This window comes from Procambarus clarkii, chromosome 14, assembly GCF_040958095.1.
Source record: "Procambarus clarkii isolate CNS0578487 chromosome 14, FALCON_Pclarkii_2.0, whole genome shotgun sequence".
NCBI classification, from domain to species: domain Eukaryota; kingdom Metazoa; phylum Arthropoda; class Malacostraca; order Decapoda; family Cambaridae; genus Procambarus; species Procambarus clarkii.
In genome coordinates this window covers 43,517,828-43,588,040 of record NC_091163.1, presented here as the reverse complement: position 1 = coordinate 43,588,040, position 70,213 = coordinate 43,517,828, and the positions used below count along the sequence as shown (strand labels likewise).

General features: G+C 51.7%; 2 protein-coding genes across 2 annotated transcripts; both read right to left on the bottom strand.

Annotated features, from left to right (window-relative positions):
- Positions 1-16,695: 16,695 nt before the first annotated feature.
- On the bottom strand, positions 16,696-19,482 carry LOC138364814 (TRIO and F-actin-binding protein-like). Its single transcript, XM_069324797.1, has one exon. The coding sequence runs from the start codon at positions 19,480-19,482 to the stop codon at positions 16,696-16,698; it is 2,787 nt and encodes a 928-aa protein (XP_069180898.1).
- Positions 19,483-24,096: 4,614 nt separating this feature from the next.
- Positions 24,097-66,011, bottom strand: LOC138364813 (telomeric repeat-binding factor 2-like). Its single transcript, XM_069324795.1, has 2 exons — positions 65,938-66,011; positions 24,097-25,471 (listed from the first exon to the last, which is right to left on the bottom strand). The coding sequence occupies exons 1-2, from the start codon at positions 66,009-66,011 to the stop codon at positions 24,097-24,099; spliced, it is 1,449 nt and encodes a 482-aa protein (XP_069180896.1).
- Between the last annotated feature and the right edge of the window lie 4,202 nt (positions 66,012-70,213).

Sequence of the window (70,213 nt, the reverse complement as noted above, 5' to 3'; positions counted from 1 at the left end):
GTATATGAGTGGGATTGGGTGGTTATAGAATAGGAGCTGCCTCGTATGGGCCAATAGGCCTTCTGCAGTTACCTTTGTTCTTATGTTCTTATGTTATGTAATCATTTGACCATTTCAAAACCCTATCTAGATCAACTTGAAGTGATAGTGAGTCCTACTCCGAATTAATTTCCCTACCGATTTTCGTATCATCGGCAAATTTGCAAATGTTGCTACTCAAACCTGAATCTAAATCATTTATATATATTATAAACAACAGAGGTCCCAGGACAGAGCCTTGAGGCACTCCACTTACAACATTTTCCCACTCTGACTTGATTCCATTTATACTAACTCTCTGTTTCCTTTGATATAGCCATGCCCTAATCCAGCTTAATATAGCACCCCCAATACCATGAGACTCTATCTTTTTAATCAGTCTTTCATGTGGCACTGTATCAAAAGCTTTGCTAAAGTCAAGGTATACAACATCGCAATCCTTACCACTATCAACTGCCTCAACAATGCTAGAATAAAAGGATAACAAATTTGTTAAACATGAACGGCCATTTATAAAACCATGTTGCGACTCAATTATTAATTTATGTTTTTCAAGATGAAGACGAATTTTATTTGCTATTATAGATTCGAGTAACTTTCCCACAATAGACGTTAGGCTAATTGGTCGATAGTTAGACGCAAGTGATCTATCTCCTTTCTTAAAAACTGGTATCACATTAGCAACTTTCCAAAACTCTGGCACTCTGCCTGACAATATTATTAAATATGGTAGACAGTGGCTCGGAAAGCTCCTCTTTGCATTCTTTAAGCACCCTGGCAAACACTTCATCCAGCCCTGGGGATTTGTTTGGTTTGAGTTTTTCTAATTGTTCAATTACATCCTCCCTGGTAACTGCTAAACTAGTAGACCTGTCCTCGTCCCCACCCACATAGACTTGTTCGGCTGAAGGCATATTGTTAAGTTCTTCTTTAGTAAATACAGATATAAAATATTTGTTAAAAATACTACTCATCTCCTCGTCATTATCCGTTATTTGACCTGTCTCAGATTTTAATGGACCTATCCTTTCCCTAGTCTTAGTACGATATAACTGAAAAAACCCTTTAGGATTTGACTTTGCTTGCCCTGCTATGCGAACTTCATAGTTTCTTTTTGCTTTCCTAGTCTCTTTTAACATTTCTAACCAGTTGTATGAATTCCTGTTCTAAACTGACTTCCCCATTCTTAATCCTTTTGTACCAAGCTCTCTTTTTACCTATAAGGTTCTTTAAATTCTTTGTTATCCACTTTGGGTCATTAGTATTCGATCTATTCAATTTGTATGGTATACTACGTTCCTGTGCTTTGTTTAGAATATTCTTAAATAAGTTATATATTAAATTCACATCGAAATCCCCTTTTACGTCACCTATCGCTGGGTTCATGTCTCGCTCCAAGACCGGCCCACACCCCATACCCAAGACTTTCCAATCTATTTGACCCAAAAAATTTCTTAGGCTATTAAAATCAGCTTTTCGAAAATCTGGCACTTTAACAGAATTTTCTCCTACAGGTCTATTCCATTCTATGGTAAATCTGATTTCTTTGTGATCACTGCTCCCTAGCTCACTCCCTATTTCGATATCATTAATTTGTGTTTCCCTGTTAGTTAACACTAAATCTAAAATATTATTTTCCCGTGTTGGTTCCTTAATGTGTTGCGTAAGAAAGCAATCATCAATTAATTCTAGAAAATCTTCTGCTTCACTATTCCCTGTTTTGTTCAACCAGTTTATTCCGCTAAAATTAAAGTCACCCATGACATAAATACTGTTAGATCTAGATGCTCTAGATATTTCATCCCATAGATGCTTTGCTTCCATTCTGTCTAAATTTGGTGGCATATATATAACTCCTATTATAAGATTATTTGCTTTTTCGTTTAATTCTATCCAAATAGTTTCTGTGTGTGGCTCAGTTTTGATTCCCTCTTTGAGACTACATTTCAAATTGTCCCTAACATATATGGCTACTCCCCCTCCTCGTCTAATATATCTATCAGTGTGAAATAGTTTAAATCCATTTATTTGATATTCAGCTAATAGTTCTCTATTTTCTACATTCATCCACGTTTCGGTAAGTGCAATAATATCTATTTTGTCTGTGCAGACAAGAGCATTTAATTCATTTATTTTATTTCTTAGACTTCTACTGTTAGTGTAATATACCCTAAGTGAATTGTTATTTTGAGGACCTTCTCTTTCCCTGATCATTTTGCCAATTTATTTCTCCCACAAACACATACTTTTATTACCTCCTTCCTCCATATCAATTCCCATACCACTATCTACTAACAGTTTAAACACAAACAAACACCTCTAACAACTTCTTCCAACGAGTTCGCAACAGCAACAACTCCAGCCCTCGATTGATGCACCCCATCACGAGCATACATTTCATTTCTTCCATAGAAGTGTTCCCAGTTGTCTATGAAAAATATTGCACTTGATTTGCAATATCTTTCCAGCCGGCAATTGACACCAAGTGCCCTCGACATCCATTCATTTCCCACTCCCTTTCTTGGAAGAATGCCACATATGATCGGGATTCCTCCCTTGCTCCTAACTAATTCAATGGCTGTCCTGAATCTCTGTATTAGTTCCTCACTCCTAACTCGCCTAACATCATTACCCCCTGCACTAATACAAATAATAGGTTTGTTCCCATTTCCCGTCATAATATCATTCATGTTCCCAACAATATCACCAATTCCAGCTCCCGGGTAGCAAACCCTTAATCGGTTCCCCTATCTCTGGCACAAAACGTTCTGTCTAAATACCTCACCTGGAAATCTCCCACAACCAAAATTCGCTTCGGTACCTCCTTAACTTTCTGAGCAGCCTGAGGGGCCTGCGCTCCGCCGCTCCTCCCTGATTTTCGTTCCGAGTGAACTGCAGGCTCACCACAGCACTCGTCCTCCAACACGGCAAATGAATTTGCTGTCCTTAGGGCGTCTGTAGGCGGCCTTGTCAAGGTCTTCTTAAGACCCCTGTCCTTCACGACTCTCCACGATGAGGTCCCGTCAACACTGGCCTCCTCCTTCGTTTCCTCAAGAAGTCTCAGCCGTCGTACCTCATCCCGTAGGGAATCCATCTATGCTCTCAGAGCTCCAACCAGACTCACCACTGTTGAGCCCGGTGTCTAAAACAGCCAGGTGTCCAAAACAGCCAGGTGTCTATAACAGTCAGGTGTCTAAAACAGCCAAGTGTCCAAAACAGGTGAGTGTCGAAAACAGCCAGGTGTCGAAAACAGTCAGGTGTCTAAAACAGCCAGGTGTCCAAAACATCCGGGTGTCCAAAACAGCCAGGTGTCCAAAAGAGCCAGGTGTCTAAAACAGCCATTTGTCCAAAACAGCCAGGTGTCTAAAACAGCCACGAGTCCAAAACAGCCAGGTGTCTAAAACAGCTAGATGTCCAAAACAGCCGGGTGTCCAAAACTGCCAGGTGTCCAAAACAGCCGGGTTTTCAAAACAGTCAGGTGTCCAAAACAGCCGGGTGTCCAAAACTGCCAGGTGTCCAAAACAGCCGGGTGTCCAAAACAGTCGGGTGTCCAAAACAGCCGGGTGTCCAAAACAGCCAGGTGTCCAAAACAGGCAGGTGTCCAAAACAGCCAGGTGTCTAAAACAGCCAGGTGTCCAAAACAGCCAGGTGTCTAAAACAGCCAGGTGTCCAAAACAGCCAGGTGTCCAAAACACCCAGGTGTCCAAAACAGCCAGGTGTCTAAAACAGCCAGGTGTCCAAAACAGCTAGGTGTCTAAAACAGCCTTGTGTCCAAAACAGCAGGGTGTCTAAAACAGCCAGGTGTCCAAAACAGCCAAGTGACTAAAACAGCCGGGTGTCCAAAACAGCCGGGTGTCCAAAACAGCCAGGTGTCCAAAACAGCTAGGTGTCCAAAACAGCCGGGTGTCCAAAACAGCCGGGTGTCCAAAACAGGCAGATGTCCAAAATAACCGAGTGTCTAAAACAGCCAGGTGTCCAAAGCAGTCAGGTGTCCAAAACAGCCAGGTGTCCAAAACAGCCGGGTGTCCAAAACAAGTGAGTGTCGAAAACAGCCAGGTGTCGAAAACAGTCAGGTGTCTAAAACAGCCAGGTGTCCAAAACATCCGGGTGTCCAAAACAGCCAGGTGTCCAAAACAGCCAGGTGTCTAAAACAGCCATTTGTCCAAAACAGCCAGGTGTCTAAAACAGCCATTTGTCCAAAACAGCTAGGTGTCCAAAACAGCCGGGTGTCCAAAACAGCCGGGTGTCCAAAACAGGCAGATGTCCAAAATAACCGAGTGTCTAAAACAGCCAGGTGTCCAAAGCAGTCAGGTGTCCAAAACAGCCAGGTGTCCAAAACAGCCGGGTGTCCAAAACAGCCGGGTGTCCAAAACAGGCAGATGTCCAAAACAGCCGGGTGTCTAAAACAGCCAGGTGTCCAAAGCAGTCAGGTGTCCAAAACAGCCAGGTGTCCAAAACAGCCAGGTGTCCAAAACAGTCAGGTGTCCAAAACAGCCGGGTGTCCAAAACAGTCAGGTGTCAAAAACAGTCAGGTGTCCAAAACAGCCAGGTGTCTAAAACAGGTGGGTGTCCAAAACAGCCAGGTGTCCAAAACAGGTGGGTGTCCAAAACAGCCAGGTGTCCAAAACAGCCAGGTGTCCAAAACAGCCAGGTGTCCAAAACAGTCAGGTGTCCAAAACAGCCGGGTGTCCAAAACAGACAGGTGTCCAAAACAGCCAGGTGTCCAAAACAGCCGGGTGTCCATAACAGTCAGGTGTCCAAAACAGCCAGGTGTCCAAAACAGCCGGGTGTCCAAAACAGCCGGGTGTCCAAAACAGCCAGGTGTCCAAAACAGCCAGGTGTCCAAAACAACCGGGTGTCCAAAATAGCCAGGTGTCCAAAACAGCCAGGTGTCCAAAACAGCCAGGTGTCCAAAACAGCCGGGTGTCCAAAACAGCCGGGTGTCCAAAACATTCAGGTGTCCAAAACAGCCAGGTATCCAAAACAGCCGGGTGTCCAAAACAGCCGAGTGTCCAAAACAGCCGGGTGTCCAAAACAGCCAGGTGTCCAAAACAGCCGGGTGTCCAAAACAGTCAGGTGTCCAAAACAGCCGGGTGTCCAAAACAGCCAGGTGTCCAAAACAGCCAGGTGTCCAAAACAGCCAGGTGTCCAAAACAGCCGAGTGTCCAAAACAGCCAGGTGTCCAAAACAGCCGGGTGTCCAAAACAGCCGGGTGTCCAAAACAGCCAGGTGTCCAAAACAGCCAGGTGTCCAAAACAGCCGGGTGTCCAAAACAGCCGGGTGTCCAAAATAGCCAGGTGTCCAAAACAGCCAGGTGTCCAAAACAGCCAGGTGTCCAAAACAGCCGGGTGTCCAAAACAGCCAGGTGTCCAAAACAGCCGGGTGTCCAAAACAGCCGGGTGTCCAAAACAGCCAGGTGTCCAAAACAGCTAGGTGTCCAAAACAGCCAGGTGTCCAAAACAGCCGGGTGTCCAAAATAGCCAGGTGTCCAAAACAGCCAGGTGTCCAAAACAGCCAGGTGTCCAAAACAGCCGGGTGTCCAAAATAGCCAGGTGTCCAAAACAGCCAGGTGTCCAAAACAGCCAGGTGTCCAAAACAGCCAGGTGTCCAAAACAGCCGAGTGTCCAAAACAGCCGGGTGTCCAAAACATTCAGGTGTCCATAACAGCCGGGTGTCCAAAACAGCCGGGTGTCCAAAACAGCCAGGTGTCCAAAACAGCTAGGTGTCTAAAACAGCCTTGTGTCCAAAACAGCAGGGTGTCTAAAACAGCCAGGTGTCCAAAACAGCCAAGTGACTAAAACAGCCGGGTGTCCAAAACAGCCGGGTGTCCAAAACAGCCAGGTGTCCAAAACAGCTAGGTGTCCAAAACAGCCGGGTGTCCAAAACAGCCGGGTGTCCAAAACAGGCAGATGTCCAAAATAACCGAGTGTCTAAAACAGCCAGGTGTCCAAAGCAGTCAGGTGTCCAAAACAGCCAGGTGTCCAAAACAGCCGGGTGTCCAAAACAAGTGAGTGTCGAAAACAGCCAGGTGTCGAAAACAGTCAGGTGTCTAAAACAGCCAGGTGTCCAAAACATCCGGGTGTCCAAAACAGCCAGGTGTCCAAAACAGCCAGGTGTCTAAAACAGCCATTTGTCCAAAACAGCCAGGTGTCTAAAACAGCCATTTGTCCAAAACAGCCAGGTGTCCAAAACAGCCAGGTGTCTAAAACAGCCATTTGTCCAAAACAGCTAGGTGTCCAAAACAGCCGGGTGTCCAAAACAGCCGGGTGTCCAAAACAGGCAGATGTCCAAAATAACCGAGTGTCTAAAACAGCCAGGTGTCCAAAGCAGTCAGGTGTCCAAAACAGCCAGGTGTCCAAAACAGCCGGGTGTCCAAAACAGCCGGGTGTCCAAAACAGGCAGATGTCCAAAACAGCCGGGTGTCTAAAACAGCCAGGTGTCCAAAGCAGTCAGGTGTCCAAAACAGCCAGGTGTCCAAAACAGCCAGGTGTCCAAAACAGTCAGGTGTCCAAAACAGCCGGGTGTCCAAAACAGTCAGGTGTCAAAAACAGTCAGGTGTCCAAAACAGCCAGGTGTCTAAAACAGGTGGGTGTCCAAAACAGCCAGGTGTCCAAAACAGGTGGGTGTCCAAAACAGCCAGGTGTCCAAAACAGCCAGGTGTCCAAAACAGCCAGGTGTCCAAAACAGTCAGGTGTCCAAAACAGCCGGGTGTCCAAAACAGACAGGTGTCCAAAACAGCCGAGTGTCCAAAACAGCCGGGTGTCCATAACAGTCAGGTGTCCAAAACAGCCAGGTGTCCAAAACAGCCGGGTGTCCAAAACAGCCGGGTGTCCAAAACAGCCAGGTGTCCAAAACAGCCAGGTGTCCAAAACAACCGGGTGTCCAAAATAGCCAGGTGTCCAAAACAGCCAGGTGTCCAAAACAGCCAGGTGTCCAAAACAGCCGGGTGTCCAAAACAGCCGGGTGTCCAAAACATTCAGGTGTCCAAAACAGCCAGGTATCCAAAACAGCCGGGTGTCCAAAACAGCCGAGTGTCCAAAACAGCCGGGTGTCCAAAACAGCCAGGTGTCCAAAACAGCCGGGTGTCCAAAACAGTCAGGTGTCCAAAACAGCCGGGTGTCCAAAACAGCCAGGTGTCCAAAACAGCCAGGTGTCCAAAACAGCCAGGTGTCCAAAACAGCCGAGTGTCCAAAACAGCCAGGTGTCCAAAACAGCCGGGTGTCCAAAACAGCCGGGTGTCCAAAACAGCCAGGTGTCCAAAACAGCCAGGTGTCCAAAACAGCCGGGTGTCCAAAACAGCCGGGTGTCCAAAATAGCCAGGTGTCCAAAACAGCCAGGTGTCCAAAACAGCCAGGTGTCCAAAACAGCCGGGTGTCCAAAACAGCCAGGTGTCCAAAACAGCCGGGTGTCCAAAACAGCCGGGTGTCCAAAACAGCCAGGTGTCCAAAACAGCTAGGTGTCCAAAACAGCCAGGTGTCCAAAACAGCCGGGTGTCCAAAATAGCCAGGTGTCCAAAACAGCCAGGTGTCCAAAACAGCCAGGTGTCCAAAACAGCCGGGTGTCCAAAATAGCCAGGTGTCCAAAACAGCCAGGTGTCCAAAACAGCCAGGTGTCCAAAACAGCCAGGTGTCCAAAACAGCCGAGTGTCCAAAACAGCCGGGTGTCCAAAACATTCAGGTGTCCATAACAGCCGGGTGTCCAAAACAGCCGGGTGTCCAAAACAGCCAGGTGTCCAAAACAGCTAGGTGTCCAAAACATTCAGGTGTCCAAAACAGCCGGGTGTCCAAAACAGTCAGGTGTCCAAAACAGCCGGGTGTCCAAAAAAGCAGGGTGTTCAAAACAGTCAGGTGTCCAAAACAGCCGGGTGTCCAAAACAGCCGGGTGTTCAAAACAGTCAGGTGTCCAAAACAGCCAGGTGTCCAAAACAGCCGGGTGTCCAAAACAGCCGGGTGTCCAAAACAGTCAGGTGTCCAAAACAGTCAGGTGTCCAAAACAGCCAGGTGTCCAAAACAGCCGGGTGTCCAAAACAGCCGGGTGTCCAAAACAGTCAGGTGTTCAAAACAGTCAGGTGTCCAAAACAGGTGGGTGTCCAAAACAGCCAGGTGTCCAAAACAGGTGGGTGTCCAAAACAGCCAGGTGTCCAAAACAGCCAGGTGTCCAAAACAGCCAGGTGTCCAAAACAGTCAGGTGTCCAAAACAGCCGGGTGTCCAAAACAGACAGGTGTCCAAAACAGCCAGGTGTCCAAAACAGCCGGGTGTCCATAACAGTCAGGTGTCCAAAACAGCCAGGTGTCCAAAACAGCCGGGTGTCCAAAACAGCCGGGTGTCCAAAACAGCCAGGTGTCCAAAACAGCCAGGTGTCCAAAACAACCGGGTGTCCAAAATAGCCAGGTGTCCAAAACAGCCAGGTGTCCAAAACAGCCAGGTGTCCAAAACAGCCGGGTGTCCAAAACAGCCGGGTGTCCAAAACATTCAGGTGTCCAAAACAGCCAGGTATCCAAAACAGCCGGGTGTCCAAAACAGCCGAGTGTCCAAAACAGCCGGGTGTCCAAAACAGCCAGGTGTCCAAAACAGCCGGGTGTCCAAAACAGTCAGGTGTCCAAAACAGCCGGGTGTCCAAAACAGCCAGGTGTCCAAAACAGCCAGGTGTCCAAAACAGCCAGGTGTCCAAAACAGCCGAGTGTCCAAAACAGCCAGGTGTCCAAAACAGCCGGGTGTCCAAAACAGCCGGGTGTCCAAAACAGCCAGGTGTCCAAAACAGCCAGGTGTCCAAAACAGCCGGGTGTCCAAAACAGCCGGGTGTCCAAAATAGCCAGGTGTCCAAAACAGCCAGGTGTCCAAAACAGCCAGGTGTCCAAAACAGCCGGGTGTCCAAAACAGCCAGGTGTCCAAAACAGCCGGGTGTCCAAAACAGCCGGGTGTCCAAAACAGCCAGGTGTCCAAAACAGCTAGGTGTCCAAAACAGCCAGGTGTCCAAAACAGCCGGGTGTCCAAAATAGCCAGGTGTCCAAAACAGCCAGGTGTCCAAAACAGCCAGGTGTCCAAAACAGCCGGGTGTCCAAAATAGCCAGGTGTCCAAAACAGCCAGGTGTCCAAAACAGCCAGGTGTCCAAAACAGCCAGGTGTCCAAAACAGCCGAGTGTCCAAAACAGCCGGGTGTCCAAAACATTCAGGTGTCCATAACAGCCGGGTGTCCAAAACAGCCGGGTGTCCAAAACAGCCAGGTGTCCAAAACAGCTAGGTGTCCAAAACATTCAGGTGTCCAAAACAGCCGGGTGTCCAAAACAGTCAGGTGTCCAAAACAGCCGGGTGTCCAAAACAGCAGGGTGTTCAAAACAGTCAGGTGTCCAAAACAGCCGGGTGTCCAAAACAGCCGGGTGTTCAAAACAGTCAGGTGTCCAAAACAGCCAGGTGTCCAAAACAGCCGGGTGTCCAAAACAGCCGGGTGTCCAAAACAGTCAGGTGTCCAAAACAGTCAGGTGTCCAAAACAGCCAGGTGTCCAAAACAGCCGGGTGTCCAAAACAGCCGGGTGTCCAAAACAGTCAGGTGTTCAAAACAGTCAGGTGTCCAAAACAGTCAGGTGTCCAAAACAGTCAGGTGTCCAAAACAGCCAGGTGTCCAAAACAGTCAGGTGTCCAAAACAGTCAGGTGTCCAAAACAGCCCGGTGTCCAAAACAGCCGGGTGTCCAAAACAGTCAGGTGTCCAAAACAGCCTGGTGTCCAAAACAGCCGGGTGTCCAAAACAGCCAGGTGTCCAAAACAGCCGAGTGTCCAAAACAGCCGGGTGTCCAAAACAGCCAGGTGTCCAAAACAGCCGGGTGTCCAAAACAGCCGGGTGTCCAAAACAGCCGGGTGTCCAAAACAGCCGAGTGTCCAAAACAGCCGAGTGTCCAAAACAGCCGGGTGTCCAAAACAGCCAGGTGTTCAAAACAGCCGGGTGTCCAAAACAGTCAGGTGTCCAAAACATCCGGGTGTCCACAACAGCCGGGTGTCCAAAACAGCCAGGTGTCCAAAACAGCCGGGTGTCCAAAACAGCCAGGTGTCCAAAACAGCCAGGTGTCCAAAACAGCCGAGTGTCCAAAACAGCCGGGTGTCCAAAACAGCCAGGTGTCCAAAACAGCCGGGTGTCCAAAACAGTCAGGTGTCCAAAACAGCCGAGTGTCCAAAACAGCCGGGTGTCCAAAACAGCCAGGTGTCCAAAACAGCCGGGTGTCCAAAACAGCCGGGTGTCCAAAATAGCCAGGTGTCCAAAACAGTCAGGTGTCCAAAACAGCCGAGTGTCCAGAACAGCCGGGTGTCCAAAACAGGCGGGTGTCCAAAACAGTCAGGTGTCCAAAACAGGCGAGTGTCCAAAACAGCCAGGTGTCCAAAACAGTCAGGTGTCCAAAACAGCCAGGTGTCCAAAACAGCCGGGTGTCCAAAACAGCCGGGTGTCCAAAACAGCCGGGTGTCCAAAACAGCCAGGTGTCCAAAACAGCCGGGTGTCCAAAACAGCGGAATGTCTAAAACAGCCGGGTGTCCAAAACAGCCAGGTGTCCAAAACAGCCGGGTGTCCAAAACAGCCAGGTGTCCAAAACAGCCGGGTGTCCAAAACAGCCGGGTGTCCAAAACAGCCGGGTGTCCAAAACAGCCGGGTGTCCAAAACAGCCAGGTGTCCAAAACAGCCGGGTGTCCAAAACAGCCGGGTGTCCAAAATAACCAGGTATCCAAAACAGTCAGGTGTCCAAAACAGCCGAGTGTCCAAAACAGCCGGGTGTCTAAAACAGCCACGAGTCCAAAACAGCCAGGTGTCTAAAACAGCTAGATGTCCAAAACAGCCGGGTGTTCAAAACAGCCGGGTGTCCAAAACAGCCGGGTGTCCAAAAAAGCCAGGTGTCCAAAACACCCGGGTGTCCAAAACAGCCAGGTGTCCAAAACAGCCGGGTGTCCAAAACAGCCGAGTGTCCAAAACAGCCGAGTGTCCAAAACAGCCGGGTGTCCAAAACAGCCGGGTGTCCAAAACAGCCGGGTGTCCAAAACAGCCGGGTGTCCAAAACAGCCGAGTGTCCAAAACAGCCGGGTGTCCAAAACAGCCGGGTGTCCAAAACAGCCGGGTGTCCAAAACAGCCGGGTGTCCAAAACAGCCGGGTGTCCAAAACAGCCGAGTGTCCAAAACAGCCGGGTGTCCAAAACAGCCGGGTGTCCAAAACAGCCGGGTGTCCAAAACAGCCGGGTGTCCAAAACCGCCGAGTGTCCAAAACAGCCGGGTGTCCAAAACAGCCGGGTGTCCAAAACAGCCGGGTGTCCAAAACAGCCGGGTGTCCAAAACAGCCGAGTGTCCAAAACAGCCGGGTGTCCAAAACAGCCGGGTGTTCAAAACAGCCGAGTGTCCAAAACAGCCGGGTGTCCAAAACAGCCGGGTGTCCAAAACAGCCGGGTGTCCAAAACATTCAGGTGTCCAAAACAGCCAGGTATCCTAAACACCCGGGTGTCCAAAACAGCCGAGTGTCCAAAACAGCCGGGTGTCCAAAACAGCCAGGTGTCCAAAACAGCCGGGTGTCCAAAACAGCTGACTGTCGTCTCTATGAACTGCCAGAAGCGACTTTTACGATCTTAGTCACTTTTGTGTGACGCACTTCATCCCCTCCCCCCCACAATCCCATCACCCCTCCCACCCCATCACCCTCCCCCAGCCCCCCTCCCACCCCATCACCCTCCCCCAGCCCCCCTCCCACCCCATCACCCTCCCCCAGCTCCCCTCCCACCCCATCACCCTCCCCCCAGCCCCCCTCCCACCCCATCACCCTCCCCCTGCCCCCCTCCCACCCCATCCCCCCCCCTAGCCAGAAACCATTCCTGAAGTGCCTCTCTCCTTCTGAACCAGATTCTCAAGAGACAATTATTTGCCAGACTTGGTCTGAGAGTCTCACAGTAGACTTACTAGGCTTATAAGTCTGTCCAAGCTTAAGTCTGCCCTCCAGACATTACCTGTCTGCCTCATCTTCTCTGAGAGCAAGTCTTCTCTTTCTCAATTTGTTGCGCATGTTAATTATATTATTAATTTGTATTTAACTTTTCTTATTATATATACTTACCATTATTTATTTATTTATAATTATTTAATAATATGACATGATAAAATGGTGTGATTGTTGGCGTGATTGTTAGTGATTGTGATTGCTGGTGCGACTGTTAGTGGTGTGATTGTTGGCGTGATTGTTAGTGATTGTGATTGCTGGGGCGACTGTTAGTGGTGTGATTGTTGGCGTGATTGTTAGTGATTGTGATTGCTGGTGCGACTGTTAGTGGTGTGATTGTTAGTGATTGTGATTGCTGGGGCGACTGTTAGTGGTGTGATTGTTGGCGTGATTGTTAGTGATTGTGATTGCTGGGGCGACTGTTAGTGGTGTGATTGTTGGCGTGATTGTTAGTGATTGTGATTGCTGGGGCGACTGTTAGTGGTGTGATTGTTGGCGTGATTGTTAGCGATTGTGATTGCTGGGGCGACTGTTAGTGGTGTGATTGTTGGAGAGATTGTTGGTGTGATTGTTGGAGAGATTGTTGGTGTGATTGTTGGAGAGATTGTTGGAGATATTGTTGGTGTGATTGTTGGTGTGATTGTTGGAGATATTGTTGGTGTGATTGTTGGAGAGATTGTTGATGTGATGGTTGATGTGATTGTTGATGTGATTGTTGGTGAGAGTGTTGGTGTGATTGGTGGAGAGATTGTTGGTGTGATTGTTGGAGAGAGTGTTGGTGTGATTGTTGGAGAGAGTGTTGGTGTGATTGTTGGAGAGATTGTTGGTGTGATTGTTGGAGAGATTGTTGGTGTGATTGTTGGAGAGATTGTTGGAGATATTGTTGGTGTGATTGTTGGTGTGATTGTTGGAGATATTGTTGGTGTGATTGTTGGAGAGATTGTTGGTGTGATTGTTGGAGAGATTGTTGATGTGATGGTTGATGTGATTGTTGGTGAGAGTGTTGGTGTGATTGTTGGAGAGATTGTTGGTGTGATTGTTGGAGAGAGTGTTGGTGTGATTGTTGGAGAGAGCGTTGGTGTGATTGTTGGAGAGAGTGTTGGTGTGATTGTTGGAGAGATTGTTGGAGATATTGTTGGTGTGATTGTTGGTGTAATTGTTGGAGAGATTGTTGGTGTGATTGTTGGAGAGAGTGTTGGTGTGATTGTTGGAGAGATTGTTGGTGTGATTGTTGGAGAGATTGTTGGAGATATTGTTGGTGTGATTGTTGGTGTGATTGTTGGAGAGATTGTTGGTGTGATTGTTGGAGAGATTGTTGGTGTGATTGTTGGAGAGAGTGTTGGTGTGATTGTTGGAGAGATTGTTGGTGTGATTGTTGGAGAGATTGTTGAAGATATTGTTGGTGTGATTGTTGGTGTGATTGTTGGAGAGATTGTTGGTGTGATTGTTGGAGAGATTGTTGGTGTGATTGTTAGAGAGATTGTTGGAGATATTGTTGGTGTGATTGTTGGAGAGATTGTTGGTGTGATTGTTGGAGAGATTGTTGGTGTGATTGTTGGAGAGATTGTTGGTGTGATTGTTGGAGAGAGTGTTGGTGTGATTGTTGGAGAGATTGTTTGTGTGATTGTTGGAGAGATTGTTGGAGATATTGTTGGTGTGATTGTTGATGTGATTGTTGGAGAGATTGTTGGTGTGATTGTTGGTGTGATTGTTGGAGAGATTGTTGGTGTGATTGTTGGAGAGATTGTTGGTGTGATTGTTAGAGAGATTGTTGGAGATATTGTTGGTGTGATTGTTGGAGAGATTGTTGGTGTGATTGTTGGAGAGATTGTTGGTGTGATTGTTGGAGAGATTGTTGGTGTGATTGTTGGAGAGAGTGTTGGTGTGATTGTTGGAGAGATTGTTTGTGTGATTGTTGGAGAGATTGTTGGAGATATTGTTGGTGTGATTGTTGGTGTGATTGTTGGAGAGATTGTTGGTGTGATTGTTAGAGAGATTGTTGGAGATATTGTTGGTGTGATTGTTGGAGAGATTGTTGGTGTGATTGTTGGAGAGATTGTTGGTGTGATTGTTAGAGAGATTGTTGGTGTGATTGTTGGAGAGATTGTTGATGTGATTGTTGGAGAGATTGTTGGTGTGATTGTTGGTGTGATTGTTGGAGATATTGTTGGTGTGATTGTTGGAGAGATTGTTGATGTGATTGTTGGAGAGAGTGTTGGTGTGATTGTTGGAGAGATTGTTGATGTGATTGTTGGAGAGAGTGTTGGTGTGATTGTTGGAGAGATTGTTGGTGTGATTGTTAGAGAGATTGTTGGAGATATTGTTGGTGTGATTGTTGGAGAGATTGTTGGTGTGATTGATGGTGTGATTGTTGGAGAGATTGTTGATGTGATTGTTGGAGAGAGTGTTGGTGTGATTGTTGGAGAGAGTGTTGATGTGATTGTTGGAGAGAGTGTTGGTGTGATTGTTGGAGAGAGTGTTGATGTGATTGTTGGAGAGAGTGTTGGTGTGATTGTTGGAGAGAGTGTTGGTGTGATTGTTGGAGAGAGTGTTGGTGTGATTGTTGGAGAGATTGTTGGTGTGATTGTTAGAGAGATTGTTGGTGTGATTGTTGGAGAGATTGTTGATGTGATTGTTGGAGAGAGTGTTGGTGTGATTGTTGGAGAGATTGTTGATGTGATTGTTGGAGAGATTGTTGGTGTGATTGTTGGAGAGAGTGTTGGTGTGATTGTTGGAGAGAGTGTTGGTGTGATTGTTGGAGAGATTGTTGGTGTGATTGTTAGAGAGATTGTTGGAGATATTGTTGGTGTGATTGTTGGAGATATTGTTGGTGTGATTGTTGGAGAGATTGTTGATGTGATTGTTGGAGAGAGTGTTGGTGTGATTGTTGGAGAGATTGTTGGTGTGATTGTTATAGAGATTGTTGGAGATATTGTTGGTGTGATTGTTGGAGAGATTGTTGGTGTGATTGTTGGTGTGATTGTTGGAGAGATTGCTGATGTGATTGTTGGAGAGAGTGTTGGTGTGATTGTTGGAGAGAATGTTGGTGTGATTGTTGGAGAGATTGTTGGTGTGATTGTTGGAGAGTGTGTTGGTGTGATTGTTGGAGAGAGTGTTGGTGTGATTGTTGGAGAGAGTGTTGATGTGATTGTTGGAGAGAGTGTTGGTGTGATTGTTGGAGAGAGTGTTGGTGTGATTGTTGGAGAGTGTGTTGGTGTGATTGTTGGAGAGAGTGTTGGTGTGATTGTTGGAGAGAGTGTTGGTGTGATTGTTGGAGAGAGTGTTGGTGTGATTGTTGGAGAGAGTGTTGGTGTGATTGTTGGAGAGATTGTTGGTGTGATTGTTAGAGAGATTGTTGGAGATATTGTTGGTGTGATTGTTGGAGATATTGTTGGTGTGATTGTTGGAGAGATTGTTGATGTGATTGTTGGAGAGAGTGTTGGTGTGATTGTTGGAGAGATTGTTGGTGTGATTGTTATAGAGATTGTTGGAGATATTGTTGGTGTGATTGTTGGAGAGATTGTTGGTGTGATTGTTGGTGTGATTGTTGGAGAGATTGCTGATGTGATTGTTGGAGAGAGTGTTGGTGTGATTGTTGGAGAGAATGTTGGTGTGATTGTTGGAGAGATTGTTGGTGTGATTGTTGGAGAGTGTGTTGGTGTGATTGTTGGAGAGAGTGTTGGTGTGATTGTTGGAGAGAGTGTTGATGTGATTGTTGGAGAGAGTGTTGGTGTGATTGTTGGAGAGAGTGTTGGTGTGATTGTTGGAGAGTGTGTTGGTGTGATTGTTGGAGAGAGTGTTGGTGTGATTGTTGGAGAGAGTGTTGGTGTGATTGTTGGAGAGAGTGTTGGTGTGATTGTTGGAGAGAGTGTTGGTGTGATTGTTGGAGAGTGTGTTGGTGTGATTGTTGGAGAGAGTGTTGGTGTGATTGTTGGAGAGAGTGTTGGTGTGATTGTTGGAGAGAGTGTTGGTGTGATTGTTGGAGAGTGTGTTGGTGTGATTGTTGGAGAGAGTGTTGGTGTGATTGTTGGAGAGAGTGTTGGTGTGATTGTTGGAGAGAGTGTTGGTGTGATTGTTGGAGAGAGTGTTGGTGTGATTGTTGGAGAGAGTGTTGGTGTGATTGTTGGAGAGAGTGTTGGTGTGATTGTTGGAGAGTGTGTTGGTGTGATTGTTGGAGAGAGTGTTGGTGTGATTGTTGGAGAGAGTGTTGGTGTGATTGTTGGAGAGAGTGTTGGTGTGATTGTTGGAGAGAGTGTTGGTGTGATTGTTGGAGAGAGTGTTGGTGTGATCGTTGGTGAGAGTGTTGGTGTGATTGTTGGTGTGATTGTTGGTGTGATTGTTGGAGAGAGTGTTGGTGTGATTGTTGGAGAGAGTGTTGGTGTGATTGTTGATGTGATTGTTGGAGAGAGTGTTGGTGTGATTGTTGATGTGATTGTTGATGTGATTGTTGGAGAGAGTGTTGGTGTGATCGTTGGTGAGAGTGTTGATGTATTGTGGTACAATAACAGTTAAGACCTTATCATCTCCCCCCCAGGTACGGTGGCCCTTACCCAATTGACCTGGCCCGTCCTATCCGCCACTGTCCCGGTCCGTTAGTGTCCCGGTCCGTTAGTGTCCCGGGGCCAGAGTCACGAACAGTTACGTACGTACCTACGAACGTTAACCTTTTTAGCATCTTCGTAGCGGCTGTGTTGGTATTCAGGCAGGCAGGTAAGTAAGAACACCTTGGTAAGTGTGTTCCGTCGCCTGGGGCAGCTCTCGACCACTCGCAGTGTGTTCCGTCGCCCGGGGCAGCTCTCGACCACTCGCAGTGTGTTCCGTCGCCCGGGGCAGCTCTCGACCACTCGCAGTGTGTTCCGTCGCCCGGGGCAGCTCTCGACCACTCGCAGTGTGTTCCGTCGCCTGGGGCAGCTCTCGACCACTCGCAGTGTGTTCCGTCGCCCGGGGCAGCTCTCGACCACTCGCAGTGTGTTCCGTCGCCTGGGGCAGCTCTCGACCACTCGCAGTGTGTTCCGTCGCCTGGGGCAGCTCTCGACCACTCGCAGTGTGTTCCGTCGCCTGGGGCAGCTCTCGACCACTCGCAGTGTGTTCCGTCGCCTGGGGCAGCTCTCGACCACTCGCAGTGTGTTCCGTCGCCCGGGGCAGCTCTCGACCACTCGCAGTGTGTTCCGTCGCCCGGGGCAGCTCTCGACCACTCGCAGTGTGTTCCGTCGCCCGGGGCAGCTCTCGACCACTCGCAGTGTGTTCCGTCGCCCGGGGCAGCTCTCGACCACTCGCAGTGTGTTCCGTCGCCCGGGGCAGCTCTCGACCACTCGCAGTGTGTTCAGTCGCCTGGGGCAGCTCTCGACCACTCGCAGTGTGTTCCGTCGCCTGGGGCAGCTCTCGACCACTCGCAGTGTGTTCCGTCGCCCGGGGCAGCTCTCGACCACTCGCAGTGTGTTCCGTCGCCTGGGGCAGCTCTCGACCACTCGCAGTGTGTTCCGTCGCCTGGGGCAGCTCTCGACCACTCGCAGTGTGTTCCGTCGCCTGGGGCAGCTCTCGACCACTCGCAGTGTGTTCCGTCGCCTGGGGCAGCTCTCGACCACTCGCAGTGTGTTCCGTCGCCTGGGGCAGCTCTCGACCACTCGCAGTGTGTTCCGTCGCCCGGGGCAGCTCTCGACCACTCGCAGTGTGTTCCGTCGCCCGGGGCAGCTCTCGAGCACTCGCAGTGTGTTCCGTCGCCCGGGGCAGCTCTCGACCACTCGCAGTGTGTTCCGTCGCCCGGGGCAGCTCTCGACCACTCGCAGTGTGTTCCGTCACCCGGGGCAGCTCTCGACCACTCGCAGTGTGTTCCGTCGCCTGGGGCAGCTCTCGACCACTCGCAGTGTGTTCCGTCGCCTGGGGCAGCTCTCGACCACTCGCACTGTGTTCCGTCGCCTGGGGCAGCTCTCGACCACTCGCAGTGTGTTCCGTCGCCCGGGGCAGCTCTCGACCACTCGCAGTGTGTTCCGTCGCCCGGGGCAGCTCTCGACCACTCGCAGTGTGTTCCGTCGCCCGGGGCAGCTCTCGACCACTCGCAGTGTGTTCCGTCGCCTGGGGCAGCTCTCGACCACTCGCAGTGTGTTCCGTCGCCTGGGGCAGCTCTCGACCACTCGCACTGTGTTCCGTCGCCTGGGGCAGCTCTCGACCACTCGCACTGTGTTCCGTCGCCTGGGGCAGCTCTCGACCACTCGCAGTGTGTTCCGTCGCCTGGGGCAGCTCTCGACCACTCGCAGTGTGTTCCGTCGCCTGGGGCAGCTCTCGACCACTCGCAGTGTGTTCCGTCGCCTGGGGCAGCTCTCGACCACTCGCACTGTGTTCCGTCGCCTGGGGCAGCTCTCGACCACTCGCAGTGTGTTCCGTCGCCTGGGGCAGCTCTCGACCACTCGCAGTGTGTTCCGTCGCCTGGGGCAGCTCTCGACCACTCGCACTGTGTTCCGTCGCCTGGGGCAGCTCTCGACCACTCGCACTGTGTTCCGTCGCCTGGGGCAGCTCTCGACCACTCGCAGTGTGTTCCGTCGCCTGGGGCAGCTCTCGACCACTCGCAGTGTGTTCCGTCGCCTGGGGCAGCTCTCGACCACTCGCAGTGTGTTCCGTCGCCTGGGGCAGCTCTCGACCACTCGCAGTGTGTTCCGTCGCCTGGGGCAGCTCTCGACCACTCGCAGTGTGTTCCGTCGCCCGGGGCAGCTCTCGACCACTCGCAGTGTGTTCCGTCGCCCGGGGCAGCTCTCGACCACTCGCAGTGTGTTCCGTCGCCTGGGGCAGCTCTCGACCACTCGCAGTGTGTTCCGTCGCCTGGGGCAGCTCTCGACCACTCGCAGTGTGTTCCGTCGCCTGGGGCAGCTCTCGACCACTCGCAGTGTGTTCCGTCGCCCGGGGCAGCTCTCGACCACTCGCAGTGTGTTCCGTCGCCTGGGGCTGCTCTCGACCACTCGCAGTGTGTTCCGTCGCCTGGGGCAGCTCTCGACCACTCGCAGTGTGTTCCGTCGCCTGGGGCTGCTCTCGACCACTCGCAGTGTGTTCCGTCGCCCGGGGCAGCTCTCGACCACTCGCAGTGTGTTCCGTCGCCTGGGGCTGCTCTCGACCACTCGCAGTGTGTTCCGTCGCCTGGGGCTGCTCTCGACCACTCGCAGTGTGTTCCGTCGCCTGGGGCAGCTCTCGACCACTCGCAGTGTGTTCCGTCGCCTGGGGCAGCTCTCGACCACTCGCAGTGTGTTCCGTCGCCTGGGGCAGCTCTCGACCACTCGCAGTGTGTTCCGTCGCCTGGGGCAGCTCTCGACCACTCGCAGTGTGTTCCGTCGCCTGGGGCAGCTCTCGACCACTCGCAGTGTGTTCCGTCGCCCGGGGCAGCTCTCGACCACTCGCAGTGTGTTCCGTCGCCTGGGGCAGCTCTCGACCACTCGCAGTGTGTTCCGTCGCCTGGGGCAGCTCTCGACCACTCGCAGTGTGTTCCGTCGCCTGGGGCATGTAAGTAATGTAATCTAACAAGTGAACAAAACAAAGTAAGAGTGCGACACGTGGTAGCAACACTGGCCGTCCATACAGCCTCTTCCAGGCCTATCTCAAGTTGGTAAACACCTACGGCCAGCTCCCACGGCCAGCACCCGCGGTCAACTCCCCCACCGGTCAACACCCCACCTTGTAAGACCATCACCACTGAACAGAAGTGTTCAAAAAAATGGCTTTGATAAAAACGTGCATAGAATGCAACATGAAGGTAGATTACCAACAGAGCTTTCAATGCCAACTCTGTTCAGCAGCCATACACAAAAAATGTGCCAACATGACTAACAATTCAAGGAGAAATGGTCCCAGTGACCACTCTGTGTACTGGCTCTGCAAAAAGGATGATGTAACTTTTTTGAAATTGATGGAAATCCTGGATAAAACTCCCGCCGAAAACAGAGAAATACTAATTAATGCCTGCATAGCAATTTCTAATGTCTTCAAACAAACTGTACTTGACACCAAGGTACAACCAGCTGTAGCACAGAGCTCTGTGGCAGCGGCGCCTGAGCAGGGCGCGGAGTCGGGGATGCCTGAGCAGGGCACGGAGTCGGGGATGCCTGAGCAGGGCGCGGAGTCGGGGATGCCTGAGCAGGGCACGGAGTCGGGGATGCCTGAGCAGGGCGCGGAGTCGGGGATGCCTGAGCAGGGCACGGAGTCGGGGATGCCTGAGCAGGGCACGGAGTCGGGGACCCCTGAGCAGAGCGCGGTGTCGCAGGCACCGGAGCAGAGCGCGGTGTCGCAGGCACCGGAGCAGAGCGCGGTGTCGCAGGCACCGGAGCAGAGCGCGGTGTCGCAGGCACCGGAGCAGAGCGCGGTGTCACAGGCACCGGAGCAGAGCGCGGTGTCACAGGCACCGGAGCAGAGCGCGGTGTCACAGGCACCGGAGCAGGGCACAGTGTCACAGGCACCGGAGCAGGGCACAGTGTCACAGGCACCGGAGCAGGGCACAGTGTCGGGGGCGCCGCAGCAGAGTGCGGTCCCTGGCAGAGGGAAACAAACAAAACAAGGCCCCAAAATCTGTTGGTATTACAGATGGGCTACCTGTAAGCATGGGGAATCGGGAAGAATAAATGGAACATGTACACACGATCACCCTAGAAAGTGCAGAAACCTCCTCAATACAGGTAAATGTACCAAAAGCTGTGAATTCTTTCACCCAGAAATTTGCAAGAACTCTTTGGACAGGAAAGAGTGCTTCAATGCTGAATGCCCAGCTTTTCATATAAGAGGTACCAGGCGAATAAAACCGACAGACTACCACTATGAAAACAGCCACTACTCCATCAACCGGGATAATTTTTTAGCAAGAGGAGGAGGAGAAGAATGGCTAAAAATGACCAGACTCTACCACCAACTCGGTCAAATGCTAGAGAGGACGCAAACACAGTGGCCTCCTTACCAGAGCCTCAGATATTAACACCAATTAAAGCATCCAGCACTTCCACTAACACGATAACATCATTTATATTTGCCAACATCCAGGGTATAAAAACACGCAAATCCAACAAAGTTCATTTTATAGATGGTCTCCTTCATAAGGCAAATGCAGTGTTTGCAGCCCTAACGGAAACTCACACAAAGGACTACCTTGATGGTGAAATATGGATCCCAGAATACAATCTCTTCATATGTGATAGGAAACACCGGCTTCAGGGTGGGGTCAGCCTCTACATCAAAGACACACTCATCTGTACTGAGCTGCTAAACACCTCAAATGATATGGTGGAAGTGCTGATAGTCAAAATAGAGATCCTAAATGTAGTTGTTGTCCTTGTATATAAGTCACCGGAGGCAAACCCTCAGCAGTTTAAAGACCAACTAATGAAAATAGAGCACTGCTTGGAAAACCTCACAAATCCAGCTCCGAACATCATCCTGCTTGGGGACTTCAACCTACGGCACCTGAAATGGAAGCACCTGGCTAATACAGTAATATCAGAAAGAATACCAGGAAGTAGCCTAAATGAGCAGGCACATGCAAATGACCTGCTACGGATGTGCGATAGGTTTGCCTTAAACCAGCAAATAGTAGAACCAACTAGGAAGGAGAACACGCTGGACCTCATTTTCACTAATAATGATGAGTTGATCGGGAACATAATGATTACAAATACCTGTTACTCAGATCACAACTTAATTGAAGTTCTGACAACCATGGGGAATGGACCTTCAAAACCAGTCCAGATTCCCATTGGAGGAGATTTCAGCAAATTCAACTTCAATAATAAACGGATAAACTGGGAGCAAATAAACCAGGACTTCACAGAAATAAACTGGGAAGAACAGCTAGGAAATGCAAACCTGAACCAGTGCCTGGAAAAAATAAGCTCAGTAGCACTAGAAATATGTTCAAACCGCATACCCCTAAGAAAAAAGAGAAAGAGATGCAGATTGGAACGGGAACGTCGTTCCCTATATAGGCGAAGAAAACGAATCGCGGAACAACTTGAGAGTCGCACCCTATCTCAAGAACGGCGAAGAAGGTTAGGTAGAGAAATAGAAACAATTGAACTCAAGCTACAAGAATCATACAAAACCCAGGAGAGGCAAAGAGAGCAAAAGGCCATCAGTGAAATAGAGAGAAATCCGAAATATTTTTTCTCCTATGCAAAATCAAGATCAAAAACCACATCTAGTATCGGGCCCCTGCGAAAGGGAGATGGAACTTTCACAGATGACAACAAAGAAATGAGCGAGTTACTGAGGAAGCAGTACGACTCTGTTTTCAGCGAGCCATTAAACGCACTAAAGATTGATAACCCAAATGAATTTTTCATGGATATGATACCAACATCAAATCACATATCAGACGTCGCCCTATCCCCACTAGATTTTGAAGAAGCCATAAACAGTATGCCTATGCACTCTGCACCAGGCCCGGATTCTTGGAACTCCATATTCATCAAGAACTGTAAAAAACCACTATCGCAGGCCCTTCACATTCTGTGGAGACAAAGCCTAGATACTGGCGTTATTCCTGACATACTAAAAACAGCAGAGATAGCACCACTCCATAAAGGAGGAAATAAGGCAGAGGCAAAAAATTACAGACCGATAGCACTAACATCGCACATTATAAAAATTTTTGAGAGAGTGCTAAGAAGTAAGATCACAAAATACATGGAATCACAGCATCTCCATAACCCCGGACAACATGGTTTCAGAACAGGGCGCTCTTGCCTGTCGCAGTTGCTGGACCACTATGATATGGCATTAGATGCTATGGAAGACAAACAAAACGCTGATGTAATTTACACAGATTTCGCAAAAGCTTTTGATAAATGTGACCATGGTGTTATTGCACATAAAATGCGTTCAAAAGGAATTACCGGGAAAATAGGCAGATGGATCTACAATTTCCTGACTGACAGAACCCAATGTGTAATAGTCAACAAAATAAAATCCAGCCCATCAACCGTGAAGAGCTCAGTCCCCCAGGGTACTGTGCTTGCTCCAGTACTTTTTCTCATCCTCATATCGGACATAGACCAGAACACAACCTATAGCACTGTATCATCCTTTGCAGATGACACTAGGATTTTCATGAGAGTTGGCAACATAGAGGACACGGCAAACCTCCAATCAGATGTAGATCAGGTCTTTCTATGGGCTACAGAAAATAATATGATATTCAACGAGGATAAGTTTCAGCTCATGCGCTACGGAAAAATTGAAAATATAAAAACAGAAACCACGTACAAAACTCAGGCAAATCATAACATAGAACGAAAAGACAATGTAAAGGACCTGGGTGTACTCATGTCGGAAGACCTTACCTTTAAAGAACACAATAAAGTAGCCGTCACAACTGCAAGAAAAATGACAGGTTGGATAACAAGAACTTTTCACACTAGAGATGCTATACCGATGATGATACTTTTCAAAACGCTTGTGCTCTCTAGAGTGGAGTACTGCTGCACAATGACAGCACCTTTCAAAGCTGGAGAAATTGCTGACCTAGAGAGCGTGCAGAGATCCTTTACTGCTAGAATCCACTCAGTAAAACATCTAAATTACTGGGACCGACTAAAGAGCCTAAATCTGTACTCCCTTGAGCGCAGGCGGGAGAGATACATAATAATTTACACGTGGAAAATAATTGAGGGGCTGGTCCCAAACCTGCACACAGAAATAACACCACATGAGACCAGAAGACATGGCAGGATGTGCAGAATACCCCCGTTGAAAAGCAGAGGTGCAACAGGTACTCTGAGAGAGAACTCTATCAACATCAGAGGCCCGAGACTGTTCAACACGCTTCCACTACACATAAGGGGCATAACTGGCCGACCCCTCACAGTGTTCAAGAGAGAACTATCAACATCAGAGGCCCGAGACTGTTCAACACGCTTCCACTACACATAAGGGACATAACTGGCCGACCCCTCACAGTGTTCAAGAGAGAACTGGATAAGCACCTCCAAAGGATACCTGATCAACCAGGCTGTGACTCATACGTCAGGCTGCGAGCAGCCGCGTCTAACAGCCTGGTTGATCAGTCCAGCAACCAGGAGGCCTGGTCGACGACCGGGCCGCGGGGACACTAAGCCCCGGAAGCACCTCAAGGTAGCCTCAAGGTAAGGTAAGGGGCTGCTCTCGACCACTCGCAGTGTGTTCCGTCGCCCGGGGCAGCTCTCGACCACTCGCAGTGTGTTCCGTCGCCTGGGGCTGCTCTCGACCACTCGCAGTGTGTTCCGTCGCCTGGGGCAGCTCTCGACCACTCGCAGTGTGTTCCGTCGCCTGGGGCAGCTCTCGACCACTCGCAGTGTGTTCCGTCGCCTGGGGCAGCTCTCGACCACTCGCAGTGTGTTCCGTCGCCCGGGGCAGCTCTCGACCACTCGCAGTGTGTTCCGTCGCCTGGGGCAGCTCTCGACCACTCGCACTGTGTTCCGTCGCCTGGGGCAGCTCTCGACCACTCGCAGTGTGTTCCGTCGCCTGGGGCAGCTCTCGACCACTCGCAGTGTGTTCCGTCGCCTGGGGCAGCTCTCGACCACTCGCAGTGTGTTCCGTCGCCCGGGGCAGCTCTCGACCACTCGCAGTGTGTTCCGTCGCCTGGGGCAGCTCTCGACCACTCGCAGTGTGTTCCGTCGCCTGGGGCAGCTCTCGACCACTCGCACTGTGTTCCGTCGCCTGGGGCAGCTCTCGACCACTCGCAGTGTGTTCCGTCGCCTGGGGCAGCTCTCGACCACTCGCAGTGTGTTCCGTCGCCCGGGGCAGCTCTCGACCACTCGCACTGTGTTCCGTCGCCTGGGGCAGCTCTCGACCACTCGCAGTGTGTTCCGTCGCCTGGGGCAGCTCTCGACCACTCGCACTGTGTTCCGTCGCCCGGGGCAGCTCTCGACCACTCGCAGTGTGTTCCGTCGCCCGGGGCAGCTCTCGACCACTCGCACTGTGTTCCGTCGCCCGGGGCAGCTCTCGACCACTCGCAGTGTGTTCCGTCGCCTGGGGCAGCTCTCGACCACTCGCACTGTGTTCCGTCGCCCGGGGCAGCTCTCGACCACTCGCAGTGTGTTCCGTCGCCCGGGGCAGCTCTCGACCACTCGCAGTGTGTTCCGTCGCCCGGGGCAGCTCTCGACCACTCGCAGTGTGTTCCGTCGCCCGGGGCAGCTCTCGACCACTCGCAGTGTGTTCCGTCGCCCGGGGCAGCTCTCGACCACTCGCAGTGTGTTCCGTCGCCCGGGGCAGCTCTCGACCACTCGCAGTGTGTTCCGTCGCCCGGGGCAGCTCTCGACCACTCGCAGTGTGTTCCGTCGCCCGGGGCAGCTCTCGACCACTCGCAGTGTGTTCCGTCGCCCGGGGCAGCTCTCGACCACTCGCAGTGTGTTCCGTCGCCCGGGGCAGCTCTCGACCACTCGCAGTGTGTTCCGTCGCCCGGGGCAGCTCTCGACCACTCGCAGTGTGTTCCGTCGCCCGGGGCAGCTCTCGACCACTCGCAGCTTCACGTAAACTGGATATAACTCAACTGTTCTCTACTACACAACACGGATGATCGGTTATAAGGAAACATTGTAACCGGCGAGGTTCATCAAGACGGAGTCCTTCGTGTTAGTTATATATACATTCTCTGCGTCAAACTTGTAGTAAATATGTCTTTTATGATATTATAATTAGTTTTATAATAGCAAGATATTATACCAGTACTTATTAAGTAAATAAACACTAGTGAACATGAAATATGAGAGAAGGTGGCTGGTGGGAGCATTTACTATCACCAAATGCACCTGTTCACCTAGTAATAACTATAGCTAGGGGTGTACCTTAGCTATACATACCCATTTTTAATTTATTTTGTTTGGTTTTATTTTGAAATTAAATCTGGCAGAGACATAAAATAAAAATATGTTACACAAATGATGTTAGGTAAAGAGAAGGGTAAAAACTTGTAAAACTTCTCTCATTGAATATTTAGGCCTATAGTTATGTCTATATGGACTATTATAGCCTGTTACATAAGAACAAAGGTAACTGCAGAAGGCCTATTGGCCCATACGAGGCAGCTCCTATTCTATAACCACCCAATCCCACTCATATACATGTCCAACCCGCGCTTGAAACAATCGAGGGACACCACCTCCACCACGTTACGCGGCAATTGGTTCCACAAATCAACAACCCTGTTACTGAACCAGTATTTACCCAAGCCTTTCCTAAATCTAAACTTATCCAATTTATACCCATTGTTTCTTAAAAGAGAGAGGGAAGCAGGGGGGCAAGACCTCTTCCTGATACACAGTTAAGCTGTGTAACAATAACTATCACAAGACACCACAGCTGTGAAGGCTGTGTAGCAATAACATCCACACCCCACAGGACGGCCAGTCATACATGGACTCAGAAGAGAACAAGAAATGTAAGACTATTAGCAGTAAGATATCTACATTATACACAAGAATATCTTCCAATACTCCTGAGTGTATGAAGTAATTACAGAGCTCAAAGTACCTCATACCATTTGGTCTGAGGTCACTGATAACAGGCCAATCACAGATATAGTGTTGGAGAGTTTGTCCTCTCAAGTAGGATTGCAAAAATATGTTTTTTTTCAGCTAGAGGGTTATAAACCCATGGAACCGCCTACCCGCTGAAGCCGTAAAGGCGAAAACCCCCACTACTGTGTGTGTGTGGTCCCTATTACTGTGTGAGTGGTCCCTATTACTGTGTGTGTGTGGTCCCTATTACTGTGTGTGTGTGGTCTCTATTACTGTGTGAGTGGTCCCTATTACTGTGTGAGTGGTCCCTATTACTGTGTGTGGTCTCTATTACAGTGTGTGGTCCCTATTACTGTGTGTGTGGTCCCTATTACTGTGTGTGTGGTCCCTATTACTGTGTGTGTGGTCCCTATTGCTGTGTGTGTGATCCCTATTACTGTGTGAGTGGTCCCTATTACTGTGTGAGTGGTCCCTATTATTGTGTGTGGGTCCCTATTACTGTGTGTGTGATCTCTATTACTGTGTGTGTGGTCCCTATTACTGTGTGAGTGGTCCCTATTACTGTGTGTGTGGTCCCTATTACTGTGTGAGTGGTCCCTATTACTGTGTGTGTGGTCCCTATTACTGTGTGTGTGGTCCCTATTACTGTGTGTGTGGTCCCTATTACTGTGTGAGTGGTCCCTATTACTGTGTGAGTGGTCCCTATTATTGTGTGTGGGTCCCTATTACTGTGTGTGGTCTCTATTACAGTGTGTGGTCCTTATTGCTGTGTGTGTGGTCCCTATTACTGTGTGTGGTCTCTATTACAGTGTGTGGTCCCTATTGCTGTGTGTGTGGTCCCTATTACTGTGTGTGGGTCCCTATTACTGTGTGTAGTCCCTATTACTGTGTGTGTGGTCTCTATTACTGTGTGTGTGTGGTCCCTATTACTGTGTGTGGTCTCTATTACAGTGTGTGGTCCCTATTACTGTGTGTGGTCTCTATTACTGTGTGTGGGTCCCTATTACTGTGTGTGGTCTCTATTACTGTGTGTGTGGTCTCTATTACTGTGTGTGTGGTCCCTATTGCTGTATGTGTGGTCCCTATTACTGTGTGTGGGTCCCTATTACTGTGTGTGGTCCCTATTACTGTGTGTGTGGTCTCTATTACTGTGTGTGTGTGGTCCCTATTACTGTGTGTGTGGTCTCTATTACAGTGTGTGGTCCCTATTACTGTGTGTGTGGTCCCTATTACTGTGTGTGGTCTCTATTACAGTGTGTGGTCCCTATTGCTGTGTGTGTGGTCCCTATTACTGTGTGTGGTCCCTATTACTGTGTGTGTGGTCCCTATTACTGTGTGTGTGGTCCCTATTATTGTGTGTGGGTCCCTATTACTGTCTGTGGTCCCTATTACTGTGTGTGTGGTCCCTATTACTGTGTGTGTGGTCCCTATTATTGTGTGTGGGTCCCTATTACTGTGTGTGGTCCCTATTACTGTGTGTGTGGTCTCTATTACTGTGTGTGTGTGGTCCCTATTACTGTGTGTGTGGTCTCTATTACAGTGTGTGGTCCCTATTACTGTGTGTGTGGTCCCTATTACTGTGTGTGTGGTCCCTATTACTGTGTGTGTGGTCTCTATTACTGTGTGTGTGGTCCCTATTACTGTGTGTGTGGTCCCTATTACTGTGTGTGGTCCCTATTACTGTGTGTGGTCCCTATTACTGTGTGTGGTCCCTATTACTGTGTGAGTGGTCCCTATTACTGTGTGTGGTCCCTATTACTGTGTGAGTGGTCCCTATTACTGTGTGTGTGGTCTCTATTACTGTGTGTGTGGTCCCTATTACTGTGTGTGTGGTCCCTATTACTGTGTGTGGTACCTATTACTGTGTGAGTGGTCCCTATTACTGTGTGTGTGTGGTCCCTATTACTGTGTGTGTGGTCTCTATTACTGTGTGTGTGGTCTCTATTACAGTGTGTGGTCCCAATTACTGTGTGTGTGGTCCCTATTACTGTGTGTGGTCCCTATTACTGTGTGAGTGGTCCCTATTACTGTGTGTGGTCCCTATTACTGTGTGTGGTCCCTATTACTGTGTGTGTGGTCCCTATTACTGTGTGTGGTCCCTATTACTGTGTGTGGTCCCTATTACTGTGTGAGTGGTCCCTATTACTGTGTGAGTGGTCCCTATTACTGTGTGTGGTCCCTATTACTGTGTGTGGTCCCTATTACTGTGTGTGTGGTCCCTATTACTGTGTGTGGTCCCTATTACTGTGTGTGGTCCCTATTACTGTGTGAGTGGTCCCTATTACTGTGTGTGGTCCCTATTACTGTGTGTGGTCTCTATTACTGTGTGAGTGGTCCCTATTACTGTGTGTGGTCCCTATTACTGTGTGTGTTTGGTCCCTATTACTGTGTGTGTGGTCCCTATTACTGTGTGTGGTCCCTATTACTGTGTGTGGTCCCTATTACTGTGTGAGTGGTCCCTATTACTGTGTGTGGTCCCTATTACTGTGTGTGTGGTCCCTATTACTGTGTGTGTGGTCCCTATTACTGTGTGTGTGGTCCCTATTACTGTGTGTGTGGTCCCTATTACTGTGTGTGTGTGGTCCCTATTACTGTGTGTGTGGTCCCTATTACTGTGTGTGTGTGGTCCCTATTACTGTGTGTGGTCCCTATTACTGTGTGTGTGGTCCCTATTACTGTGTGTGTGGTCCCTATTACTGGTGTGTGTGGTCCCCATTACTGTGTGTGTGGTCCCATTACTGTGTGTGGTCCCTATTACTGTGTGTGTGGTCCCCATTACTGTGTGTGTGGTCCCCATTACTGTGTGTGGTCCCTATTACTGTGTGTGTGGTCCCTATTACTGTGTGTGTGGTCCCTATTACTGTGTGTGTGGTCCCTATTACTGTGTGTGTGGTCCCTATTACTGTGTGTGGTCGCTATTACTGTGTGTGTGGTCCCTATTACTGTGTGTGTGTGGTCCCTATTACTGTGTGTGTGGTCCCTATTACTGTGTGTGTGGTCCCTATTACTGTGTGTGTGGTCCCTATTACTGTGTGTGTGTGGTCCCTATTACTGTGTGTGTGGTCCCTATTACTGTGTGTGGTCGCTATTACTGTGTGTGTGGTCCCTATTACTGTGTGAGTGGTCCCTATTACTGTGTGTGTGTGGTCCCTATTACTGTGTGTGTGGTCTCTATTACTGTGTGTGTGGTCCCTATTACTGTGTGTGTGGTCCCTATTACTGTGTGTGTGGTCCCCATTACTGTGTGTGTGGTCCCCATTACTGTGTGTGGTCCCTATTACTGTGTGTGTGGTCCCTATTACTGTGTGTGTGGTCCCTATTACTGTGTGTGTGTGGTCCCTATTACTGTGTGTGGTCCCTATTACTGTGTGTGTGGTCCCTATTACTGTGTGTGTGGTCCCTATTACTGTGTGTGTGGTCCCCATTACTGTGTGTGTGGTCCCCATTACTGTGTGTGGTCCCTATTACTGTGTGTGTGGTCCCTATTACTGTGTGTGTGGTCCCTATTACTGTGTGTGTGGTCCCTATTACGGTGTGTGTGGTCCCTATTACTGTGTGTGCGGTCCCTATTACTGTGTGTGGTCGCTATTACTGTGTGTGTGGTCCCTATTACTGTGTGTGTGGTCCCTATTACTGTGTGTGTGGTCCCTATTACTGTGTGTGTGTGGTCCCTATTACTGTGTGTGTGGTCCCTATTACTGTGTGTGTGGTCCCTATTATTGTGTGTGTGTGGTCCCTATTACTGTGTGTGTGGTCCCTATTACTGTGTGTGGTCGCTATTACTGTGTGTGTGGTCCCTATTACTGTGTGAGTGGTCCCTATTACTGTGTGTGTGTGGTCCCTATTACTGTGTGTGTGGTCTCTATTACTGTGTGTGTGGTCCCTATTACTGTGTGTGTGTGGTCCCTATTACTGTGTGTGTGGTCCCTATTACTGTGTGTGTGGTCCCTATTACTGTGTGAGTGGTCCCTATTACTGTGTGTGTGTGGTCCCTATTACTGTGTGTGTGGTCTCTATTACTGTGTGTGTGGTCCCTATTACTGTGTGTGTGGTCCCTATTACTGTGTGTGTGGTCCCTATTACTGTGTGTGGTCGCTATTACTGTGTGTGTGGTCCCTATTACTGTGTGAGTGGTCCCTATTACTGTGTGTGTGTGGTCCCTATTACTGTGTGTGTGGTCTCTATTACTGTGTGTGTGGTCCCTATTACTGTGTGTGTGTGGTCCCTATTACTGTGTGTGTGTGGTCCCCATTACTGTGTGTGTGGTCCCTATTACTGTGTGTGTGTGGTCCCTATTACTGTGTGTGTGGTCCCTATTACTGTGTGTGTGGTCCCTATTACTGTGTGTGTGGTCCCTATTACTGTGTGTGGTCCCTATTACTGTGTGTGTGGTCCCTATTACTGTGTGTGTGGTCCCTATTACTGTGTGTGTGGTCCCCATTACTGTGTGTGTGGTCCCCATTACTGTGTGTGGTCCCTATTACTGTGTGTGTGGTCCCTATTACTGTGTGTGTGGTCCCTATTACTGTGTGTGTGGTCCCTATTACTGTGTGTGTGGTCCCTATTACTGTGTGTGTGGTCCCTATTACTGTGTGTGGTCGCTATTACTGTGTGTGTGGTCCCTATTACTGTGTGTGTGTGGTCCCTATTACTGTGTGTGTGGTCCCTATTACTGTGTGTGTGGTCCCTATTACTGTGTGTGTGGTCCCTATTACTGTGTGTGTGGTCCCTATTACTGTGTGTGTGGTCCCTATTACTGTGTGTGGTCGCTATTACTGTGTGTGTGGTCCCTATTACTGTGTGAGTGGTCCCTATTACTGTGTGTGTGTGGTCCCTATTACTGTGTGTGTGGTCTCTATTACTGTGTGTGTGGTCCCTATTACTGTGTGTGTGTGGTCCCTATTACTGTGTGTGTGGTCCCCATTACTGTGTGTGTGGTCCCCATTACTGTGTGTGGTCCCTATTACTGTGTGTGTGGTCCCTATTACTGTGTGTGTGGTCCCTATTACTGTGTGTGTGTGGTCCCTATTACTGTGTGTGTGGTCCCTATTACTGTGTGTATGGTCCTTATTACTGTGTGTGTGGTCCCTATTACTGTGTGTGTGGTCCCCATTACTGTGTGTGTGGTCCCCATTACTGTGTGTGGTCCCTATTACTGTGTGTGTGGTCCCTATTACTGTGTGTGTGGTCCCTATTACTGTGTGTGTGGTCCCTATTACTGTGTGTGTGGTCCCTATTACTGTGTGTGTGGTCCCTATTACTGTGTGTGTGTGGTCCCTATTACTATGTGTGGTCCCTATTACTGTGTGTGTGGTCCCTATTACTGTGTGTGTGGTCCCCATTACTGTGTGTGTGTGGTCCCCATTACTGTGTGCGGTCCCTATTACTGTGTGTGTGGTTCCTATTACTGTGTGTGTGGTCCCTATTTCTGTGTGTGTGTGGTCCCCATTACTATGTGTGTGGTCCCCATTACTGTGTGTGGTCCCTATTACTGTGTGTGTGGTCCCTATTACTGTGTGTGTGGTCCCTATTACTGTGTGTGTGGTCCCTATTACTGTGTGTGGTCCCTATTACTGTGTGTGTGTGTGTGGTCCCTATTACTGTGTGTGTGTGTGTGGTCCCTATTACTGTGTGTGGTCCCTATTACTGTGTGTGGTCCCTATTACTGTGTGTGGTCCCTATTACCGTGTGTGTGGTCCCCATTACTGTGTGTGGTCCCTATTACTGTGTGTGTGGTCCCTATTACTGTGTGTGGTCCCTATTACTGTGTGTGGTCCCTATTGCTGTGTGTGTGGTCCCTATTACTGTGTGTGTGGTCCCTATTACTGTGTGTGTGGTCTCTATTACTGTGTGTGTGGTCCCTATTACTGTGTGTGTGGTCCCTATTACTGTGTGTGTGGTCCCCATTACTGTGTGTGTGGTCCCCATTACTGTGTGTGGTCCCTATTACTGTGTGTGTGGTCCCTATTACTGTGTGTGTGGTCCCTATTACTGTGTGTGTGTGGTCCCTATTACTGTGTGTGGTCCCTATTACTGTGTGTGTGGTCCCTATTACTGTGTGTGTGGTCCCTATTACTGTGTGTGTGTGGTCCCCATTACTGTGTGTGTGGTCCCCATTACTGTGTGTGGTCCCGATTACTGTGTGTGTGGTCCCTATTACTGTGTGTGTGGTCCCTATTACTGTGTGTGTGGTCCCTATTACTGTGTGTGTGGTCCCTATTACTGTGTGTGCGGTCCCTATTACTGTGTGTGGTCGCTATTACTGTGTGTGTGGTCCCTATTACTGTGTGTGTGGTCCCTATTACTGTGTGTGTGGTCCCTATTACTGTGTGTGTGTGGTCCCTATTACTGTGTGTGTGGTCCCTATTACTGTGTGTGTGGTCCCTATTATTGTGTGTGTGTGGTCCCTATTACTGTGTGTGTGGTCCCTATTACTGTGTGTGGTCGCTATTACTGTGTGTGTGGTCCCTATTACTGTGTGAGTGGTCCCTATTACTGTGTGTGTGTGGTCCCTATTACTGTGTGTGTGGTCTCTATTACTGTGTGTGTGGTCCCTATTACTGTGTGTGTGTGGTCCCTATTACTGTGTGTGTGGTCCCTATTACTGTGTGTGTGGTCCCTATTACTGTGTGAGTGGTCCCTATTACTGTGTGTGTGTGGTCCCTATTACTGTGTGTGTGGTCTCTATTACTGTGTGTGTGGTCCCTATTACTGTGTGTGTGTGGTCCCTATTACTGTGTGTGTGGTCCCTATTACTGTGTGTGGTCGCTATTACTGTGTGTGTGGTCCCTATTACTGTGTGAGTGGTCCCTATTACTGTGTGTGTGTGGTCCCTATTACTGTGTGTGTGGTCTCTATTACTGTGTGTGGTCCCTATTACTGTGTGTGTGTGGTCCCTATTACTGTGTGTGTGTGGTCCCCATTACTGTGTGTGTGGTCCCCATTACTGTGTGTGGTCCCTATTACTGTGTGTGTGGTCCCTATTACTGTGTGTGTGGTCCCTATTACTGTGTGTGTGTGGTCCCTATTACTGTGTGTGGTCCCTATTACTGTGTGTGTGGTCCCTATTACTGTGTGTGTGGTCCCTATTACTGTGTGTGTGGTCCCCATTACTGTGTGTGTGGTCCCCATTACTGTGTGTGGTCCCTATTACTGTGTGTGTGGTCCCTATTACTGTGTGTGTGGTCCCTATTACTGTGTGTGTGGTCCCTATTACTGTGTGTGTGGTCCCTATTACTGTGTGTGTGGTCCCTATTACTGTGTGTGGTCGCTATTACTGTGTGTGTGGTCCCTATTACTGTGTGTGTGTGGTCCCTATTACTGTGTGTGTGGTCCCTATTACTGTGTGTGTGGTCCCTATTACTGTGTGTGTGGTCCCTATTATTGTGTGTGTGTGGTCCCTATTACTGTGTGTGTGGTCCCTATTACTGTGTGTGGTCGCTATTACTGTGTGTGTGGTCCCTATTACTGTGTGAGTGGTCCCTATTACTGTGTGTGTGTGGTCCCTATTACTGTGTGTGTGGTCTCTATTACTGTGTGTGTGGTCCCTATTACTGTGTGTGTGTGGTCCCTATTACTGTGTGTGTGGTCCCCATTACTGTGTGTGTGGTCCCCATTACTGTGTGTGGTCCCTATTACTGTGTGTGTGGTCCCTATTACTGTGTGTGTGGTCCCTATTACTGTGTGTGTGTGGTCCCTATTACTGTGTGTGTGGTCCCTATTACTGTGTGTATGGTCCTTATTACTGTGTGTGTGGTCCCTATTACTGTGTGTGTGGTCCCCATTACTGTGTGTGTGGTCCCCATTACTGTGTGTGGTCCCTATTACTGTGTGTGTGGTCCCTATTACTGTGTGTGTGGTCCCTATTACTGTGTGTGTGGTCCCTATTACTGTGTGTGTGGTCCCTATTACTGTGTGTGTGGTCCCTATTACTGTGTGTGTGTGGTCCCTATTACTATGTGTGGTCCCTATTACTGTGTGTGTGGTCCCTATTACTGTGTGTGTGGTCCCCATTACTGTGTGTGTGTGGTCCCCATTACTGTGTGTGTGTGGTCCCCATTACTGTGTGCGGTCCCTATTACTGTGTGTGTGGTTCCTATTACTGTGTGTGTGGTCCCTATTTCTGTGTGTGTGTGGTCCCCATTACTATGTGTGTGGTCCCCATTACTGTGTGTGGTCCCTATTACTGTGTGTGTGGTCCCTATTACTGTGTGTGTGGTCCCTATTACTGTGTGTGTGGTCCCTATTACTGTGTGTGGTCCCTATTACTGTGTGTGTGTGTGTGGTCCCTATTACTGTGTGTGTGTGTGTGGTCCCTATTACTGTGTGTGGTCCCTATTACTGTGTGTGGTCCCTATTACTGTGTGTGGTCCCTATTACCGTGTGTGTGGTCCCCATTACTGTGTGTGGTCCCTATTACTGTGTGTGTGGTCCCTATTACTGTGTGTGGTCCCTATTACTGTGTGTGGTCCCTATTGCTGTGTGTGTGGTCCCTATTACTGTGTGTGTGGTCCCTATTACTGTGTGTGGCCCCTATTACTGTGTGTGTGGTCCCCATTACTGTGTGTGGTCCCTATTACTGTGTGAGTGGTCCCTATTACTGTGTGTGTGGTCCCTATTACTGTGTGTTTGGTCCCCATTACTGTGTGTGGTCCCTATTACTGTGTGTGTGGTCCCTATTACTGTGTGTGGTCCCTATTACTGTGTGTGGTCCCTATTACTGTGTGTGTGGTCCCTATTACTGTGTGTGTGGTCCCTATTACTGTGTGTGTGGTCCCTATTACTGTGTGTGTGGTCCCTATTACTGTGTGTGTGGTCTCTATTATTGTGTGTGTGTGGTCCCTATTACTGTGTGTGGGTCCCTATTACTGTGTGTGGTCCCTATTACTGTGTGTGTGTGGTCCCTATTACTGTGTGTGTGGTCCCCAATACTGTGTGTGTGTGTGGTCCCTATTACTGTGTGTGTGTGGTCCCTATTACTGTGTGTGTGTGGTCCCTATTACTGTGTGTGTGTGGTCCCTATTACAGTGTGTGTGGTCCCTATTACTGTTTGTGTGTGTGGTCCCTATTACTGTGTGTGTGGTCCCTATTACTGTGTGTGTGGTCCCCATTACTGTGTGTGTGGTCCCCATTACTGTGTGTGGTCCCTATTACTGTGTGTGTGGTCCCTATTACTGTGTGTGTGTGGTCCCTATTACTGTGTGTGTGGTCCCTATTACTGTGTGTGTGTGGTCCCTATTACTGTGTGTGGTCCCTATTACTGTGTGTGTGGTCCCTATTACTGTGTGTGTGGTCCCCATTACTGTGTGTGTGTGGTCCCCCATTACTGTGTGTGGTCCCTATTACTGTGTGTTTGGTCCCTATTACTGTGTGTGTGGTCCCTATTACTGTGTGTGTGGTCCCCATTACTGTGTGTGTGGTCCCCATTACTGTGTGTGGTCCCTATTACTGTGTGTGTGTGGTCCCTATTACTGTGTGTGTGGTCCCTATTACTGTGTGTGTGGTCCCTATTACTGTGTGTGGTCCCTATTACTGTGTGTGTGTGTGTGGTCCCTATTACTGTGTGTGGTCCCTATTACTGTGTGTGGTCCCTATTACTGTGTGTGTGTGGTCCCTATTACTGTGTGTGGTCCCTATTACTGTGTGAGTGGTCCCTATTACTGTGTGTGGTCCCTATTACTGTGTTTGTGGTCCCTATTACTGTGTGTGGTCCCTATTACTGTGTGTGGTCCCTATTACTGTGTGTGTGGTCCCCATTACTGTGTGTGTGGTCCCTATTACTGTGTGTGGTCCCTATTACTGTGTGTGGTCCCTATTACTGTGTGTGTGGTCCCCATTACTGTGTGTGGTCCCTATTACTGTGTGTGTGGTCCCTATTACTGTGTGTGGTCCCTATTACTGTGTGTGGTCCCTATTACTGTGTGTGTGTGGTCCCTATTACTGTGTGATTGGTCCCTATTACTGTGTGTGTGGTCCCTATTACTGTGTGTGGTCCCTATTACTGTGTGTGGTCCCTATTACTGTATGTGTGGTCCCTATTACTGTGTGTGGCCCCTATTACTGTGTGTGTGGTCCCCATTACTGTGTGTGTGGTCCCCATTACTGTGTGTGGTCCCTATTACTGTGTGTGTGGTCCCTATTACTGTGTGTGTGTGGTCCCTATTACTGTGTGTGTGGTCCCTATTACTGTGTGTGTGTGGTCCCTATTACTGTGTGTGGTCCCTATTACTGTGTGTGTGGTCCCTATTACTGTGTGTGTGGTCCCCATTACTGTGTGTGTGTGGTCCCCCATTACTGTGTGTGGTCCCTATTACTGTGTGTTTGGTCCCTATTACTGTGTGTGTGGTCCCTGTTACTGTGTGTGTGGTCCCCATTACTGTGTGTGTGGTCCCCATTACTGTGTGTGGTCCCTATTACTGTGTGTGTGTGGTCCCTATTACTGTGTGTGTGGTCCCTATTATTGTGTGTGTGGTCCCTATTACTGTGTGTGGTCCCTATTACTGTGTGTGTGTGTGTGGTCCCTATTACTGTGTGTGGTCCCTATTACTGTGTGTGTGTGGTCCCTATTACTGTGTGTGGTCCCTATTACTGTGTGAGTGGTCCCCATTACTGTGTGTGGTCCCTATTACTGTGTTTGTGGTCCCTATTACTGTGTGTGGTCCCTATTACTGTGTGTGGTCCCTATTACTGTGTGTGTGGTCCCCATTACTGTGTGTGTGGTCCCTATTACTGTGTGTGGTCCCTATTACTGTGTGAGTGGTCCCTATTACTGTGTGTGTGGTCCCTATTACTGTGTGTGTGTTGTCCCTATTACTGTGTGTGTGGTCCCTATTACTGTGTGTGGCCCCTATTACTGTGTGTGGTCCCTATTACTGTGTGTGTGGTCCCCATTACTGTGTGTGGTCCCTATTACTGTGTGTGTGGTCCCTATTACTGTGTGTGGTCCCTATTACTGTGTGAGTGGTCCCTATTACTGTGTGTGTGGTCCCTATTACTGTGTGTGTGTTGTCCCTATTACTGTGTGTGTGGTCCCTATTACTGTGTGTGGCCCCTATTACTGTGTGTGGTCCCTATTACTGTGTGTGTGGTCCCTATTACTGTGTGTGTGGTCCCTATTACTGTGTGTGGTCCCTATTACTGTGTGAGTGGTCCCTATTACTGTGTGTGTGGTCCCTATTACTGTGTGTGGTCCCTATTACTGTGTGTGGTCCCTATTACTGTGTGTGTGTGGTCCCTATTACTGTGTGTGTGGTCCCTATTACTGTGTGTGGTCCCTATTACTGTGTGAGTGGTCCCTATTACTGTGTGTGTGGTCCCTATTACTGTGTGAGTGGTCCCTATTACTGTGTGTGTGGTCCCTATTACTGTGTGTGGTCCCTATTACTGTGTGTGGTCCCTATTACTGTGTGTGTGTGGTCCCTATTACTGTATGTGTGGTCCCTATTACTGTGTGTGCTCCCTATTACTGTGTGAGTGGTCCCTATTACTGTGTGTGTGGTCCCTATTACTGTGTGTGTGTGGTCCCTATTACTGTGTGTGTGGTCCCTATTACTGTGTGTGGCCCCTATTACTGTGTGTGTGGTCCCTATTACTGTGTGTGTGTGGTCCCTATTACTGTGTGTGTGGTCCCTATTACTGTGTGTGTGGTCTCTATTACTGTGTGTGTGTGGTCCCTATTACTGTGTGTGTGGTCCCTATTACTGTGTGTGTGGTCCCTATTACTGTGTGTGGTCCCTATTACTGTGTGTGTGTGGTCCCTATTACTGTGTGTGTGGTCCCTATTACTGTGTGTGTGGTCTCTATTACTGTGTGTGGTCCCTATTACTGTGTGTGTGTGGTCCCTATTACTGTGTGTGTGTGGTCCCTTTTACTGTGTGTGTGGTCCCTATTACTGTGTGTGTGTGATCCCTATTACTGTGTGTGTGTGGTCCCTATTACTGTGTGTGTGGTCCCTATTACTGTGTGTGTGGTCCCTATTACTGTGTGCGTGGTCCCTATTACTGTGTGTGTGTGGTCCCTATTACTGTGTGTGTGGTCTCTATTACTGTGTGTGTGGTCCCCATTACTGTGTGTGTGGTCCCCATTACTTACCTCCCACTCAACCAGTCCTGGACCAGTCCTGGACCAGTCCTGGACCACCCATTAAGTCTCTCATTATCTTGCGTCAGCCCATCTCCATCACCTTTATCACCATTTCCTATCTCAAACATTTTCTCTCTTTCTTCCCTAATATACCTGGCTCCCAGCATCACCCAGGGTGGTGGCAGGTGTGTTATACCTGGCTCCCAGCATCACCCAGGGTGGTGTCAGGTGTGTTATACCTGGCTCCCAACATCACCCAGGGTGGTGTCAGGTGTGTTATACCTGGCTCCCAGCATCACCCAGGGTGGTGTCAGGTGTGTTATACCTGGCTCCCAGCATCACCCAGGGTGGTGGCAGGTGTGTTATACCTGGCTCCCAGCATCACCCAGGGTGGTGTCAGGTGTGTTATACCTGGCTCCCAGCATCACCCAGGGTGGTGGCAGGTGTGTTATACCTGGCTCCCAGCATCACCCAGGGTGGTGTCAGGTGTGTTATACCTGGCTCCCAGCATCACCCAGGGTGGTGTCAGGTGTGTTATACCTGGCTCCCAACATCACCCAGGGTGGTGTCAGGTGTGTTATACCTGGCTCCCAGCATCACCCAGGGTGGTGTCAGGTGTGTTATACCTGGCTCCCAACATCACCCAGGGTGGTGTCAGGTGTGTTATACCTGGCTCCCAACATCACCCAGGGTGGTGTCAGGTGTGTTATACCTGGCTCCCAACATCACCCAGGGTGGTGTCAGGTGTGTTATACCTGGCTCCCAGCATCACCCAGGGTGCTGTCTGTCTGTCTCTCTGATAGAATATTTACCTGCATTAGCTCATGCCAGATAAGGGTCATTGTATAACCACCAGGTGTGTGTGAGGGACCACCAGGTGTGTGTGAGGGACCACCAGGTGTGTGTGAGGGACCACCAGGTGTGTGTGAGGGACCACCAGGTGTGTGTGAGGGACCACCAGGTGTGTGTGAGGGACCACCAGGTGTGTATGAGGGACCACCAGGTGTGTATGAGGGACCACCAGGTGTGTATGAGGGACCACCAGGTGTGTATGAGGGACCACCAGGTGTGTATGAGGGACCACCAGGTGTGTATGAGGGACCACCAGGTGTGTGTGAGGGACCACCAGGTGTGTATGAGGGACCACCAGGTGTGTATGAGGGACCACCAGGTGTGTATGAGGGACCACCAGGTGTGTGTGAGGGACCACCAGGTGTGTGTGAGGGACCACCAGGTGTGTATGAGGGACCACCAGGTGTGTATGAGGGACCACCAGGTGTGTATGAGGGACCACCAGGTGTGTATGAGGGACCACCAGGTGTGTATGGGACCACCAGGTGTGTGTGAGGGACCACCAGATGTGTATGAGGGACCACCAGGTGTGTATGGGACCACCAGGTGTGTATGAGGGACCACCAGGTGTGTATGAGGGACCACCAGGTGTGTATGAGGGACAACAAGGTGTGTGTGAGGGACCACCAGGTGTGTGTGAGGGACCACCAGGTGTGTGTGAGGGACCACCAGGTGTGTGTGAGGGACCACCAGATGTGTATGAGGGACCACCAGGTGTGTATGAGGGACCACCAGGTGTGTATGAGGGACCACCAGGTATGTATGAGGGACCACCAGGTGTGTATGAGGGACCACCAGGTATGTATGAGGGACCACCAGGTGTGTATGAGGGACCACCAGGTGTGTATAAGGGACCACCAGGTGTGTATGAGGGACCACCAGGTGTGTATGAGGGACCACCAGGTGTGTATGAGGGACCACCAGGTGTGTATGAGGGACCACCAGGTGTGTATGAGGGACCACCAGGTGTGTATGAGGGACCACCAGGTGTGTATGAGGGACCACCAGGTGAGTATGAGGGACCACCAGGTGTGTGTGAGGGACCACCAGGTGTGTGTGAGGGACCACCAGGTGTGTGTGAGGGACCACCAGATGTGTATGAGGGACCACCAGGTGTGTATGAGGGACCACCAGGTGTGTGTGAGGGACCACCAGGTGTGTGTGAGGGACCACCAGATGTGTATGAGGGACCACCAGGTGTGTATGAGGGACCACCAGGTGTGTATGAGGGACCACCAGGTGTGTATGAGGGACCACCAGGTGTGTATGAGGGACCACCAGATGTGTATGAGGGACCACCAGGTGTGTGTGAGGGACCACCAGATGTGTATGAGGGACCACCAGGTGTGTATGAGGGACCACCAGGTGTGTATGAGGGACCACCAGGTGTGTATGAGGGACCACCAGGTGTGTGTGACGGAGCATTAATTTAAACTGTACTATTTGCCGAGAGTAGGATAGTGAAGCTGCCTGAAACTGCCTGAAGCTGGCTGAAGCTGGCAAAATCTGGCTGAAGATGGCAGAAGCTGGCTGAAGCTGCCTGTAGCTGCCTGAAAGTGACTTAAGCTGGCTGAAGCTGTCTGAAGCTGCCTGAAGCTGGCTGAAGCTGCCTGAAGCTGCTTGAAGCTACCTGAAACTGCCTGAAGCTGGCTGAAGCTGGCAGAAGCTGGCTGAAACTGGCAGAAGCTGGCTGAAGCAGCCTGAAGCTGCCTAAAGGGGGCTGAAGCTGGCAGACGCTGCCTGAAGGTGACTGAAGCTAGCTGAAGCTGCCTGAAGCTGGCTGAAGCTACCTAAAGCTGGCTGAAGCTGGCTGAAGCTGGCTGTAGCTGCCTGAAGCTGGCTGAAGCTACCTAAAGCTGGCTGAAGCTGGCTGTAGCTGCCTGAAGCTAGCTGCAACTGCCTGAAGCTGGCTGAAGCTGTCTGAAGCTGGCATTAGGATGGAGAAGTTCTGTGAGGCCATCAGGCGGGGATGTGGTCCAACAGTGGTGGATGTTACCCCGTGTTTGTAAACAATGCGGGGCGCCGGAGTGGCGGCTCCTGGCAACTGTGGCTGGTGTTGCCACCCTTTCTTGGCTAGGTAAGGGAAGGTAGGGGAAGGTAAGGGGAGGTAAGGGGAGGTATGGAAAGGTAAGGGAAGGTAAGGGGAGGTAAGGGAAGGTAAGGGGCGGTAAGGGAAGGTAAGGGGAGGTAAGGAAAGGTAAGGGGCGGTAAGGGAAGGTAAGGGAAGGTAAGGGAAGGTAGGGGAAGGTAAGGGGAGGTAAGGGGAGGTAAGGGAAGGTAAGGGAAGGTAGGGGAAGGTAAGGGGAGGTAAGGGGAGGTAAGGAAAGGTAAGGGAAGGTAAGGAAAGGTAAGGGAAGGTAAGGGAAGGTAGGGGAAGGTAAGGGGAGGTAAGGGGAGGTAAGGAAAGGTAAGGGAAGGTAAGGAAAGGTAAGGGAAGGTAAGGGAAGGTAAGGGGAGGTAAGGGAAGGTAAGGGAAGGTAAGGGAAGGTAGGGGAAGGTAAGGGGAGGTAAGGGGAGGTAAGGAAAGGTAAGGGAAGGTAAGGAAAGGTAAGGGAAGGTAAGGGAAGGTAAGGGAAGGTAAGGGAAGGTAAGGGAAGGTAAGGGGCGGTAAGGGAAGGTAAGGGGAGGTAAGGGAAGGTAAGGGGAGGTAAGGAAAGGTAAGGGAAGGTAAGGGAAGGTAAGGGAAGGTGAGGGAAGGTAAGGGGGGTAAGGGGAGGTATGGAAAGGTAAGGGAAGGTAAGGGAAGGTAAGGGGAGGTAAGGGGAGGTAAGGGAAGGTAAGGGGAGGTAAGGAAAGGTAAGGGAAGGTAAGGGAAGGTAAGGGAAGGTGAGGGAAGGTAAGGGGAGGTAAGGGGAGGTATGGAAAGGTAAGGGAAGGTAAGGGAAGGTAAGGGAAGGTGAGGGAAGGTAAGGGGAGGTAAGGGGAGGTATGGAAAGGTAAGGGAAGGTAAGGGAAGGTAAGGGAAGGTAAGGGGAGGTAAGGGAAGGTAAGGGGAGGTAAGGAAAGGTAAGGGAAGGTAAGGGAAGGTAAGGGAAGGTAAGGGGAGGTAAGGAAAGGTAAGGGAAGGTAAGGAAAGATAAGGGAAGGTAAGGGAAGGTAAGGGAAGGTAAGGGAAGGTAAGGGGCGGTAAGGGAAGGTAAGGGGAGGTAAGGGAAGGTAAGGGGAGGTATGGAAAGGTAAGGGAAGGTAAGGGAAGGTAAGGGAAGGTGAGGGAAGGTAAGGGGAGGTAAGGGGAGGTATGGAAAGGTAAGGGAAGGTAAGGGGCGGTAAGGGAAGGTAAGGGGAGGTAAGGGAAGGTAAGGGGAGGTAAGGAAAGGTAAGGGAAGGTAAGGGAAGGTAAGGGAAGGTGAGGGAAGGTAAGGGGAGGTAAGGGGAGGTATGGAAAGGTAAGGGAAGGTAAGGGAAGGTAAGGGGAGGTAAGGGAAGGTAAGGGGAGGTAAGGGGAGGTAAGGGAAGGTAAGGGAAGGTAAGGGAAGGTAAGGGGAGGTAAGGGAAGGTAAGGGGAGGTAAGGGAAGGTAAGGGGCGGTAAGGGAAGGTAAGGGGAGGTAAGGGAAGCTAAGGGGCGGTAAGGGAAGGTAAGGGAAGGTAAGGGAAGGTAGGGGAAGGTAAGGGGAGGTAAGGGGAGGTAAGGGAAGGTAGGGGAAGGTAAGGGGAGGTAAGGGAAGGTAAGGTAAGGTAAGCAAAAGACAGAATTATGGAGTAAAAGGAATTAACCTCAGACACATAGCAGGTAGACCCGACAACATAGGGAGACAGACAGACATCTCGTGACATGACAGACAGACAGACAGAGCTCCTCCCTGTCTGTCAGGACAGACAGACAGAACTCCTGATTGTCTGTTAGATGCTCCACTTGACGACCCATCACTAATTACTTGTTTAGCGTAGAGGGCGTCTAAGGCACGGACAGTAGTGAGACAGTAAGAGACGGTGGGGGACAGTAAGAGACGGTGGTGAGACAGTAAGAGACGGTGGGGGACAGTAAGAGACGGTGGTGAGACAGTAAGAGACGGTGGGGGACAGTAAGAGACGGTGGGGGACAGTAAGAGACGGTGGGGGACAGTAAGAGACGGTGGTGGACAGTAAGAGACGGTGGGGGACAGTAAGAGACGGTGGGAGACAGTAAGAGACGGTGGGGGACAGTAAGAGACGGTGGGGGACAGTAAGAGACGGTGGGGGACAGTAAGAGACGGTGGGGGACAGTAAGAGACGGTGGGGGACAGTAAGAGACGGTGGGGGACAGTAAGAGACGGTGGGGGACAGTAAGAGACGGTGGGGGAGACAGTAAGAGACGGTGGGGGACAGTAAGAGACGGTGGGAGACAGTAAGAGACGGTGGGGGACAGTAAGAGACGGTGGGAGACAGTAAGAGACGGTGGGGGACAGTAAGAGACGGTGGGGGACAGTAAGAGACGGTGGGGGACAGTAAGATACGGTGGGGGAGACAGTAAGAGACGGTGGAAGACAGTAAGAGACGGTGGGAGACAGTAAGAGACGGTGGGGGACAGTAAGAGACGGTGGGGGACAGTAAGAGACGGTGGGGGACAGTAAGAGACGGTGGGGGACAGTAAGAGACGGTGGGGGAGACAGTAAGAGACGGTGGGGGACAGTAAGAGACGGAGGGAGACAGTAAGAGACGGTGGGGGAGACAGTAAGAGACGGTGGGGGAGACAGTAAGAGACGGTGGGGGACAGTAAGAGACGGTGGGGGACAGTAAGAGACGGTGGGGGAGACAGTAAGAGACGGTGGGGGACAGTAAGAGACGGTGGGGGACAGTAAGAGACGGTGGGAGACAGTAAGAGACGGTGGGGGACAGTAAGAGACGGTGGGGGACAGTAAGAGACGGTGGGGGACAGTAAGAGACGGTGGGGGACAGTAAGAGACGGTGGGGAAGACAGTAAGAGACGGTGGGGGAGACAGTAAGAGACGGTGGGGAGACAGTAAGAGACGGTGGGGGAGACAGTAAGAGACGGTGGGGGAGACAGTAAGAGACGGTGGGGGAGACAGTAAGAGACGGTGGGGGACAGTAAGAGACGGGGGGAGACAGTAAGAGACGGTGGGGGAGACAGTAAGAGACGGTGGGGGAGACAGTAAGAGACGGTGGGGGACAGTAAGAGACGGTGGGGGACAGTAAGAGACAGGTGGGGGACAGTAAGAGACGGTGGGGGACAGTAAGAGACAGTGGGGGAGACAGTAAGAGACGGTGGGGGACAGTAAGAGACGGTGGGGGACAGTAAGAGACGGTGGGGGAGACAGTAAGAGACGGTGGGGGACAGTAAGAGACGGTGGGGGACAGTAAGAGACGGTGGGGGACAGTAAGAGACGGTGGTGAGACAGTAAGAGACGGTGGGGGAGACAGTAAGAGACGGAGGGGGAGACTGTAAGAGACGGTGGGGGACAGTAAGAGACGGTAGGGGAGACAGTAAGAGACGGTGGGGGACAGTAAGAGACGGTGGGGGACAGTAAGAGACGGTGGGGGAGACAGTAAGAGACGGTGGGGGACAGTAAGAGACGGTAGGGGAGACAGTAAGAGACGGTGGGGGACAGTAAGAGACGGTGGGAGACAGTAAGAGACGGTAAGGGACAGTAAGAGACGGTGGGAGACAGTAAGAGACGGTGGGGGACAGTAAGAGACGGTGGGGGACAGTAAGAGACGGTGGGGGACAGTAAGAGACGGTGGGGGACAGTAAGAGACGGTGGGGGACAGTAAGAGACGGTGGGAGACAGTAAGAGACGGTAAGGGACAGTAAGAGACGGTGGGAGACAGTAAGAGACGGTGGGGGACAGTAAGAGACGGTAGGGGAGACAGTAAGAGACGGTGGGGGACAGTAAGAGACGGTGGGAGACAGTAAGAGACGGTGGGGGACAGTAAGAGACGGTGGGGGACAGTAAGAGACGGTGGGGGACAGTAAGAGATGGTGGGGGACAGTAAGAGACGGTGGGGGACAGTAAGAGACGGTGGAGGACAGTAAGAGACGGTGGGGGAGACAGTAAGAGACGGTGGGGGACAGTAGGAGACGGTGGGGGACAGTAAGAGACGGTGGGGGAGACAGTAAGAGACGGTGGGAGACAGTAAGAGACGGTGGACGACAGTAAGAGACGGTGGGGGAGACAGTAAGAGACGGTGGGGGACAGTAAGAGACGGTGGGGGAGACAGTAAGAGACGGTGGGGGAGACAGTAAGAGACGGTGGGGGACAGTAAGAGACGGTGGGGGACAGTAAGAGACGGTGGGGGACAGTAAGAGACGGTGGGGGACAGTAAGAGACGGGGGGGAGACAGTAAGAGACGGTGGGGGACAGTAAGAGACGGTGGGGGACAGTAAGAGACGGTGGGGAGACAGTAAGAGACGGTGGGGGAGACAGTAAGAGACGGTGGGGAGACAGTAAGAGACGGTGGGGAGACAGTAAGAGACGGTGGGGAGACAGTAAGAGACGGTGGGGAGACAGTAAGAGACGGTGGGGGACAGTAAGAGACGGTGGGGGACAGTAAGAGACGGTGGGGAGACAGTAAGAGACGGTGGGGGACAGTAAGAGACGGTGGGGGACAGTAAGAGACGGTGGGGGAGACAGTAAGAGACGGTGGGGGGACAGTAAGAGACGGTGGGGGAGACAGTAAGAGACGGTGGGGGACAGTAAGAGACGGTGGGGAGACAGTAAGAGACGGTGGGGGAGACAGTAAGAGACGGTGGGGGACAGTAAGAGACGGTGGGGAGACAGTAAGAGACGGTGGGGAGACAGTAAGAGACGGTGGGGAGACAGTAAGAGACGGTGGGGGACAGTAAGAGACGGTGGGGGACAGTAAGAGACGGTGGGGAGACAGTAAGAGACGGTGGGGGAGACAGTAAGAGACGGTGGGGAGACAGTAAGAGACGGTGGGGAGACAGTAAGAGACGGTGGGGGAGACAGTAAGAGACGGTGGGGGGACAGTAAGAGACGGTGGGGGAGACAGTAAGAGACGGTGGGGAGACAGTAAGAGACGGTGGGGAGACAGTAAGAGACGGTGGGGAGACAGTAAGAGACGGTGGGGAGACAGTAAGAGACGGTGGGGGAGACAGTAAGAGACGGTGGGGGACAGTAAGAGACGGTGGGGGACAGTAAGAGACGGTGGGGGACAGTAAGAGACGGTGGGGGACAGTAAGAGACGGTGGGGAGACAGTAAGAGACGGTGGGGGACAGTAAGAGACGGTGGGGGACAGTAAGAGACGGTGGGGAGACAGTAAGAGACGGTGGGGGACAGTAAGAGACGGTGGGGGACAGTAAGAGACGGTGGGGGACAGTAAGAGACGGTGGGGGACAGTAAGAGACGGTGGGGGAGACAGTAAGAGACGGTGGGGAGACAGTAAGAGACGGTGGGGGACAGTAAGAGACGGTGGGGAGACAGTAAGAGACGGTGGGGGACAGTAAGAGACGGTGGGGGACAGTAAGAGACGGTGGGGGACAGTAAGAGACGGTGGGGGACAGTAAGAGACGGTGGGGAGACAGTAAGAGACGGTGGGGGACAGTAAGAGACGGTGGGGGACAGTAAGAGACGGTGGGGAGACAGTAAGAGACGGTGGGGGACAGTAAGAGACGGTGGGGGAGACAGTAAGAGACGGTGGGGGACAGTAAGAGACGGTGGGGGACAGTAAGAGACGGTGGGGGAGACAGTAAGAGACGGTGGGGGACAGTAAGAGACGGTGGGGGACAGTAAGAGACGGTGGGGGACAGTAAGAGACGGTGGGGGACAGTAAGAGACGGTGGGGAGACAGTAAGAGACGGTGGGGAGACAGTAAGAGACGGTGGGGGACAGTAAGAGACGGTGGGGAGACAGTAAGAGACGGTGGGGGACAGTAAGAGACGGTGGGGGACAGTAAGAGACGGTGGGGGAGACAGTAAGAGACGGTGGGGGACAGTAAGAGACGGTGGGGGACAGTAAGAGACGGTGGGGGACAGTAAGAGACGGTGGGGAGACAGTAAGAGACGGTGGGGGACAGTAAGAGACGGTGGGGGACAGTAAGAGACGGTGGGGGAGACAGTAAGAGACGGTGGGGAGACAGTAAGAGACGGTGGGACGACAGTAAGAGACGGTGGGGGAGACAGTAAGAGACGGTGGGGGACAGTAAGAGACGGTGGGGGAGACAGTAAGAGACGGTGGGGAGACAGTAAGAGACGGTGGGGGACAGTAAGAGACGGTGGGGGACAGTAAGAGACGGTGGGGGACAGTAAGAGACGGTGGGGGACAGTAAGAGACGGTGGGGAGACAGTAAGAGACGGTGGGGGACAGTAAGAGACGGTGGGGACAGTAAGAGACGGTGGGGAGACAGTAAGAGACGGTGGGGGAGACAGTAAGAGACGGTGGGGGACAGTAGAGACGGTGGGGGAGACAGTAAGAGACGGTGGGGAGACAGTAAGAGACGGTGGGGGAGACAGTAAGAGACGGTGGGGGACAGTAAGAGACGGTGGGGAGACAGTAAGAGACGGTGGGAGACAGTAAGAGACGGTGGGGGACAGTAAGAGACGTGGGGGGACAGTAAGAGACGGTGGGGAGACATGTAAGAGACGGTGGGGGACAGTAAGAGACGGTGGGGGGACAGTAAGAGACGGTGGGGAGACAGTAAGAGACGGTGGGGGAGACAGTAAGAGACGGTGGGGGACAGTAAGAGACGGTGGGGGACAGTAAGAGACGGTGGGGGAGACAGTAAGAGACGGTGGGGACAGTAAGAGACGGTGGGGGAGACAGTAAGAGCGGTGGGGGAGACAGTAAGAGACGGTGGGGGTAGACAGTAAGAGACGGTGGGGGAGACAGTAAGAGACGGTGGGGGACAGTAAGAGACGGTGGGGGACAGTAAGAGACGGTGGGGAGACAGTAAGAGGACGGTGGGGGACAGTAAGAGACGGTGGGGGACAGTAAGAGACGGTGGTGGAGACAGTAAGAGACGGTGGGGAGACAGTAAGAGACGGTGGGGGAGACATGTAAGAGACGGTGGGGGACAGTAAGAGACGGTGGGGGAGACAGTAAGAGACGGTGGGGGACAGTAAGAGACGGTGGGGAGACAGTAAGAGACGGTGGGGAGACAGTAAGAGACGGTGGGGGACAGTAAGAGACGGTGGGGAGACAGTAAGAGACGGTGGGGGACAGTAAGAGACGGTGGGGGACAGTAAGAGACGGTGGGGAGACAGTAAGAGACGGTGGGGGACAGTAAGAGACGGTGGGGGAGACAGTAAGAGACAGGTGGGGGACAGTAAGAGACGGTGGGGAGACAGTAAGAGACGGTGGGGGACAGTAAGAGACGGTGGGGGACAGTAAGAGACGGTGGGGGACAGTAAGAGACGGTGGGGAGAGACAGTAAGAGACGGTGGTGGACAGTAAGAGACGGTGGGGGACAGTAAGAGACGGTGGGGGACTGTAAGAGACGGTGGGGACAGTAAGAGACGGTGGGGGAGACAGTAAGAGACAGTGGGGGACAGTAAGAGACGGTGGGGGACAGTAAGAGACGGTGGGGGGAGACAGTAAGAGACAGTGGGGGACAGTAAGAGACGGTGGGGGACAGTAAGAGACGGTGGGGGAGACAGTAAGAGACAGTGGGGGGACAGTAAGAGGACGGTGGGGAGACAGTAAGAGACGGTGGGGGACAGTAAGAGACGGTGGGGGGACAGTAAGAGACGTGGGGAGAGACAGTAAGAGACGGTGGTGGACAGTAAGAGACGGTGGGGGACAGTAAGAGACGGTGGGGGACTGTAAGAGACGGTGGGGGACAGTAAGAGACGGTGGGGGAGACAGTAAGAGACAGTGGGGAGACAGTAAGAGACGGTGGGGGACAGTAAGAGACGGTGGGGGAGACAGTAAGAGACAGTGGGGGACAGTAAGAGACGGTGGGGGACAGTAAGAGACGGTGGGGGAGACAGTAAGAGATAGTGGGGGACAGTAAGAGACGGTGGGGGAGACAGTAAGAGACGGTGGGGGACAGTAAGAGACGGTGGGGGACAGTAAGAGACGGTGGGGGACAGTAAGAGACGGTGGGGGACAGTAAGAGACGGTGGGGGACAGTAAGAGACGGTGGGGGGAGACAGTAAGAGACGGTGGGGGACAGTAAGAGACGGGTGGGGGAGACAGTAAGAGACGGTGGGGGACAGTAAGAGACGGTGGGGAGACAGTAAGAGACGGTGGGGGACAGTAAGAGACGGTGGGGGAGACAGTAAGAGACGGTGGGGGACAGTAAGAGGACGGTGGGGGACAGTAAGAGACGGTGGGGGACAGTAAGAGACGGTGGGGAGACAGTAAGAGACGGTGGGGGACAGTAAGAGACGGTGGGGGAGACAGTAGAGACGGTGGGAGGACAGTAAGAGACGGTGGGGGACAGTAAGAGACAGTGGGGGAGACAGTAAGAGACGGTGGGGGGACAGTAAGAGACAGTGGGGGAGTCGTAACAGACGGTGGGGGAGACAGTAAATAGACGGTGGGGGAGACAGTAAGAGACGGTGGGGGAGACTGTAAGAGACGGTGGGGGAGCAGTAAGAGACGGTGGGGGAGACAGTAAGAGACGGTGGGGGAGACAGTAAGAGACGGTGGGGGAGACAGTAAGAGACGGTGGGGGAGACAGTAAGAGACGGTGTGGGGACAGTAAGTAGACGGTGGGGGAGACAGTAAGAGACGGTGGGGGGACAGTAAGAGACGGTGGGGGACAGTAAGAGGACGGTGGGGAGACAGTAAGAGACGGTGGGGGGACAGTAAGAGACGGTGGGAGACAGTAAGAGACGGTGGGGGAGACAGTAAGAGACGGTGGGGGACAGTAAGAGACGGTGTGGGGACAGTAAGAGACGGTGGGAGACAGTAAGAGACGGTGGGAGACAGTAAGAGACGGTGGGGGAGACAGTAAGAGACGGTGGGGGACAGTAAGAGACGGTGGGGGACAGTATGAGACGAGTGGGGGACAGTAAGAGACGGTGGGGGAGACAGTAAGAGACGGTGGGGACAGTAAGAGACGGTGGGGGGACAGTAAGAGACGGTGGAAGACAGTAAGAGACGGTGGGGGACAATAAGAGACGGTGGGGAGACAGTAAGAGACGGTGGGAAGACAGTAAGAGACGGTGGGGGACAGTAAGAGACGGTGGGGGACAGTAAGAGACGGTGGGGGACAGTAAGAGACGGTGGGGGACAGTAAGAGACGGTGGGGGACAGTAAGAGACGGTGGGGAAGACAGTAAGAGACGGTGGGGGAGACAGTAAGAGACGGTGGGAGACAGTAAGAGACGGTAGGGAGACAGTAAGAGACGGTGGGGAGACAGTAAGAGACGGTGGGGGACAGTAAGAGACGGTGGGAGACAGTAAGAGACGGTGGAAGACAGTAAGAGACGGTGGGGGACAGTAAGAGACGGTGGGGAGACAGTAAGAGACGGTGGGGGACAGTAAGAGATAGTGGGGGACAGTAAGAGACGGTGGGGGACAGTAAGAGACGGTGGGGGACAGTAAGAGACGGTGGGGGACAGTAAGAGACGGTGGGAAGACAGTAAGAGACGGTGGGGGGACAGTAAGAGACGGTGGGAGACAGTAAGAGACGGTGGGGGACAGTAAGAGACGGTGGGGAGACAGTAAGAGACGGGTGGGGGACAGTAAGAGACGGTGGGAGACAGTAAGAGACGGTGGGGGAGACAGTAAGAGACGGTGGGGGACAGTAAGAGACGGTGGGGGAGACAGTAAGAGACGGTGGGGGGACAGTAAGAGACGGTGGGGGACAGTAAGAGACGGTGGGGGACAGTAAGAGACGGTGGGGGACAGTAAGAGACGGTGGGGAGACAGTAAGAGACGGTGGGGCGACAGTAAGAGACGGTGGGGGACAGTAAGAGACAGGTGGGGGACAGTAAGAGACGGTGGGGGAGACAGTAAGAGACGGTGGGGGAGACAGTAAGAGACGGTGGGGGAGACAGTAAGAGACGGTGGGGGACAGTAAGAGACGGGGGGAGACAGTAAGAGACGGTGGGGAGACAGTAAGAGACAGTGGGGGACAGTAAGAGACGGTGGGGGGACAGTAAGAGACGGTTGGAAGACAGTAAGAGACGGTGGGGGACAGTAAGAGACGGTGGGAGACAGTAAGAGATCGGTGGGGGACAGTAAGAGACGGTGAGGGGACAGTAAGAGACGGTGGGGGGACAGTAAGAGACGGTGGGGGACAGTAAGAGACGGTGGGGGACAGTAAGAGACGGTGGAAGACAGTAGAGACGGTTGGGGGAACAGTAAGAGACGGTGGGAGACAGTAAGAGACGGTGGGGGACAGTAAGAGACGGTGGGGACAGTAAGAGACGGTGGGGGACAGTAAGAGACGGTGGGGGACAGTAAGAGACGGTGGGGGACAGTAAGAGACGGTGGGGGACAGTAAGAGACGGTGGGGGACAGTAAGAGAACAGTGGGGGACAGTAAGAGAACGGTGGGGGAGACAGTAAGAGACGGTGGGGGAGACAGTAAGAGACGGTGGAGGACAGTAAGAGACGGTGGGGGACAGTAAGAGACGGTGGAAGACAGTAAGAGACGGTGGGGGACAGTAAGAGACGGTGGGAGACAGTAAGAGACGGTGGGGGACAGTAAGAGACGGTGGGGGACAGTAAGAGACGGTGGGGGACAGTAAGAGACGGTGGGGGACAGTAAGAGACGGTGGGGGACAGTAAGAGACGGTGGAAGACAGTAAGAGACGGTGGGGGACAGTAAGAGACGGTGGGGGACAGTAAGAGCCGGTGGGGGACAGTAAGAGACGGTGGGGGAGACAGTAAGAGACGGTGGGAGACAGTAAGAGACGGTAGAAGACAGTAAGAGACGGTGGGGGAGACAGTAAGAGACGGTGGGAGACAGTAAGAGACGGTGGGGGACAGTAATAGACGGTGGAGGACAGTAAGAGACGGTGGGGGACAGTAAGAGACGGTGGGGGAGACAGTAAGAGACGGTGGGGGACAGTAAGAGACGGTGGAAGACAGTAAGAGACGGTGGGGGAGACAGGAAGAGACGGTGGGGGAGACAGTAAGAGACGGTGGGAGACAGTAAGAGACGGTGGGGGACAGTAAGAGACGGTGGGGGACAGTAAGAGACGGTGGGAGAGACAGTAAGAGACGGTGGGAGACAGTAAGAGACGGTTAAGAGACATTAAGAGACGGTGGTGGACAGTAAGAGACGGTGGGAGACAGTAAGAGACGGTGGGGGACAGTAAGAGACGGTGGGAGACAGTAAGAGACGGTGGGGGACAGTAAGAGACGGTGGGAGACAGTAAGAGACGGTGGGGGAGACAGTAAGAGACGGTGTGGGAGACAGTAGGAGACGGTGGTGAGACAGTAAGAGACGGTGGGGAGACAGTAAGAGACGGTGGGGGACAGTAAGAGACGGTGGGGGACAGTAAGAGACGGTGGGGGACAGTAAGAGACGGTGGGGGACAGTAAGAGACGGTGGGGGACAGTAAGAGACGGTGGGAGACAGTAGGAAACGGTGGGGAGACAGTAAGAGACGGTGGGGGACAGTAAGAGACGGTGGGGGAGACAGCAAGAGACGGTGGGGGAGGCAATAAGAGACGGTGGGGGACAGTAAGAGACGGTGAGGGAGACAGTAAGAGACGGTGGGGGACAGTAAGAGACGGTGGTGAGACAGTAAGAGACGGTGGGGGAGACAGTAAGAGACGGTGGGAGACAGTAAGAGACGGTGGGGGAGAGAGTAAGAGACGGTGGGAGACAGTAAGAGACGGTGGGGGACAGTAAGAGACGGTGGGAGACAGTAAGAGACGGTGGGGGAGACAGTAAGAGACGGTGGGAGACAGTAAGAGACGGTGGGGGAGAGAGTAAGAGACGGTGGGAGACAGTAAGAGACGGTGGGGGACAGTAAGAGACGGTGGGAGACAGTAAGAGACGGTGGGGGAGACAGTAAGAGACGGTGGGGGACAGTAAGAGACGGTGGGAGACAGTAGGAAACGGTGGGGGACAGTAAGAGACGGTGGTGAGACAGTAAGAGACGGTGGGGGAGACAGTAAGAGACGGTGGGAGACAGTAAGAGACGGTGGGGGAGACAGTAAGAGACGGTGGGGGAGACAGTAAGAGACAATGGGGGACAGTAAGAGACGGTGGGGGACAGTAAGAGACGGTGGGGGAGACAGTAAGAGACGGTGGGAGACAGTAAGAGACGGTGGGGAACAGTAGGAGACGGTGGGGGACAGTAAGAGACGGTGGGGGACAGTAAGAGACAGTGGGGGACAGTAAGAGACGGTGGGGAACAGTAAGAGACGGTGGGGGACAGTAAGAGACGGTGGGGAACAGTAGGAGACGGTGGGGGAGACAGTAAGAGACGGTGGGGGACAGTAAGAGACGGTGGTGAGACAGTAAGAGACGGTGGGGGACAGTAAGAGACGGTGGGGGACAGTAAGAGACGGTGGTGAGACAGTAAGAGACGGTGGGGGACAGTAAGAGACGGTGGGGGACAGTAAGAGACGGTGGGGGACAGTAAGAGACGGTGGGGGACAGTAAGAGACGGTGGGGGAGACAGTAAGAGACAGTGGGAGACAGTAAGAGACGGTGGGGGACAGTAAGAGACGGTGGGGGAGACAGTAAGAGACGGTGGGAGACAGTAAGAGACGGTTAGGGACAGTAAGAGACGGTGGGAGACAGTAAGAGACGGTGGGGGACAGTAAGAGACGGTGGGAGACAGTAAGAGACGGTGGGGGACAGTAAGAGACGGTGGGGGACAGTAAGAGACGGTGGGGGACAGTAAGAGACGGTGGGGAACAGTAAGAGACGGTGGGGGACAGTAAGAGACGGTGGGGAACAGTAGGAGACGGTGGGGGAGACAGTAAGAGACGGTGGGGGACAGTAAGAGACGGTGGTGAGACAGTAAGAGACGGTGGGGGACAGTAAGAGACGGTGGGGGACAGTAAGAGACGGTGGTGAGACAGTAAGAGACGGTGGGGGACAGTAAGAGACGGTGGGGAGACAGTAAGAGACAGTGGGGGACAGTAAGAGACGGTGGGGGACAGTAAGAGACGGTGGGAGACAGTAAGAGACGGTGGGGGACAGTAAGAGACGGTGGGGGACAGTAAGAGACGGTGGGGGACAGTAAGAGACGGTGGGGGACAGTAAGAGACGGTGAGGGACAGTAAGAGACGGTGGGGGAGACAGTAAGAGACAGTGGGAGACAGTAAGAGACGGTGGGGGACAGTAAGAGACGGTGGGGGAGACAGTAAGAGACGGTGGGAGACAGTAAGAGACGGTTAGGGACAGTAAGAGACGGTGGGAGACAGTAAGAGACGGTGGGGGACAGTAAGAGACGGTGGGGGAGACAGTAAGAGACGGTGGGAGACAGTAAGAGACGGTGGGGGACAGTAAGAGACGGTGGGAGACAGTAAGAGACGGTGGGGGACAGTAAGAGACGGTGGGAGACAGTAAGAGACGGTGGGGGAGACAGTAAGAGACGGTGGGAGACAGTAAGAGACGGTGGGAGACAGTAAGAGACGGTGGGGGAGACAGTAAGAGACGGTGGGAGACAGTAAGAGACGGTGGGGGAGACAGTAAGAGACGGTGGGGGAGACAGTAAGAGACGGTGGGGGAGACAGTAAGAGACGGTGGGGGACAGTAAGAGACGGTGGGGAAGACAGTAAGAGACGGTGGGGGAGACAGTAAGAGACGGTGGGGGACAGTAAGAGACGGTGAGGGAGACAGTAAGAGACGGTGGGGGACAGTAAGAGACGGTGGGAGACAGTAAGAGACGGTGGGGGACAGTAAGAGACGGTGGGAGACAGTAAGAGACGGTGGGGGAGACAGTAGGAGACGGTGGGAGACAGTAAGAGACGGTGGGAGACAGTAAGAGACGGTGGGGGAGACAGTAAGAGACGGTGGGAGACAGTAAGAGACGGTGGGGGACAGTAAGAGACGGTGGGAGACAGTAAGAGACGGTGGGGGACAGTATGAGACGGTGGGGGAGACAGTAAGAGACGGTGGGAGACAGTAAGAGACGGTGGGGGACAGTAAGAGACGGTGGGAGACAGTAAGAGACGGTGGGGGACAGTATGAGACGGTGGGGGAGACAGTAAGAGACGGTGGGGGACAGTAAGAGACGGTGGGGGAGACAGTAAGAGACGGTGGGGGACAGTAAGAGACGGTGGGAGACAGTAAGAGACGGTGGGGGAGACAGTAAGAGACGGTGGGAGACAGTAAGAGACGGTGGGAGACAGTAAGAGACGGTGGGGGAGACAGTAAGAGACGGTGGGAGACAGTAAGAGACGGTGGGGGACAGTAAGAGACGGTGGGAGACAGTAAGAGACGGTGGGAGACAGTAAGAGACGGTGGGGGACAGTAAGAGACGGTGGGGTACAGTAAGAGACGGTGGGGGACAGTAAGAGACGGTGGGGGACAGTAAGAGACGGTGGGAGACAGTAAGAGACGGTGGGGGACAGTAAGAGACGGTGGGGGACAGTAAGAGACGGTGGGGGACAGTAAGAGACAGTGGGGGAGACAGTAAGAGACGGTGGGGGACAGTAAGAGACAGTGGGGGAGACAGTAAGAGACGGTGGGGGACAGTAAGAGACGGTGGTGGAGACAGTAAGAGACGGTGGGGGACAGTAAGAGACGGTGGGGGACAGTAAGAGACGGTGGGGGAGACAGTAAGAGACGGTGGGGGAGACAGTAAGAGACAGTGGGGGAGACAGTAAGAGACGGTGTGGGAGACAGTAAGAGACGGTGGGGGAGACAGTAAGAGACAGTGGGGGAGACAGTAAGAGACAGTGGGGGAGACAGTAAGAGACGGTGGGGGAGACAGTAAGAGACGGTGGGGGACAGTAAGAGACAGTGGGGGAGACAGTAAGAGACGGTGGGGGGAGACAGTAAGAGACAGTGGGGGAGACAGTAAGAGACGGTGGGGGGAGACAGTAAGAGACAGTGGGGGAGACAGTAAGAGACGGTGGGAGACAGTAAGAGACGGTGGGGGACAGTAAGAGACGGTGGGGGACAGTAAGAGACAGTGGGGGAGACAGTAAGAGACAGTGGGGGAGACAGTAAGAGACAGTGGGGGAGACAGTAACAGACGGTGTGGGAGACAGTAAGAGACGGTGGGAGAGACAGTAAGAGACGGTGGTGGACAGTAAGAGACGGTGGGGAACAGTAAGAGACGGTGGGGGAGACAGTAAGAGACAGTGGGGGACAGTAAGAGACGGTGGGGGAGACAGTAAGAGACAGTGGGGGAGACAGTAAGAGTCAGTGGGGGAGACAGTAAGAGACAGTGGGGGAGACAGTAAGAGACAGTGGGGGAGACAGTAAGAGACGGTGGGGGAGACAGTAAGAGACAGTGGGGGAGACAGTAAGAGACAGTGGGGGAGACAGTAAGAGACAGTGGGGGAGACAGTAAGAGACAGTGGGGGAGACAGTAAGAGACAGTGGGGGAGACAGTAAGAGACAGTGGGGGAGACAGTAAGAGACAGTGGGGGAGACAGTAAGAGACGGTGGGGGAGACAGTAAGAGACAGTGGGGGAGACAGTAAGAGACAGTGGGGGAGACAGTAAGAGACAGTGGGGGAGACAGTAAGAGACGGTGGGGGAGACAGTAAGAGACAGTGGGGGAGACAGTAAGAGACAGTGGGTGAGACAGTAAGAGACAGTGGGGGAGACAGTAAGAGACAGTGGGGGAGACAGTAAGAGACAGTGGGGGAGACAGTAAGAGACAGTGGGGGAGACAGTAAGAGACAGTGGGGGAGACAGTAAGAGACAGTGGGGGAGACAGTAAGAGACAGTGGGGGAGACAGTAAGAGACAGTGGGGGAGACAGTAAGAGACAGTGGGTGAGACAGTAAGAGACAGTGGGGGAGACAGTAAGAGACAGTGGGGGAGACAGTAAGAGACAGTGGGGGAGACAGTAAGAGACAGTGGGGGAGACAGTAAGAGACAATGGGGGAGACAGTAAGAGACAGTGGGGGAGACAGTAAGAGACAGTGGGGGAGACAGTAAGAGACAGTGGGGGAGACAGTACGAGACGGTGGGGGAGACAGTAAGAGACAGTGGGGGAGACAGTAAGAGACAGTGGGGGAGACAGTAAGAGACAGTGGGGGAGACAGTAAGAGACAGTGGGGGGACAGTAAGAGACAGTAAGAGACGGTGGGGGAGACAGTAAGAGACAGTGGGGGAGACAGTAAGAGACAGTGGGGGGACAGTAAGAGACAGTAGGGGAGACAGTAAGAGACAGTGGGGGAGACAGTAAGAGACAGTGGGGGAGACAGTAAGAGACGGTGGGGGAGACAGTGGGGGATACAGTAAGAGACAGTGGGGGAGACAGTAAGAGACCGTGGGGGAGACAGTAAGAGACAGTGGGAGAGACAGTAAGAGACAGTGGGGGAGACAGTAAGAGACAGTGGGGGAGACAGTAAGAGACGGTGGGACTGACTGCTGGAATGTTCCAGCAATCAGTAATTTATTTTTTAATTCCTGATTAATTACTTATATTGAATTTGTAATAATTGATATATATAGTTACTTCAAAGTGGTGGGGGGAGGGGGGGGGGGAAAATGTACATTGTCAGGGTGTGTAAATGTGTATAGTTTATACCACATTTGGTGGTTATATATAAACTACTGGACAATGTGTGTTAATACTGTTGTAAAATTATAATGCTATTGTACAAATATAATATGTTAGTGTATCTTAAAATGGCTCTCAGGTTTGTTACATGTGGTCCGGGTCCTGTTAGTGGTGGCTGGCTGTGTTAGTGGTGGCTGGCTGGTGGCTGGCTGTGTTAGTTGTGGCTGGCTGTGTTAGTGGTGGCTGGCTGTGTTACTGGTGGCTGGCTGTGTTAGTGGTGGCTGGCTGTGTTAGTGGTGGCTGGCTGTGTTAGTGGTGGCTGGCTGTGTTAGTGGTGGCTGGCTGTGTTAGTGGTGGCTGGCTGTGTTACTGGTGGCTGGCTGTGTTAGTGGTGGCTGGCTGTGTTAGTGGTGGCTGGCTGTGTTACTGGTGGCTGGCTGTGTTAGTGGTGGCTGGCTGTGTTAGTGGTGGCTGGCTGTGTTAGTGGTGGCTGGCTGTGTTAGTGGTGGCTGGCTGTGTTACTGGTGGCTGGCTGTGTTAGTGGTGGCTGGCTGTGTTAGTGGTGGCTGGCTGTGTTACTGGTGGCTGGCTGTGTTAGTGGTGGCTGGCTGTGTTAGTGGTGGCTGGCTGTGTTACTGGTGGCTGGCTGTGTTAGTGGTGGCTGGCTGTGTTAGTGGTGGTTGGCTGTGTTAGTGGTGGCGGGCTGTGTTACTGGTGGCTGGCTGTGTTACTGGTGGTTGGCTGTGTTACTGGTGGCTGGCTGTGTTAGTGGTGGCTGGCTGTGTTACTGGTGGCTGGCTGTGTTAGTGGTGGCTGGCTGTGTTACTGGTGGCTGGCTGTGTTACTGGTGGCTGGCTGTGTTACTGGTGGCTGGCTGTGTTACTGGTGGCTGGCTGTGTTAGTGGTGGCTGGCTGTGTTAGTGGTGGCTGGCTGTGTTAGTGGTGGCTGGCTGTGTTACTGGTGGATGGCTGTGTTACTGGTGGCTGGCTGTGTTACTGGTGGCTGGCTGTGTTACTGGTGGCTGGCTGTGTTACTGGTGGCTGGCTGTGTTACTGGTGGCTGGCTGTGTTACTGGTGGCTGGCTGTGTTAGTGGTGGCTGGCTGTGTTACTGGTGGTTGGCTGTGTTACTGGTGGCTGGCTGTGTTAGTGGTGGCTGGCTGTGTTACTGGTGGCTGGCTGTGTTACTGGTGGCTGGCTGTGTTACTGGTGGGTGGCTGTGTTACTGGTGGTTGGCTGTGTTAGTGGTGGCTGGCTGTGTTACTGGTGGCTGGCTGTGTTACTGGTGGCTGGCTGTGTTAGTGGTGGCTGGCTGTGTTAGTGGTGGTTGGCTGTGTTACTGGTGGCTGGCTGTGTTACTGGTGGCTGGCTGTGTTACTGGTGGCTGGCTGGTTTAGTGGTGGCTGGCTGTGTTACTGGTGGCTGGCTGTGTTAGTGGTGGCTGGCTGTGTTAGTGGTGGCTGGCTGTGTTAGTGGTGGCTGGCTGTGTTACTGGTGGTTGGCTGTGTTAGTGGTGGCTGGCTGTGTTACTGGTGGCTGGCTGTGTTAGTGGTAGTTGGCTGTGTTACTGGTGGCTGGCTGTGTTACTGGTGGCTGGCTGTGTTAGTGGTGGCTGGTTGTGTTAGTGGTGGCTGGCTGTGTTACTGGTGGCTGGCTGTGTTAGTGGTGGCTGGCTGTGTTACTGGTGGCTGGCTGTGTTTGTGGTGGCTGGCTGTGTTAGTGGTGGTTGGCTGTGTTAGTGGTGGTTGGCTGTGTTACTGGTGGTTGGCTGTGTTAGTGGTGGCTGGCTGTGTTAGTGGTGGCTGGCTGTGTTACTGGTGGCTGGCTGTGTTACTGGTGGCTGGCTGTGTTACTGGTGGCTGGCTGTGTTACTGGTGGCTGGCTGTGTTACTGGTGGCTGGCTGTGTTACTGGTGGCTGGCTGTGTTACTGGTGGCTAGCTGTGTTACTGGTGGCTGGCTGTGTTACTGGTGGCTGGCTGTGTTACTGGTGGTTGGCTGTGTTACTGGTGGCTGGCTGTGTTACTGGTGGCTGGCTGTGTTACTGGTGGCTGGCTGTGTTACTGGTGGTTGGCTGGTGGCTGGCTGTGTTACTGGTGGCTGGCTGTGTTAGTGGTGGTTTACTGTGTTACTGGTGGCTGGCTGTGTTACTGGTGGTTGGCTGTGTTAGTGGTGGCTGGCTGTGTTACTGGTGGTTGGCTGTGTTACTGGTGGCTGGCTGTGTTACTGGTGGCTGGCTGTGTTAGTGGTGGCTGGCTGTGTTAGTGGTGGCTGGCTGTGTTACTGGTGGCTGGCTGTGTTACTGGTGGCTGGCTGTGTTACTGGTGGCTGGCTGTGTTACTGGTGGCTGGCTGTGTTACTGGAGGCTGGCTGTGTTACTGGTGGCTGGCTGTGTTAGTGGTGGCTGGCTGTGTTAGTGGTGGTTGGCTGTGTTAGTGTTGGCTGGCTGGTGGCTGGCTGTGTTACTGGTGGCTGGCTGTGTTACTGGTGGCTGGCTGTGTTAGTGGTGGCTGGCTGTGTTAGTGGTGGCTGGCTGTGTTACTGGTGGCTGGCTGTGTTAGTGGTGGCTGGCTGTGTTACTGGTGGCTGGCTGTGTTACTGGTGGCTGGCTGTGTTACTGGTGGCTGGCTGTGTTAGTGGTGGCTGGCTGTGTTAGTGATAGCTGGCTGTGTTACTGGTGGCTGGCTGTGTTAGTGGTGGCTGGCTGTGTTACTGGAGGCTGGCTGTGTTAGTGGTGGCTGGCTGTGTTACTGGTGGGTGGCTGTGTTACTTGTGGGTGGCTGTGTTACTGGTGGCTGGCTGTGTTACTGGTGGCTGGCTGTGTTACTGGTGGCTGGCTGTGTTAGTGGTGGCTGGCTGTGTTACTGGAGGCTGGCTGTGTTAGTGGTGGCTGGCTGTGTTACTGGTGGGTGGCTGTGTTACTGGTGGGTGGCTGTGTTACTGGTGGCTGGCTGTGTTACTGGTGGCTGGCTGTGTTAGTGGTGGCTGGCTGTGTTACTGGTGGCTGGCTGTGTTACTGGTGGCTGGCTGTGTTACTGGTGGCTGGCTGTGTTAGTGGTGGCTGGCTGTGTTACTGGTGGCTGGCTGTGTTAGTGGTGGCTGGCTGTGTTACTGGTGGCTGGCTGTGTTAGTGGTGGCTGGCTGTGTTAGTGGTGGTTGGCTGTGTTACTGGTGGTTGGCTGTGTTAGTGGTGGCTGGCTGTGTTAGTGGTGGCTGGCTGTGTTACTGGTGGCTGGCTGTGTTACTGGTGGCTGGCTGTGTTACTGGTGGCTGGCTGTGTTACTGGTGGCTGGCTGTGTTACTGGTGGCTGGCTGTGTTACTGGTGGTTGGCTGTGTTACTGGTGGCTGGCTGTGTTACTGGTGGCTGGCTGTGTTACTGGTGGCTGGCTGTGTTACTGGTGGTTGGCTGGTGGCTGGCTGTGTTACTGGTGGCTGGCTGTGTTAGTGGTGGTTTACTGTGTTACTGGTGGCTGGCTGTGTTACTGGTGGTTGGCTGTTAGTGGTGGCTGGCTGTGTTACTGGTGGTTGGCTGTGTTACTGGTGGCTGGCTGTGTTACTGGTGGCTGGCTGTGTTAGTGGTGGCTGGCTGTGTTAGTGGTGGCTGGCTGTGTTACTGGTGGCTGGCTGTGTTACTGGTGGCTGGCTGTGTTACTGGTGGCTGGCTGTGTTACTGGTGGCTGGCTGTGTTACTGGAGGCTGGCTGTGTTACTGGTGGCTGGCTGTGTTAGTGGTGGCTGGCTGTGTTAGTGGTGGTTGGCTGTGTTAGTGTTGGCTGGCTGGTGGCTGGCTGTGTTACTGGTGGCTGGCTGTGTTACTGGTGGCTGGCTGTGTTAGTGGTGGCTGGCTGTGTTAGTGGTGGCTGGCTGTGTTACTGGTGGCTGGCTGTGTTAGTGGTGGCTGGCTGTGTTACTGGTGGCTGGCTGTGTTACTGGTGGCTGGCTGTGTTACTGGTGGCTGGCTGTGTTAGTGGTGGCTGGCTGTGTTAGTGGTGGCTGGCTGTGTTACTGGTGGCTGGCTGTGTTAGTGGTGGCTGGCTGTGTTACTGGAGGCTGGCTGTGTTAGTGGTGGCTGGCTGTGTTACTGGTGGGTGGCTGTGTTACTGGTGGGTGGCTGTGTTACTGGTGGCTGGCTGTGTTACTGGTGGCTGGCTGTGTTACTGTTGGCTGGCTGTGTTAGTGGTGGCTGGCTGTGTTACTGGAGGCTGGCTGTGTTAGTGGTGGCTGGCTGTGTTACTGGTGGGTGGCTGTGTTACTGGTGGGTGGCTGTGTTACTGGTGGCTGGCTGTGTTACTGGTGGCTGGCTGTGTTAGTGGTGGCTGGCTGTGTTACTGGTGGCTGGCTGTGTTACTGGTGGCTGGCTGTGTTACTGGTGGCTGGCTGTGTTAGTGGTGGCTGGCTGTGTTACTGGTGGCTGGCTGTGTTAGTGGTGGCTGGCTGTGTTACTGGTGGCTGGCTGTGTTAGTGGTGGCTGGCTGTGTTAGTGGTGGTTGGCTGTGTTAGTGGTGGCTGGCTGTGTTACTGGTGGCTGGCTGTGTTAGTGGTGGCTGGCTGTGTTACTGGTGGCTGGCTGTGTTAGTGGTGGTTGGCTGTGTTACTGGTGGTTGGCTGTGTTACTGGTGGCTGGCTGTGTTACTGGTGGCTGGCTGTGTTACTGGTGGCTGGCTGTGTTACTGGTGGCTGGCTGTGTTAGTGGTGGCTGGCTGTGTTACTGGTGGCTGGCTGTGTTACTGGTGGCTGGCTGTGTTAGTGGTGGTTGGCTGTGTTAGTGGTTGTTGGCTGTGTTAGTGGTGGCTGGCTGTGTTACTGGTGGCTGGCTGTGTTACTGGTGGCTGGCTGTGTTACTGGTGGCTGACTGTGTTACTGGTGGCTGGCTGTGTTACTGGTGGCTGGCTGTGTTACTGGTGGCTGGCTGTGTTACTGGTGGCTGGCTGTGTTACTGGTGGCTGGCTGTGTTACTGGTGGCTGGCTGTGTTAGTGGTGGCTGGCTGTATTACTGGTGGCTGGCTGTGTTACTGGTGGCTGGCTGTGTTACTAGTGGCTGGCTGTGTTAGTGGTGGTTGGCTGTGTTACTGGTGGCTGGCTGTGTTACTTGTGGCTGGCTGTGTTACTGGTGGTTGGCTGTGTTAGTGGTGGTTGGCTGTGTTAGTGGTTGTTGGCTGTGTTAGTGGTGGCTGGCTGTGTTACTGGTGGCTGGCTGTGTTACTGGTGGCTGGCTGTGTTACTGGTGGCTGGCTGTGTTACTGGTGGCTGGCTGTGTTACTAGTGGCTGGCTGTGTTACTGGTGGTTGGCTGTGTTACTGGTGGTTGGCTGTGTTACTGGTGGTTGGCTGTGTTACTGGTGGCTGGCTGTGTTACTGGTGGCTGGCTGTGTTACTGGTGGCTGGCTGTGTTACTGGTGGTTGGCTGTGTTACTGGTGGCTGGCTGTGTTACTGGTGGTTGGCTGTGTTACTGGTGGTTGGCTGTGTTAGTGGTGGTTGGCTGTGTTACTGGTGGCTGGCTGTGTTACTGGTGGCTGGCTGTGTTACTGGTGGCTGGCTGTGTTACTGGTGGCTGGCTGTGTTACTGGTGGCTGGCTGTGTTACTGGTGGCTGGCTGTGTTAGTGGTGGCTGGCTGTGTTACTGGTGGCTGGCTGTGTTACTGGTGGCTGGCTGTGTTACTAGTGGCTGGCTGTGTTAGTGGTGGTTGGCTGTGTTACTGGTGGCTGGCTGTGTTACTGGTGGCTGGCTGTGTTACTGGTGGTTGGCTGTGTTACTGGTGGCTGGCTGTGTTACTGGTGGTTGGCTGTGTTACTGGTGGCTGGCTGTGTTACTGGTGGGTGGCTGTGTTACTGGTGGCTGGCTGTGTTACTGGTGGCTGGCTGTGTTACTGGTGGTTGGCTGTGTTACTGGTGGCTGGCTGTGTTACTGGTGGCTGGCTGTGTTACTGGTGGCTGGCTGTGTTAGTGGTGGCTGGCTGTGTTACTGGTGGCTGGCTGTGTTACTGGTGGCTGGCTGTGTTAGTGGTGGTTGGCTGTGTTACTGGTGGCTGGCTGTGTTACTGGTGGCTTGCTGTGTTACTGGTGGTTGGCTGTGTTACTGGTGGCTGGCTGTGTTACTGGTGGTTGGCTGTGTTACTGGTGGCTGGCTGTGTTAGTGGTGGTTGGCTGTGTTACTGGTGGCTGGCTGTGTTACTGGTGGCTGGCTGTGTTACTGGTGGCTGGCTGTGTTACTGGTGGCTGGCTGTGTTACTGGTGGCTGGCTGTGTTAGTGGTGGCTGGCTGTGTTACTGGTGGCTGGCTGTGTTACTGGTGGCTGGCTGTGTTAGTGGTGGTTGGCTGTGTTAGTGGTGGTTGGCTGTGTTACTGGTGGCTGGCTGTGTTACTGGTGGCTGGCTGTGTTACTGGTGGTTGGCTGTGTTACTGGTGGCTGGCTGTGTTACTGGTGGCTGGCTGTGTTACTGGTGGCTGGCTGTGTTACTGGTGGCTGGCTGTGTTACTGGTGGCTGGCTGTGTTAGTGGTGGTTGGCTGTGTTACTGGTGGCTGGCTGTGTTACTGGTGGCTGGCTGTGTTACTGGTGGTTGGCTGTGTTACTGGTGGCTGGCTGTGTTACTGGTGGCTGGCTGTGTTACTGGTGGCTGGCTGTGTTAGTGGTGGTTGGCTGTGTTACTGGTGGCTGGCTGTGTTAGTGGTGGTTGGCTGTGTTACTGGTGGCTGGCTGTGTTACTGGTGGCTGGCTGTGTTACTGGTGGCTGGCTGTGTTACTGGTGGCTGGCTGTGTTACTTGTGGCTGGCTGTGTTACTGGTGGCTGGCTGTGTTACTGGTGGCTGGCTGTGTTACTGGTGGCTGCTGTGTTACTGGTGGCTGGCTGTGTTACTGGTGGCTGGCTGTGTTACTGGTGGCTGGCTGTGTTACTGGTGGCTGGCTGTGTTAATGGTGGCTGGCTGTGTTACTGGTGGCTGGCTGTGTTACTGGTGGCTGGCTGTGTTACTGGTAGGGGAGTGTTCCTACACTTTACCCATGGTGGGGGAGTCTCCCTACACCTTACCAATGGTGGGGGAGTCTTCCTTCACCTTACCCATGGTGGGGGAGTCTCCCTACATCTTACTAATGGCGGGAGAGCCTCCCTACAACATAACCATAAACTCCAACACTAATAATGACCGAAATTATGTGCAATAGACATACCGAAAGTTGATCTTCCCCTTGTTGATGGCTGAGGCGACTGTGGCAATAATCTGGGCTGGGCGAGGGAAATGTTGTTGGTGGTGAGTGTATGGGACCCGCAGAGCCGCCATTGTTTGTTTACATTCAGTTCTGAAGTCAGCTGCTTACACGCAGCGGCCTCTCCCAAAATTATGGTTCTATTTGTGTCTATTATTTGACAATAGGAGGTCAAATGTCTATTATGGTTCTATTTGAGTTCATAAGTTTATTGTATGTTTTTTTCAAGTTAAAGCATAGAAACTTTTCTGTTAATTGTAATGCTACAACTGTTATTTTAAAGATAAGAGATGTGGCTTAAATGTTTATTGTGATATGACGTCACATTTTCTGTAATCCCTTAAAGACTAACTAATTAGTATGTTATTGGTCGGATTTCCGACATAATTCCGGGGGGGAGGAGGAATACTGGTCGAAGTCCAACAATTAGGACTGCGGAACACTTCATTCCTCTCCTTCAGAATTATAATGCTGTTTTAATATGAGCTTGGAGCATTGTGCAGCAGTCCTTACTGGACGAATGTCCCATCCTGGAGCTGCAGGTGTTGGAAATTTTTGAGAGGCTTCTTTTCCTGCTAGTTCTAAAGGAACTAGTTTCTCTAAGGTTTTGAGAGTAATGTTGCCTCGGCACTTTTCTCAAGATACCCTGACGGTCTGGATGAACAGAAACTATACGAACTATAGATCGTGATGCATCACTGTCCACCAGAACAGTGTCACCAGGGTTCAAATTAGTTTTGTTGAAGGGGTTGTTTGCCCCGAAATGATGCTCCATTATAGCAGTTAGGTATTCTCGAGTCCCTACATCATTCCACAGACCTGTCACTCATAAAAGATGTTTGAAAAGTTGTACCAAGTCACTCTTTCTCTGACGTATGAAGAATCTTCTGGTTCCTCATCCGTTGGGATGGACTTAATGGTTCTCATTGTGAGACATCATCAGGGAGGAAGGTCAGTGGTCGGTTGTTGACTCGAGCTTCTATTTCTGTGACAACGGTTTGGAGCTCCTGCAAGTCAATCTCTTGACAGTGGAGGGCTTTTCTTAGACAACGTTTTACCGTCCCTATCATCCGTACATAGAAGCCTCCGTTCCGCGGTACTCTGGGAGGTGTGAACTTCCAGTGGCACTGCCGTTGTTGAAGGGCAGTATGTACCGCTGGGTGGTTCCAGACTTCCCTCAGACATGCTTCCCCTGCCACCAAGTTGGACCCATTGTCTGAGATCATCAACTTGGGGCAGGATAGACTGGCAGCAAACCTGCAGAAACCCTGTATGATCGCTCCGGCACTCATATCGGGAGTCACTTCTAGATGCCCTTGTTGTGGTACAGGTGAAAAGGCAGATGTACACCTTCACTGGGACTTTATCCTTGGTGCCTGTTAGTGTTAGTGCTCCTGTGTAGTCTACACCAGTGGTTTCAAATGGACAAAGGTGGACAATTCGTTCCGTAGGGAGTGGTGGAGGTCCTGGATAAGGACACACCCGAGAGTCGTACCTCCGGCAGATTACACAGGATTTAATTATGGACTTTATAGTCTGGCGACCTTGAGGAAGGCAGAACTGTTGTCTCAGATCAGTGATGGTATCAAGTATCCCACCGAGCAGAGTGGCGTGTTTGTGTACGTGTAACACAATTAGCCTGCTTACTATGTAGTGACTGAGTATTAACATTGCATTTTTCACTTCCAGATCTTTTTTTTGAGATATATAGAAGAGTTGTTACATTCTTGTACAGCCACTAGTACGCGTAGCGTTTCGGGCAGGTCCCTGGAATACGATCCCCACCGCAAAGAATTGTTGTTACAACCAAGTACCCATTTTACTGTTGAGTTAAACAGAGGCTACAGTTAAGAATTTGCGCCCAGTAAATCCTCCCCGGCCAGGATACGAACCCATGACAAAGTGCTCGCGGAATGCCAGGCGAGTGTCTTACCACTACACCACGGAGACTGGTGAGATCTACCACTACACCACGGAGATCTATGTTCATGTTGATGAACATAGATCATCAACATAATAACCAGTGCAATTAACATATAAATGATTAAATATAGCAGCAGAAGTACACTGCTATAAATCACAGAAGCCTCATTCAGTCAGCCTCGGCCAACAGTAAACAGAACTTACTGCCAGCAACAACACCAACATTGTTCCAAGGAATGAACCAAAGAACATAATGTACAATTAAATTACAGTGATTGAAACTAATGCTGCTAACATATTATTAACATATTAACAACATCTCTTAATTAGTCACATAAAAAACTAATAATTACCATTAAGAGGTTGATAAGAGGACTTTGCTCATAAATGTATATATATTTCTCTTGAGAGTTTAGATTTAACATATAAAAATTACACCATTTATTTTACTGCATAATATATTACCAGTTATTTACTGGCAACTCTTATACATGGATGGGACAATACTAGACTTATGCTGAAGTTCAGCATTGTCTAATGTAATTACTTGTGCTAAGCCAGGTGTAAGGGGGCAGGTCTTCACACTTGTTGAGGGTTGAAGTAATTGTACATTGTGTTGTACATAAGTAATTATTTAAGTATAATATTACCATGAGCATATACTTTTACCTGTAATCATTTCACCTTTGAGTGTTAATGAGTGTCTCTGTACCAACTGAGAGTGATACTGAAGGACTAACTTGCAGTACTACAACACTGCCACTGGTTACCACTCATATCATTTGTGTGTATTATTATATAAAGTATCATATTATTAAGTGCTAACCTCCTAGCAGGTACTAGGAGGCAGGATTATAGCCTATTGACTGCACAATATTCCTAGGCTACTACCACCGCTACCTGTTCAGTATTTACGAGCTTCCCTAGCACAGGCCCAGCAAGGCTTAACCAAGTAACCAGTATGTCTACTGCAGAAAAGCTGAAAAGGACTATAGGAGGTTTTAAAGGTAACTTAACTAGACACATTAATAAATGCGACAATCTGTGTCAACAAACACAGATTGTAGAACTGGAAGGAATCCAGCAGCTGCATTAGACGTTATTATGGATGAACAGGCAGATTATGAGGCTATCACTCAGGCCAAGTTACAGTCTTTCGTAAATATAATTGCCCATTGTAAGGCAACAACGACAACAATAACATCTTTCCTTCACCCAACACAACCAGAAGTTAAACTAGCTTCAGTTTACCCACATTCTCTGGTACTGACGATGAAAGTTGAGATCATTTCTGGAACCAGTTTGTTGACTCATTGGATGATAAACCCACTATCCTTAAAACCACCAAATTTATATACTTAAAGGGTCAACTTAGATACCCAAATCAATCAGTATTTTATCAAAGAGGTTTTCAAAATCCATCCTGTATGGATTCTTCCCTTAAATGGGCATGGATGGTATGCCTTTCTGTTTGGGCAATTTGGGCAGAAAATTGAAGAGGGCAACACAGTAGGGGCAATTAGGTTACTTACCAGCGAAGACACAATCGCCCCTAGAAATACCGCTACCGCCAACTCGCTGAGAGAGAAGCACCCTCCTAGAGTACCATGGGAACCCACTGCTCGGGACACAAATGTCCCAGACATGGGACCTTTATTCCTCCAAGCGTCAGAGGTATACAAAGCCATCATGTCATTTCCACCAGGCTCAGCACGGGGATACATTGGAGTAAGACCTCAGCACCTCAAGGAGATGACAAACCCAGTTCTCGGCGAAGTTGCCGAGACACTACTGTCAGAGATCACGAAATTTGTCAACGACTGTCTCTCCGGGTTGATCCCAGATACAATTAAACCCTTTTTCTTTGGAGCATCACTTTGTGCCCTTAAGAAGAAGGATGGTGGAGTCAGACCCATTGTTGTGGGTAACACACTTCGGCGCCTTGTTGCTAGGGCAGCTGTCAGAAACATCCGCACGGAACCTGCAACGATGCTTCGACCCCATCAACTAGGTTTTGGTGTCCCCCATGGCTGTGAAGCAGCAGCTCATGCAGCACGAGCCTATATCAAACACCTCCCAGAATATAAGGCAGTAATTAAATTAGACTTTAAAAATGCCTTCAAACAGATAAAAAGGGATGTGGTACAAGAAGCAGTTCGAACCAGCTTTCCTTGTCTACTTCCCTTCGTCTCAGCAGGGTACAGTAGGGAATCGACGCTGCTGTTTGGGGAACATGAAGTTGTTTCAGCAGAAGGTGTCCAGCAGGGAGACCCGCTTGCCCCTTTCCTTTTCTGCATAGCAGCTAAAGAGGTCACAAGATGGTTGTCCAGCGAACTCAACATCTGGTTCCTGGACGATGGCACCCTGGCAGGGACACAGGAGTCCCTGCTAGAAGATCTACAGCTGGTGAAATCTAAGGGAGAGGAGTTAGGACTTAAAGTGTGAAATCATCTCATCTAGCCAACCAACCATAGATGCAGTGCGAACCATATTGCCAGGAGCCCAAGTGATCGCTCCCACCGACAGTGTGCTGCTAGGGGCACCTCTGGGCTCGAGCGCCATTGAGGTAGTCCTCGAAGAAAGGCTGAACGACCTGAGGAGGATGGAGGAAGGAATAGGGGCTTTGGACGCCCACGATGCTTTGTACCTTCTCACAAGGTGCCTGGCTTTGCCCAGACTGACCTATTTCCTCAGGTGTGCTCCCTCCTTCGACAGCCCAAAATTAACAGAATATGACACACTCCTAAGGTCAATAACCGTGAAAGTGTTAAACCTCTCCCTGCAAGATGACCAATGGGACCAAGCAACGCTCACAGTTAGACTCGGGGGGATAGGTATTCGCAAGGCGACACAGTTAGCATTGCCGGCATTCTTATCCTCCACCAGTGCAACAAGTGAATTAGTGAATGAAATACTACCAGAATACATAACGTGCTCCATAAGTCTTTGAATATGTAATAAGGAATTACGAAACACGTTCAGGCGTCAGACTAGGCTTTGTAGAGTTACTTTATCAATTACCCTCGACTGTGAAGAACGTAAGAAATATTGAGGAGATTCGTGTTAGAATTAGACTCAAGAGGCAGCATGACGGAGGCAAAAGAGGTGACTGTCACCCTGAGCTGAGACAAGAGCACACAGCAACCTTCAAACCTGCACAAGGCGGGATAGGACCCGGAAGATGTATCCAAATCTTACCCTTTCGG

Bases quoted from the DNA above. Each gene is read 5' to 3' on its own strand.
- LOC138364814 (XM_069324797.1), bottom strand. From the start codon at position 19,482: ATGCCCCAGGCGACGGAACACACTGCGAGTGGTCGAGAGCTGCCCCAG.
- LOC138364813 (XM_069324795.1), bottom strand. From the start codon at position 66,011: ATGAGAACCATTAAGTCCATCCCAACGGATGAGGAACCAGAAGATTCT. The intron at 25,472-65,937 runs GTACAACTTTTC...AGTTATATCCAG, and splicing joins GTCAGAGAAAGAGTGACTTG to TTTACGTGAAGCTGCGAGTG.